Source organism: Dryobates pubescens, chromosome 8 (assembly GCF_014839835.1).
Source record: "Dryobates pubescens isolate bDryPub1 chromosome 8, bDryPub1.pri, whole genome shotgun sequence".
NCBI lineage: Eukaryota > Metazoa > Chordata > Aves > Piciformes > Picidae > Dryobates > Dryobates pubescens.
In genome coordinates this window covers 39,499,873-39,571,545 of record NC_071619.1, presented here as the reverse complement: position 1 = coordinate 39,571,545, position 71,673 = coordinate 39,499,873, and positions in this window count along the sequence as shown.

The window sequence follows — 71,673 nt, the reverse complement described above, 5'->3', positions numbered from 1 at the left end:
GACATGAAGTTCCCAGCACCCATCAGGTGCTAGGTTTACTAGCAGTGTTTTAAAGTACTCACAGGGTAAGGCTTGTCCATCCATCTTTCCTCACACCACACCTCCTGCAAGTGCTCAGAGGTTCATCTGTGCCTCGTAGGTACAGAAATCCTGAAGAACTTTTGTTTCTGGGAGGTTCCCATGGCTTAGGAAATCCATAAGGACTGGAGTTCCTTAGGAAGCTCCTGTTACCTCTTAGGGTGCCTGTAGGAAGGGAAAATGAAGGCACAGCCTCCACAGTGTCCTGATGGCATGACCCCACACAGGGATAGCATGGACATTCACAGGGAACTACTGGAGAGAGTCCAACAAAGGGCCACAAAGATGCTTAGGAAACTGGAGCATCTCTTTTAGGAGAGGCTGAGAGGCCTGGGTCTCTTTAGCCTGGAATAGAGAAGACCGAGAGGGAATCTTACCAATGCTTATCAATATCTAAAGGGCAGGTGGCAAGAGGATGGGGCTGGGCTCTTTTCAGTGGTGCCCAGTGATGGGACAAGGGGCAATAGGCACAACCTGGAACACAGGAGATTTCACTTGAACTTAAAGAGAAATTTTGAGGGTGCTGGAGCACAGGACCAGGCTGTCCAGAGATGTTGTGGAGTAGCCTTCCCTGGAGACTTTCAAAACCCACCTGGAGGTGTTCCTGTGCAACCTTGCTCTAGGTGAACCTGCTTTAGCAGGGGTGTTGGACTAGATGATCTCCAGAAGTTCCTTCCAACCCCTACCATTCTATGATTCTATAGCATTTTATTGGAGAGGTGACTATAACTAGCAGGGCACCCTTCTGGAGCTGCATGCTGGTTTCCAGGCAATTACATCTTATATCTATCCCAAATGAGTCAAGCAACATTTCAAACCAAAGAAGGCTGCAAGAATAATGTTAGCTGATGCAATTGCACCTTGAATTTACAGCAGTGCTAGGCAGATCCATGAATGGTGGGACACACTGCACATGATTACAGCAAATTCAAGCCCTTGTTTGAAAGCAGCTGGGTTTTGCTTGGGCCTTTTTTAACAGTCCCCCAAATACAGGTGCTGGATAAAGGCTGCCTTTCCTCTGACAGGTGACTCTGCCATTTGATGGTGGATTATGCTTTTGCAAATATCAGCTCATTTTCTTGCTATTAGAGCCTTTTTCATCCTAGACACAAAAACACATTTAGTGCACTCCTGCTTCTGCAATCCATTCTTCGCAGTTCTCCAAGGGTGAGGTCTTTATCCTAGTTCTCCTAATGCCTGATACCAGCATGCTGCAGCCAATAAGGCAGGCAGGCTCTCCTGTTCCTGGAAGCCAGACATTGTTGGGTACCTGCTGTGCCACACTATGACATGATTGGGCTAAATTCCACCCTCTGATAGAAGAAAAATTGTTTCAGCCTTGCTGCCTTCAGCAGCAACACTTGAGGGTCTCTGAATTTAGCCTGTAAAGCAGGAAAACCCAAAGAACAGCAAAGAGTACCTGAGGATGACATGGGATCTAATTTACTTAAGGGGAATGGAATGGAATGGAATGGAATGGAATGGAATGGAATGGAATGGAATGGAATGGAATGGACCAGGTTGGAAGAGACCTTCAAGATCATCGAGTCCAACCTATCACCCAACACCACCTAATCAACTAAACCATGGCACCAAGCACCCCATCCAGTCTCTTCCTAAACACCTCCAGTGATGGTAATTCCACCACCTCCCTGGGCAGCACATTCCAATGGCCAATTACTCTTTCTGGGAAGAATTTCTTCCTGACATCCAGCCTAAACCTCCCCTGGTGCAACTTGAGACTGTGTCCTCTTGTTCTGGTGCTAGTTGCCTGGGAGAAGAGACCAATCCCCACCTGGCTACAACCTCCCTTCAGGTAGCTGTAGAGAGCAAGAAGGTCTCCCCTGAGCCTCCTCTTCTCCAGGCTAAGCAACCCCAGCTCCCTCAGCCTCTCCTCACAGGGCTGTGCTCCAAACCCCTCCCCAGCTTTGTTGCCCTTCTCTGGACACCTTCCAGCAACTCAACATTTTTCCTAAACTGAGGGGCCCAGAACTGGACACAGGACTCAAGGTGTGGCCTAACCAGTGCTGAGTCCAGGGACAGAATGACTTCCCTGCTCCTGCTGGCAACACTATTCCTGAGGTAGTCCAGGATGCCATTGGCCTTCTTGGCCACCTGGGCACACTGCAGGCTCATGTTCAGTCTACTGTCAACCAGTACCCCCAGGTCCCTCTCTGCCTGGCTGCTCTCCAGCCACTCTGACCCCAGCCTTTAGCACTGCCTGGGGTTGTTGTGGCCAATGTGTAGAACCCAGCACTTAGATGTGTTCAATCTCATTACCTTAGCTTAGCCTATTTGCAGAAGAAGCAGAGTGAAATATAGGGGGGAAAAAACCCAGCATAAACCAGAAAGCCAAAAGCAGGAGCTGCCCAACTCCCACATGCCTCACTGCCATCCCTGCAGGAAAATAGAAGAGCCAACCCCCAAGAAGTAAGAAGCCAGAAGCAGCAACCAGAACAGGAAGCCTCCTATGTTACAATCTGAACTTCATGCCCCACAATACTTTGCTGCAGTTAGCACTTTCATTCTTGAAGCTGGCATGATGCAGCGTGGCATGACTAACAGCAGCAGGTTCAGTTCAGTCCATGACACAACCACTGATTAGAAAGAGCCAAGAACGCTGCTCCCCATCAGCAATCCAGTCATCTGCTGATGCAAGGATGAGATTTCTACCACTAAGTGAAGATATTTCTAGATAATGACAGTATTGGAAACAACCCCAGAAGCAGGTGAGATGCATCTGCTAAAGTGCTCAAATTAACAAATGAAAGATCATCTTGCAGCTTTCCCCTGGGAAAAAAATGAGTAGCCTGCTACACAGTCAGATTCTGGGCTGCAGGGGGTCCACAGTCCTACAAGGAAAGATGACACCTCTATGCTGGACAGAGCTGGGGCCCATTGGTGAGAGCGGTGGTGAATGGTGCCACATCCAGCTGGCAGCCAGGCACCAGTGGTGTCCCCCAGGGATCAGTGCTGGGCCCCATCCTGTTCAGTATCTTTATCGATGATCTGGATGAGGGCAGTGAGTCCATCATCAGTACATTTGCAGATGACACCAAGCTGGGGGCAGGAGTTGATCTCTTAGAGGGTAGGAGAGCTCTGCAGAGGGACCTCGACAGGCTGGACAGATGGGCAGAGTCCAAGGGCATGAGATTGAACACATCCAAGTGCCAGGTTCTACACATTGGCCATAACAACCCCATGCAGTGCTACAGGCTGGGGTCAGAGTGGCTGGAGAGCAGCCAGGCAGAGAGGGATCCGGGGGTACTGGTTGATAGTAGGCTGAGCATGAGCCTGCAGTGTGCCCAGGTGGCCAAGAAGGCCAATGGCATCCTGGCCTGCATCAGGAACAGTGTGGCCAGCAGGAGCAGGGAGGTCATTGTGCCCTGTACTCAGCACTGGTTAGGCCACAGCTTGAGTCCTGTGTCCAGTTCTGGGCCCCCCAGTTTAGGAAAGATGTTGAGATGCTGAAAGGTGTCCAGAGAAGGGCAACAAAGCTGGGGAGGGGTTTGGAGCAGAGCCCTGTGAGGAGAGGCTGAGGGAGCTGGGGTTGCTTAGCCTGGAGAAGAGGAGGCTCAGGGGAGACCTTCTTGCTGTCTGCAACTACCTGAAGGGAGGCTGTAGCCAGGTGGGGGTTGGTCTCTTCTCCTAGGCAACCAGCACCAGAACAAGAGGACACAGTCTCAAGCTGTGCCAGGGGAGGTTTAGGCTGGATGTTAGGAAGAAATTCTTCCCAGAAAGAGTGATTGCCCATTGGAATGTGCTGCCCAAGGAGGTGGTGGAGTCACCATCACTGAAGGTGTTTAGGAAGAGACTGGATGGGGCACTTGGTGCCATGGTTTAGTTGATTAAATGGTGTTGGGTGATAGGCTGGACTCGATGATCTCTGAGGTCTTTTCCAACCTGGTTAATTCTGTGTTCTATTTTGCAGAATTGGCCTATCCTTCCCTGTTTCAGATAGCATCAATCTTACATCAGAAGCAGGAGGTAAGGTAGGTTTTGTGCTGACCTTCCAGTACAGCTGGAAATCTAGGAGCAATGTTGTTTCAAGCATTATCCATCAGGTTTCAAGTCTGGTGACAAACTCTGTGCAGCTAACAGCTGAGCAGCTGAGATTTTGCCTCTCCTTCTACAGGATTGCTATAATAGGATTTCCCTCCATGGCCAGTTTAGGCTGTTCTGATGCACAGTCACAAATGAGCCATGGACTTTTTAAGATCTTCCTACCCTCAGGGTGGCAGATGAAAGAATAGGTTGCAGCTTTGTTCTGCCTGGACATGCCTGGAAGTGTTGAGAGACATGCTTTCTTTGCAGGGAAATTTCCACTGTCTCGCTGGTTTTTGCTAGTTTGCAACCTTCCTGTAGAGTCCAACAGAAATGCTGGGCTGACTGAAACACAGAGTCCCAGAATCACAGAGCGATAGGGGTTGGAAAGGACCTCTGGAGATCACCTAGTCCAAGCTGCCTGTCAGAGCAGGATCAGCTAGAGCATGCTGTACAGGAACATATCACAGAATCACCAAGGTTGGAAGAGACCTCAAAGATCATCGAGTCCAGCCTGTCACCACAGACCTTATGACTAAACCATGGCACCAAGTGCCACATCCAATCCTCTCTTGAACACCTCCAGGGATGGTGACTCCACCACCTCCCTGGGCAGCACATTCCAATGGCTAACAACTCTCTCAGTGAAGAACTTTCTCCTCACCTCCAGCCTAAACTTCCCCTGGCACAGCTTGAGACTGTGTCCTCTTGTTCTGGTGCTGGTTGCCTGGGAGAAGAGACCAACCCCCTCCTGGCTACAACCTCCCTTCAGGTAGTTGTAAACAGCAATAATATCCAGGCAGGTCTTGAATGACTGCCAAGATGGAGATTCCACTACTTCCCTGGGCAGCCTGTTCCAGTGCTTTACCACCCTCAAAGCAGAACAAAAAGTTCCTCTCATGTCATAAGACAGATAGAAGACATTGGTTGGTTTGTGCCATTTAGGTAGCAATAGCTCTCACACCGGTGTCTGAGTCCATTAGTAGAAGCAGAGTGATTTTCACCTCTAACATAAACCTTGTGGCATTTTTTTTCAGCAGCTCAGCAAGCATGGCACAAGCCCTAGGATGGCATAATTCCCACACCACATCCTGGTCTCCAAACTGGTGACACATGGGTTTGATGGGTGGACCACTAGATGGATACAGAACTGGCTTGATGGCTGCACCCAAAGCTTGGCTGTCCATGGCTCCATGTCCCAGTGGAGGCCAGGGACAAGCAGAGTCCCTCAGGGATCAGTCCTGGGATCAGGCTTGTTCAACATCTTTGTGGGTGCCATGGACAGTGGCATTGAGTGCAGCCTCAGCAAGTTTGCTGATGACACCAAGCTGTGCGGTGCAACAGACAGCTGGAGGGAAGGGATGCCATCCAGAGGGACCTTGACAGGCTGGAGAGGTGGGCACAAGCCAACCTCATGAGCTTCAACAAGACCAAGGGCAGGGTCCTGCATCTGGGACCTGTGCCTGGCAATCCCAGGCACAAATCCAGGCTGGGCAGGGACTGGCTGGAAAGCAGCCCTGAGGAGAGAGACTTGGGGGTGCTGGTGGAGGAGAAGCTCAACAGGAGCTCTCAGTGTGCACTTGCAGCCCAGAAAGCCAATCAGATCCTGGGCTGCAGCAAGAGAAGTGTGGCCAGCAGGGCAAGGGAGGTGATTCTCCCCCTCTGCTCAGCTCTGCTGAGACCCCACCTGGAGTACTGCCTCCAGTTCTGGAGCCCCTGTGACAAGAGGGATCTGGAGGTGCTGGAAGGTGTCCAGAGAAGGGCCATGAGGATGAGCAGAGGGCTGGAGCACCTCTCCTGTGAGGACAGACTGAAGGAGTTGGGGCTGTTCAGTCTGGAGAAGAGAAGGCTCCCAGGAGACCTAATTGTGGCCTTCCAGTATCTGAAGGGGGCTACAAGAAGGCTGGGGAGGGACTGCTCAGGATCACAGGGAGTGCTAGGACTAGGGGGAATGGAATGAAGCTGGAGGTGAGGAGGAAGTCCTTCCCCATGAGAGTGGTGAAGCCCTGGAATGGGTTGTCCAGGGAGGTGGTTGAGGCCCCATCCCTGGAGGTGTTTAAGCTCAGGCTGGATGAGGCTGTGGCCAGCCTGATCTAGTGTGGGGTGTCCCTGCCCATGGCAGAAGGGTTGGAACTGGATGATCCTTGTGGTCCCTTCCCACCCTGACTGATACTATGAATTCATTTAATGAATCTGAATATAATTGTTGCCAAATGAAGTGATCAGTGTAAGAGAAGACCCTGACACTCTGCTGTGAAGGAACTAAATGAGCTGCTTCAGCAGACTGCTCCTTTAACACTGCCTATAGTTTGTCTCTCATTTAATCCCACTAATTTCATAGTTCTGCAGTGACAAATGGAATGAATTGATTCAGGGCTTGTTCCACATAATGAGGAACTTGTCCTGCAGCAACAAACTCTCCAGTGAAGACCAAAATGTTAGAGGCCCTGAGTGTGCAGCTAGTAGCAGATTTTGATTAAGTGGCAAGAATGGAAATGAGAAAACCAGAAGTGAAAGGGAGTGAAATACCTGATGATTTCCTTATCTCATGGTTAACATCCCTACACATTGGGATGCATAATGTCCCCTGCATTTTAAGGCTGCACAGCACTTACCATAAACATATTGAACTGCTGGAGTGGGTCCCAAGGAGGGCCATGAAAATGATCAAAGGGCTGGAGCACCTCCCCTGTGGGCACAGTCTGCAAGAGTTGGGGCTGTTTAGCCTGGAGAAAAGAAGGCTCTGGAGAGACCTTATAACAGCCTTCCACTACCTGATGGGGGCCTACAAGGAAGCTGGGGAGGGACTTTTTACAAGGGAGAAGAGGGAATGGGTTGAAGCTTGAGGAGGGTAGATTCAGATGAGATATTAGAAAGGAATTTTTTAGAGCAAAGGTGGTGAAACACTGGAGCAGGTTGTCCCAAGGAGGTTGTGGATGCCCCTTCCCTAGAGGTGCTCAAGGCCAGGCTCAAAACCCATTCAGACTGAACCACACTGAAAAATCACAGGCCAAACAGATCTGTGGAGGCTTTTTAGCATTTAGTGGACAAAAGGCCAGCCCCAAATCACTCCTGGAAACCCCACTGCAGTTAGGTATGCTCCATGACCTAGCAGCTGCTAGAGCACCCTGCACCTGGGCTGTCCACAGGTGGTGGCCAAGCCCACCCCACCTGTGAGTCATTGCAGTTAGCACTGTGGGAGGGTGCACTGAGCCCAGAACAAAGCATGGATTCTCCTCATAAAGGTGGTGACCATTGTGCTGGAAATGAAGGTGCATGGCAGAAAGAGCAGTTGTGCAAGCTCGTTGTGGGAGAAAAACAGTAAGTCTGGCTGGAGAACCTGTTGTGGCTGGGGGAGAAGGTGGTGGTGGAAGAGGGTGTATTGGATTTGGCTGAGCTAGAGTTAATTCTCCCCAGAGCATCTTTGGTAGTGCTGTGTTTTGCAGTGCTGTAGCTGGATGTTGATAACACAGCACTATTTTAGCTACTGCTGAGCCAAGCACCAAGGCTGTGCTTTTCCTACACTCTCCCCCCCCATCAAGAGTAAGCTAATGGATGGGCAAGATCTTGGGAGGGAACACAGCTGGCCAGCTGATCCAAGCTGAGCAAAGAGGTATTCCATGCCATATAATGTCAGCTCAGATAGGAAAGCAAAGGGAAAGAAGGAAGTGTGGGGACACTTGTTGATCTGTCCTCTCGAGTAACTGCTATGTGTACTGGAGCCCTGCTTCCCAGGAGTGACCCAACATCATCTGCTGATGGGAAGTAGAGAAGTAGAGAATGATATCTCTGTTTGCTTTTGCTTCTGTGTGTGGCCTTTGCTTTTCATCCTATTATCTTGCTTCTGTCTTGACTCACAGGCCTTTGGTTCCTATTTTTCTTCTCCCCTGTCATCTAAGAAGGGGAGTGACAGAGCAGCTTTGGTAGGCATCTGGCTCCCAGCCAGGGACAAACCATTGCAAAGGGAAAGATGGTGTGAGCAGGGCAGATGAGGGAACATGGAGAGCTTTGTTTTCTGAGTCAATAAAGAATAGGAATGAGGATTAAGCCACTAAGGATTTCAGGGTGTGGGAGAGGCTGGTGAGCAAAAAATAAGGCAAGGGAGTAGGGGAAAGAGCAGTGGTGAAAAGATGTGTGATGGTAGGACAAGCCAGGTGTCTAGGAGTGGGGCAGAGGTAGGGTATGGGTGTGACTTGTGGTGGGATGTAATCAGTGGAGGCAAGAGGGGGAGAGGAAACACCCTGGCTTGGCAATGGTGGAGCAGGAAGCAGAGGCAGTAGCAAAGGAGCTGTTTGGGGAAAATAGGACTGGAAAGAACATGGACAGAAACAAGCAAAAAGCTCCTGGTGGTATGTGTTGCTCTCCAGAGTCTGGGAGGGAATTCAGGTGTCCTGAGACTTTCATCTCTGCTGCCAGCATGTGTATTTGAAAGGCAAGCCCTGGAATGGCTTGTCCAGGGAGGTGGTTGAGGCTCCGTCCCTGGTGGTGTTTAAGACCAGGCTGGATGAGGTTCTCCCCCTCTACTCAGCTCTGGTGAGACCTCACCTGGAGTACTGCCTCCAGTTCTGGAGCCCCTATTACAAGAGGGATCTGGAGGTGCTGGAAGGTGTCCAGAGAAGGGCCACGAGGATGAGCAGAGGGCTGGAGCACCTCTCCTGTGAGGACAGACTGAAGGAGTTGGGGCTGTTCAGTCTGGAGAAGAGAAGGCTCCAAGGTGACCTCATTGTGGCCTTCCAGTATCTGAAGGGGGCTACAAGAAGGCTGGGGAGGGACGTCTCAGGCTCTCAGGTAGTGCTAGGACTAGGGGGAATGGAATGAAGCTGGAGGTGGGGAGATTGAGGCTGGAGGTGAGGAGGAAGTCCTTCCCCATGAGAGTGGTGAAGCCCTGGAATGGGTTGTCCAGGGAGGTGGTTGGGGCCCCATCCCTGGAGGTGTTTAAGCCCAGGCTGGATGAGGCTGTGGCCAGCCTGATCTAGTGTGGGGTGTCCCTGCTCATGGCAGGGGGGTTGGAACTAGATGATCCTTGTGGTCCCTTCCAACCCTAACTGATTCTATGACTGCTTCTATGATGCTGGCCAGCAGTTCAGTGATCTCTTCCTACTGCCACCCATACCTTCATTAGCTGGAAAACACACAATCACCTGGGTTTCCTCTGCCAGTTCCTGGAAGATGTGCTTCTGGTGGATCTGTTACAAGGTTGTTAATGAACCTTATGGATGCTTTAAAACAAACCAGCAGAACCATAAAAAGCTGTGCACTATAATCTGTGCCAGACAAGCTCTGAAATCAAGCACTGGGAAGTTAGGTATGGCTGGAATTAAACCAATTTGTGCATACTTAATTTGGCTTAATCTTGGCATGCATAGCTTTGTGGGAAACAGGCCTGGAAGGGACCTCAAAGAACCCTCTGGGAACTCCAGTTCATCTCTTTCCCCCAAGGCAGGACCTAGACCACTCTTGACAAATGTTTCTCTAATCTTCTTTGGCAAGACAGGTGTTCATAACATGATTGCATACTTTTTCTTAATGGAATCCTGCCCCAGTGCATAAAATCTACCAGGAACGAGCTTTGAAGGAGATTCATGGTTCAGCTTAGGGACTGCTGCCCTGGACAACTGCCTCAGCTTCAGAGTTCCTGGGTGGTCCACTCAAATCAGACTTCTCCCAGACAGTCATTAGTTTTATTGTCTCCATGTTCTGGGTGCTCAGGTCTGGGAAATACTGCTTCTGATTTAACTGTCCATGCATGGTGCCCTCTTTTGATACAGCATTGGGGCTTTCATTTTACCACCCCCACCCCCCCAAACAGCCCAGCCCTTGTTGCCATAGACTAGGAAACAGAACTGAAATTCTTGAGTACTGTGCTCAGCACTGGCTGTCATAAGCCACTCATCTGCCACTTCTTGTCTGACCCTGCTCTGTGTGCTCTGTCAGCCTCCATCTCCCCACACCTCAATTACTGTGCTGAAAGCATGTGTCCAGAACCTCACAGTCATGAATGATGATTCCCAGTTCCTGCTGTCTTATTTTTTTTTGGTTCTGGAGAATTCCTCTGACTATTTTATTAAGCCCAGGTTTCCCTGTAACCACCTCATCCTCAGAGGTACATACATTCAGTGCAATTAATTACAGCAGTAACATCTATAATTACCTCAGAGAGAGGTCAGTAAAATGCATAAGAACTGACAGCATAGAGAACACCAGAAACTGCTGTGGTGGATCACAGAATCATCACAGGGTTATGGAGGATGGAAGGAACCTCTGGAGATCATCTAATCCAATCCTCCTTACTCATGGAGGGTCAGTTAAAGCCTGTTACCCAGGACCATGTCCAGAGAGGTTTTGTGTAGTTCCAGAGGTGAAGACTCCATAACCTCTTTGGTTCACCTGCTCCACTCTTTGATCACCTCTACAGTAACACAAAAGTGTTTTCTGGTGTGCAGGTGTAGTTTCATGTGTTTCAAACAATGTCTACTGCTTCTTGTCCTAGCAGTGGGCAGCCATCTCCCTCCCACCAGGTATTTATACACATTGATGAAATTCCCTCGGAGCCTTTTCTTCTCTAGCCTGAACAGTCCAAAGCTCTTTGTGTCTCGTCTCACATGAGAGATGATCCAGTTCCTTAATTGCCTTTGTGGCCCTTTGCTGGACTCACTCCAGTAAGTCTCTGCATTTTTTTGTACTGGGGGGCCAAGAACTCAGCACAGGACTCCAGGTGTGGCTCCACCACTGCTGAGTAGAAGGGAAAGATCACTTCTCTTGGCTAACTGGCAATACTTGCCCTAACTCTGCCCAGGATGTTGCTGGCTGTCTTTGCTGCAAGAGCACCCTGATGACTCATGGCCAGCTTGCTGTCCAGGAGAACCCCTCACATCCTTCTCTGCAGGTGCATGCATTCCTCTGCAGGTGCATGCATTCCTCCCCAGGTGCAGGACTTTGCATTTCCTTTTGTTGAATTTCATGTGATTCCTGTCTACCCAATTCCCCAGCATGTGCAGGTCACTCTGGATGGCAGCACACCATCTGGTGTCTCAGCCCCTCACAGCTTTGTATAATCTGTAAATTCACCAAAGGTGTACTCTGCCCCATCAGCCAGATCATTAATGAATATGTTAAACAGTCTGAGACCTAGTAACAGGATATACTGCTAATGACTGGCCTCTAGCTGGACTTTGTGCCACTGATATGACCCTCTGGGTCTGGCTATTCAGCCATTTTTGGATCTACCTCACTGTCAATTTATGTAACCCATACTTTGTCAGCTTATCTACAGGGCTCTTATAGGAGACAGGGTCAAAAGCCTCGCTGAAGTCAAGGCAAACAGCATCCATTGCTCTCTGCACACTCCCTAAGCCAGTCCTCTTGCTGTGAAAGGCTGTAAGGTTGGTTATGCTTGATTTCCCCTTTGTAAATCCATGCTTACTATGCTCCATCAACTCCTTGTTCTTCCCATGTCTGGAAATGATTTCCATGTTTTCTTGCCCCACTGTCTTTGCAGGGATTGAGGTGAGGCTGACCAGACCGCAGTCTATCAGATCCTTCTTCTTGTCCTATTGAAGACAGAAGTGACATTTGCTTTCTTCTAGGCCTCAGGAACTTCTCCTGATCACCATGATCTTTTAAGGAGTGGCCTTGGATGACACTGGCCATCTCCCTCATTCACTTTTGGGCCCTCTCACAGAGGCCTCAGGCTGCTGAAGGACATTCTCGGCAGGAAGGCTTCCCCCTAGGTCACCAACTTCCGCCATTTGTACATTTCAGTTTTATGTCAGTTTAATGAGGAGCTCCTTTTACATGCCTCTTGCCACCTTGGTTTGATTCTCTTCTTGTCAGGATGAACCAATCTACCTTCAAGGAGATAATCTTTGATTATTAAGCAGTTCAGCTTCAGTAGTCCAGCATCTTGTTCCTGACTGTGGTCAGGGCAAGATGTTTCAGAGTGTTTTAGAAAACTTCCTGTATTTCCACACTTACTGATTTGAATCCAGACAGTAAGTTTAATACCCCTTACTGGGGGGGGAGGGGAGGAAAGGGAAAGGAGTTTCAGTATTGCCTGCTTCTGGGGTCAGTGTCATCCAGGTACTTCCCATCAGTAGAATAGAATAGACCAGGTTGGAAGAGACCTTCAAGATCATCGTGTCCAGCTCACCATCCAACACCATCTACCAACTAAACCATGCATCCAAGGATCCCCATCAAGTCTCCTACTAAACACCCCCCATGATGGTGACTCTAGCACCTCCCCAGGCAGCCCACTCCAATGGGCAATCACTCTCTCTATGAAGAATTTCTTCCTAACATCCAGCCTAAACCTCCTCTGGCACAGCTTGAGACTGTGTCCTCTTGTTCTGGTGCTGGTTGCCTGGGAGAAGAGACCAACCCCCACCTGGCTACAACCTCCCTTCAGGTAGTTGGAGACAGCAATAAGGTCTCCCCTGAGCCTCCTCTTCTCCAGGTGAAGCAACCCCAGCTCCCTCAGCCTCTCCTCACAGGGCTGTGCTCAAGGCCTCTCCCCAGCCTCATTGCCCTTCTCTGGACATATTCAAGTGTCTCAATATCCTTCTTAAACTGAGGGGCCCAGAACTGGACACAGGACTCAAGGTGTGGCCTAACCAGTGCTGAGTACAGGGCACAATGACTTCCCTGCTCCTGCTGGCCACACTCTTCCTGATAGAGGCCAGGATGCCATTGGCCTTCTTGACTGCCTGGCCACACTGCTGGCTCATGTTCAGCCTACTGTCAACCAGTACCCCCAGGTCCCTTTCTGCCTGGCTGCTCTCCAGCTCCTCTGACCCCAGCCTGTAGCACTGCATGGGGTTGTGGTCAACGTGTAGAACCTGGCACTTGGATGTGTTATATCTCATGCCCTGGGATTCTGCCTATCTGTCCAGCCTGTCAAGGTCCCTCTGCAGAGCTCTCCCACCCTCTAAGAGATCAACTCCTGCCCCCAGCTTGGTGTCATCTGCAAATTTACTGATGACTGACTCAGTCCCCTCATCCAGATCATCAATGAATAATATCCTGCAGCAGTGACTTTTCAGACTCCATTCAGAAATATGTCTTCCTGTCACCTAGTGGGAGGCTTCTTACCTCAGAATCCACTTACTAGGCAGGTCTTTCTAGGGTCCTTCCATAGGTGTGGAGAAAAGAAAGGGATCCTCTAGGTGAAGTTTAAGAGCAACCCCACCTAAGAATCATCTCCTGGAGAAGACTCTCACCTTCCAATGACCAGAAAAGAATTCTACTTTAAGTGCTCAACATCTGCAACTACTGCTTCATTTAAACCCACTTCCTTCTACTGCTATGGAAAGGGCCACCTTTCCCATTAATGGCATTGTCCCCTTGCTGCTGGGCTGCAAAGCAAAGAGAATATCCTTTTGAACTCTGAATGGCCTTGTCAGCTTGATATGGCTTAGATCCAGTCCAATTAAAAATAAATAAAATGTAGTACTTCCCTAAAGACAGATGTCCTGAAATGACTCCTTTCTGGAAAGAAAAAGGCATTGTTAGGTCTACCAGGCTCTTTCTGCTTGCAGGCTCCTTTCTTAGGGGTCATTTGGAGTGACCACACTAACCTTGTTTAAGGTCCCCCATTTCCTTTCTGCGTCCTTAGGTGCCTACTGATTGTTGGCTGCTGAGTTCAGCTTTGCTCTTGCTGTCGGCTTGAGGCCTCTCACAGGGTCTGAGAGGAGTGCTCATCCAAATCTTGCAGAGCAGCATGTGAGCTGGGTGAGATGGGGAGATAAGCTTTGCTGACCGTTAGCAAAACAATGGACTGTATGCTCAGCGCTGTTCAATGCACAAAATAAACAGGGAGGGGGGGAAAAAAATACCTTGCTTGTAACAATTACGGTCACAAAGTGTTCAGGAGGAAATGAGAGTCTGGAAAAGCTTTATTTATTTATTTATAAGGAAAGTCATTGTTTCCATTGATTTCCAAGGCTTTTTGGTGCTTTCATGCTACTGGCTTCTTGTCTCCAGTTAGATCTTGCTGCCCGGTCCTGAATCCTGCCTTCTGAAAAGGCTTTAGAATTACATCTAACAGGCTGAAGCAAAAGCAACAAACTAACAGGATATGATTGAATTAGGAGGTGTACTCTGTTGTGCAAAGATTTTGCCATCTCAGGCAGTCCACAGGGAATTGGGGGTGGGGGGGGAGCATTTTTTTTAATGGGAAGCAACAAGGACTCCCATTTTAAAGACACAGCAGTGAGTCTTTTTTATTCTGATTCTTGTGCCTACTCTTAAGCTTTGTGCTTACAGACCCTCTGGCCTGCCCACATATTGGTTACCTTTTTATATTGGGTAACTCAGTTTCAATGCCCCATTTTCCCAGATGTTTTTGAGATTTGAGAGGGAGCTCTCCTTTTTCTAAATAGCTGTCTCCCCATCTCAGGGCAATGGCAGCTGTCAAGAGCAGCTGTACCATGCAAGATGCAGGCAACAATTAGTAACCACTTTCAAGCCAAAGATGTAGGAATGACTGTGTGATGGTGATTAGTGAGTGGCCAGGGACGGGGATCATTAAATCAATTAGAGTGCTTGGCAAAAATTCAATGAGCAAAATGAAAACACTGTTACACTTTTGGCCACTTCATAATTAACTGTGCATTTTCTGCCAGGTTCTGAGGGGAATCACCACCTTTAATTCTGGGCTGCAAGCTAAAGAGCCCCAGTTAATAAGCAAGACGTACAACAGCGGTGCAAGTTGGCTGCTGTGGCCGATTGTATGTAGAATGGTCTAAGTTTCTTAGCTCCATTCAACCACTCTGCTGTATGTTGTATATCTCAGATCAATTGTTCCTCTCTGAAGACATGAGTGTATTATGCTCCTCACAGCTTGCCTTGTGGATATCAAGAATGGCTCTAACTCACCAAGCACTATCATCCCCTTGCTGCCCAAGGGAGCTGGTTGTTCTGGGGAGGCCCATATCCGTGCAGTTGTTTTCACCCAGGGTGAAAAAGCAGCCGTGACAGCAAGAGCTTGTTGAGCATTTCATTGCAGACAAGGGTAGAAACATCAGTCTACAGGGAGACCTTGCAGTGAGGACAGCATTCCAAGCAGGCACATTGCTGCTTTCTTTTGCTTCTTTGGTGATGCAGACATCTATTCCCAACTGCCTTTTCTCCTCTTTTGGCACCTTGCACTGTGCACAACATTTTCTTTCCAAAAACTATTTCAATAGGAACCAGCAAGTCCTCTTCCTGCATTTGTGAGAAGGCTTAGTAAATCTCATCGCCCTGGTGCAACATCCCCCAGCTGTCTGAAGGAGGAAGCAGAGAAAAATTCTCCTTTGTTGGCTGTTGTGCTTGGCTCCCTGTATGACTTCTAGATCACTGTGATGGCTTGGAAACCCAGCGTGAGTCTTCTCCCCTGCCCGTGCCTCTCCCATATGCCTACCAAGATCCATCTACAGAGTAGTCCTAATCCCCTATCTCAAGATAAGTCTTCCTAGCCCTACAAGATTTTCTTGGATGGTCTGAAGGCCTCAAGGATCAGGCTGGCTTTAACTCTCTTTATTTTGAAAGTCTCCTCAACAGCCTGTTGACTGGGGAGGCAGAGAAATAGTAAGCATGGGACATTCATGGGCCCTTCCACCAGTACTAATGGAGACACTGGAAACTGTAGGTAATGGGATCATTGTAACTTCCTGCTGTAAGGCTGACCCATCTGCTCCCTGGTATCCCCTTCACCAAAAAAAAGCCAGACCTGCTGACAGCATGGGAAAATACAAGCAGAAAGCAAATTGATGTCAGACTTGGGCTGTTTGGTTGAATTTAATGTGAGGGAGATGAAACACACAGAAGAGCCCCACAATTTTCTAGACCTGAACACTTTCAAACTTGTGAGGAAAGGGTTGGTTTTGGGTTTTTTTTGCTTTCCAGAAAACAAATGCCTGGAAAACTTGTGAAAGGCTCATTAGAGTGACAGAGCTGTTCTGGCTCTGGCCACTGTGGTTTTCCAGGGTTATTTATGATGAAGGTGTGGTCAGACAAACGCTGGAGCAAGGGAAACAGTCCAAATGAACAAGATGTTCTCCCAGCACAGTGAGAAAGCTGCTGCTTCTTTCAAAAGCCAGTGGATAAGACCAGCCTAAAACCTGTGCAGACCATCAGCAGGAAGGGCTTCCAGAGAAGAATGCGTTTGCTGGCTCAGTGAGTCACTGATGCGTTCCCTGTGTTGCAATGCTGCCATGAACCTGCGTTTGGCACCTCTGCTTGTTCAACTGTGCTGCAGAATTGGGAAATGGAAGTCATCTGGAGGTCCTGTTACACCGAACTGTTCAGGCCACTTGGCTCTGTCGGTTTTGGCAAGCTTACCTGCAGTCCTGCGAGGCCTAGGTGCACCCACGCACATTCAGATCAGCAAAACATGAGCTGTTCTCTGAAGCAATCCTTGGTGATGACATATTTTGTGACAGGAAATCATTGCAAAACGCTGGGATTCGCAGGATTAAAAACTTCTGTCCTCCCCAGAAAAAAACAATGCGACTGGTGTGTGCTCTAAACATAGATTCCTTTGGATTTTGTTCTGGGACAACAATGAAACCCACTTTTCAGGATTTATTGTCTAATCATTAACACCTGGGCAGTCAGTAGGCTTGTGACTGTTACAATCTCTGCTTTTTCCACTGGAAAAAGAAAAGTTAAAGTTCAACCCTGACCATTGAGTTTGTCCGTGCCAATCAAACAAAGAGACAAGCCATTACAATATCCCACTGGTTAGGCCTCACCTTGAGTACTGTGTCCAGTTCTAGGCCCCTCAGTTTAGGAAGGAGGTTTACAGAATAGAATACAGAATTAACCAGGTTGGAAAAGACCTTTGAGATCATCCAGTCCAACCTATCACCCAACACCATCTGATCAACTAAACCATGGCACCAAGTGCCTCGTCCAGTCTCTACCTAAGTTGACTTGCTGGAACGTGTCCAGAGAAGGGCAAGGAAATTGGTGAGGGGTTTGGAACACAAGCCCTAGGAGAAGAGGCTGAGGAAAATGGGGTTGCTTAGCCTGGAGAAGAGGAGGCTCAGGGGTAACCTTATTGCTGTCTACAACTATCTGAAGGGAGGTTGTAGAGAGGCAGAGGTTGGTCTCTTCTCCCAGGCAACCAGCACCAGAACAAGAGGACATGGTCTTAGGCTGTGCCAGGGGAGGTTTAGGCTGGATGTTAGGAAGAAGTTCTATACAGAGAGTGATTGGTCATTGGAATGTGCTGCCTGGGGAGGTGGTGGAGTCACCATCATTGGAGGTGTTCAGGAGGAGACTTGATAGGGTGCTTGGTTGTATGGTTTAGTTGATTAGGTGGTGTTGGATTAGTTGATAGGTTGGACATGATGATCTTGAAGGTCTCTTCCAACCTGGTCTGGTCTATTCTATTCTATTCTAGATTGTTCTGTGGATAATTCCCTTGGCAGTATTAGGGAATCAGATGCAAGACTGGTACATCCATTAATATCATTTGGATTCCCTAGTTGAATTTTGATTTCACTAGCTGAAAACAGCCTTGAATGACCGCACCCTCACCAGCAGAGTGGAGGTAGTCCTCTCACCATGGCATCTGGTGGAATGACCCAGCAAGAGCTGCAAGGTAAGCAAACAGAAAATCTTCCTGCTGATCATCCCAAAATGAAGCAATGGAGTAAGAAAAGGCAGGAGTTGCCTGTGCAGGAAGGTGTCTGCTGGTGCATGTTGGAACTGACCAGTGTCCGATAAGGTGCCTGGATTTGAAGTTTATGGTGATACATGAAATGTACACAGACAAACAGGAAAAGCCTCCCCTCCTGTTGTACTGAGCTTCTTAGAGCTTTGTTCTACCCAGAAAGAGTGTCTAATTTCCAACTCACTGCCACCTTATGGCATCTGAGAGAGATAACACTTCAGTAATTTCTATCAGATGCTTGGTATTTTCAGGCAGCCCTTCTGGGAACCTGGAAGTCACAGAAACGCAGCAGCTGTAAATCGGCCCCTAGCATCCAGATTTGGACCAATATTAATGGCTGAGACACTGGATTGTGCTTGCTTGTGGAAACTGATCACTAAAACATCAATTCTGTTTATATTTGCAGATTTTTAGAGGAAGGTCATTTTGCCAGCCAAGGGGCCAAAAATAAACACAAACTTTGCAATGTTGTCACAAGAGACTCTTTCAGGCTGAAAAAAGCAACTAGCTCACTCATGGCTCTCAGAATCACAGAATCACCAAGGTTGGAAGAGACCTCAAAGATCATCAAGTCCAATCTGTCACCACAGATCTCATGACTAAACCATGGCACCAAGTGCCACATCCAATCCCCTCTTGAACACCTCCAGGGATGGTGACTCCACCACCTCCCTGGGCAGCACATTCCAATGGTGAACGACTCTCTCAGTGAAGAACTTTCTCCTCACCTCCAGCCTAAACTTCCCCTGGCACAGCTCCCAAATTAATTTGTCAGTCCATTATTGAAATGGATGGTGAAAGCTTAACAGCTGCCTTTATTGTGTGTTTAGGGGTTTTCTGAGAGTAATATTAGATAAGGAAAGACAGAAATCAGAGATGCTTTATAGTTTCCCATCCTTCCAGTTCCATAATCATCTTCCTTAAGGATACTTGTGTGGCTTCCTGCTAGATGAGAAGATGCTCGGACTTGAATGGACAGACTATGGAGAGTTTGTTGGTGAATTGTTACTTGGAAATGTGAGCAGGATTGCCTACTAGGAAATAGAGCATTCCCCAAGTGGATGATGAGGACTGATCTTCAGAAATGGGAGTTAGCAGTAACTGAGAGGTTTGAGCTTGATTTGGATTGCTTGTGTACCGAAGAGGAAACTGGGTGATGTTTCAGGAAGGGCTAAACAGGAGGACAAGTTCTTTTCCTGAGGCAGCCTTGTTCTCTGTAAGTGAAGTTGATTTCCCATTTTTATTATTATGGCTTTAAGTTGGAAGAGGGTAGATTCACACTGGATTCAAGGCCAAGTTGGATGGGGCCTTGAGAAACTTGGAGTTGTGGGAGGTGTCCCTGCCCACGGCAGGGAGTGTGGAACTAGATGATCTCTGAGGTCCCTTCCAACCCAAACCCTTCTATGATTGTATCAGGTTATAGACTTGTTATAAAGCTTTAAGGGACACTTTTCAAACAGACACACTCAGTGTAAATTATGGTCTGATTTTTATTTACTGTGATGATGAGTAACAGCAAATGCTATAGCAAAGAGCTCATCCCACCCCACCTGCTACTTTTCGGACCACCAACTTCTCCAAGTAACACAGCTCAGCTGTTTCTCTTAAATTTGCTCTCCTGTTTGTGTATTCTTTTGAAAGAACTTTGTCAGCAAATAAGAAAATGCTATTTGCATTGGCATTTTGGTGCTCATGGCCACAACCCCCTTATTTTGAGCTCATGAGCGTCTTGTGATGTATTTCAGGTAATAGAGAGCTGGGCACCACCTAGCTGGATGTTTACTTTGTCCTTTTCTATAAGGTCACTCTTTTAGAGAACTAATTCAATCTGTAGCCTTAATTTTGACTAATAATCATGGCTAGGCTCAACATCTCTACTGAAACAGAAGAGGTTTATTGAGACTGTCTCAGCAATGTTCAGTACACTGGTGTCTCAGAGCAGGGAGCTTTGGGATGGTTACAGTACCACTCCTCTTTTAGTCCTTGTGAGGACACACCACTCTCAGCTGTCAGCTTTCCAGCTATACAAAGCTGCACAGGCAGTGCATGAGGAACCAAACCTTAAACAATCCCAAGTCCTTTGTAGTAGGTAAACCCATTAATCATTTATAAAACAGGATAAAAGTTTCCAGCAAACCAAGCACCCTGGGGCAAGCAAATTGCTGAACAGGACCATTTTGAGAGACTGGGTTTATTTTCTGCTTTGGAAAAGAGCTCCTGTAAAGAATACATTTCAACTGCCTTTGGCCAGGTCTTTGTTTGCTCACATAGCAATGTTGTTCAGAACATGGCTGGAAAAAAGAAGTTAAAAAAAAGTAGTAAATCTGGCAGTATTTTGATGTCTTGAAAAGAAAACAGCAGCTCAGTTAGATTCTAACACTAGCAAAAAAATGCTCCTGCTAGTCCAAGTTATTTTGTTTGTGGTATAAACTATTCTGGCAAGAACACTTTTATTTCAATGGCATAAGCAAGCAGTGCTCAATTTTTGCTGGGGTCTGCCAAGTGATTTTTACTGAGGTCAGAGCAGGGAGCAGTCCTCCAGCGCCTGCTTTGCTAGGGCTGGGAACCAATGTCCTCAGGGCTGCTTCAGAGCCTTGAGGTACAGGCTCTTCCAGAACAGTGCTTGGTACACCAGCTCAGGGCTAAGCTCAGTCCATTCATGGTGGCAGTGAGAGCTGGACATGACTGCCAGTTTAGTAGCTCTAATACAAACTGTAAGAAGGTGTTGCTGGTAAAAAGCTGAACTGGAAGAACTTCAGAGAAGTCTTGATCTTATTTTGCCGTCAGAATTTTTGGTTGGAAAGTTTTGGTTGGAAAAGACCTTTAAGATTGTTGAGTTCAACCATCATGTAACTCTACCAGTTCTGTGCTAAAACATATCCCTCAGCATCACATCTTTGCATCTTCTGAACACCTCCAGAAATGGTGACTCCACCACTTCCCTGGGCAGCCTGTCCCAATGCTTGACAGCCCTCTTGGTGAAGAGATTTCTACTTCTGTCCAATCTAAATCTCCCCTGGCACCGCTTCACACCTATCACTTGTTATTAGGGAGAAAACACCAACCCCTACCTTGCTACAACCTCCTTCAGGGGAGTTGTAGAACGCAAGAAGTTCACCCCTCAGCCTCCTTTTCTTGAGGCTAAACAGCCCCAGTCCCCTCAGCTGCTCCTCGCAAGACCTGCTCTCCGAATTCCTCACCAGCTTTGTTGCTTCTCTCTGGATGTGCTCCAGCACCTCAATGTCTTTTCTGTAGTGAGGGCCACAGAACTATGCCAGCACTCAAGGTGTGGCCTCACCAGTGCTGCACATAGGCAGGACAATCAGTTCCATCACTCAACCCAGTCTGTGCAGAACAGGCTCAGCATCACATCATGTGCCCCCTCTGTGCCTTCAAGCACACTGTCCCTCTTAAAAAAAATAAAGAAATCATCTCACCACACTGCAACCCCTTTCCCACAGCCAAGGGCTTCTTCCACCAGCCTATACAATGACAACACTGCGCGGTGGTAGCAACGGCTGGTTCAAAGTTACTGTCTTTCACAGCTCGGCAAGGGATTGAGGGCAGGCCCACAGAGCCTCATTCCCTGATCTTTCAGGCACAACCCAGATAACCGCGGGCCTTCCTTTCACCAAGCAACGCCACGCAGCGCGATCCCGGGGGGACAGGGCTCGGAGCCACCCCTAGAGGGCTGGCAGGGCCCGAGCGGCAGCTGCTATCCCCCCCCCAGGCTACAAGGGCGACCGCGAGGGTACAGGGCGGTGGCCCCTGAGGCCCTCCCTTCGCTCCGCAGCAAGCATGCGCACCCCACCGCACCCCCCGGCTCCGCCCTGCGCACGGTGAGGTCATAAAGGTGAGCGGCCGTGTCCCAACGGGAACGGGTGCTGCCTGGGGCCTCGCGGATTGGTCCGTGCCACAGAGCTGGATGGCGTCCTCGGGCCGCCTCATCGCCGCGAGCCAATCGCAGCGCTCCGCTAGGGAAGCCAATCGCCAACCTGCGTCCGCGCTCTGCCTCGGGCTGCTGCTTGAAGCCATCCCAGGGCTGTGTGACAGAGACGGCGCGCCCCTTGATTGGCTCTCCTGCTTCGGCTTTCTTCGGGTCGACTCAGCAATAACCGGAAGAAGAGGCTCCTTCCTATTGGCTCCCTGAACGCGCTGCTAGGGCGGCGGCAGCCTTTTCCGATTGGGGCTCTGTTTCACTTCGGAGAGACTCGGCTGCGCCCATAATAGCTTCGTGATTGGTTATGACCTGCTAGAGTCATTTCCGTAACGACCTCGGGATTGGTCCCGAGGAAGCTCGGGTATTTCCGTAAGGGCCTCGGCCTGGGGGTTAGCGAGTGTGTTAGGCTCTTCGGCTAGGTATTCACAGAAGGTGCTTAGGGCCATTTCGCAGCGTAGGGCAGCGACGGGTATAGGCGTCTGCGCGGCACTGGCGCACACGCAGAGCACAGCAGCAGGAGCCCGGCACGCAGCGGAGGCAGCAGCGGGGACAAAGGGACTGATCGGAAGAAAAGGGGAGGGGGGCTGGCAGGAAGCAGCCGGCGCGGGGAGGGAGCGGCAGGAGGTTTCAACTAGGCGGGCGAGTCCCATGTGCCTTGAACGTCCAGGGCAGCAGCAGCAGCAACCACTGCCGCGGCCAGCGCCCTGAAGCCGGCTGAGGAGGAGCCGGGGAACCGTCGCCGCCGCCGTCGTCATGGCCTGCGCCGCCGGCCGCCGCCCGCAGTGCAGCGTCCCCAGCCTGAGCCGCCGCCAGCTGCCCCTGCGGGCGCAATGAGGAGCCGCGCCGGAGCCACCGCCTCAGCGCCGTACTGAGCATCTGCCTTAGCGAGCGACCGAGGCCACCCGGGCCGTTTCACCCCTACTCCGCCCGCCGCGGATCACACCGCACCTGCCGGATCCCCTTGCGAGCAGCCGCATCACCTCCTGTCGGCGGATCCGGGAGCCTTGAGATCACTCCGCCCGGGGAAAGAAAAAATAGTCCCGCTCCCTGCCGCCTCCCTCAGAGGAGAGGGGGAAGGAGAGGGGAGGAGAAAGAAAGAGGAGGAAGAAAAAGAAGAAAGGAGGGGAAAAAAAGGAGAGAGAGAAAGAGAAACCCAGCGAAGGGAGCACAGGAGCCGGACCGTGAGCCTCCGCCCCATGTGACTGGCGCCCAGGGTGGGGGCAGTGAGGCCTAGCCAACCCCCCTCGCTCGCGGCCGACAGCAGGAGCGGGAGCGGCGCCGGGGGGGGGGCTGCGGACTGGGTGGAGGCGGCTCTCGGACCCACCGGCGCTGCCGGGAAGGATGGTTTTGTGAGAAACGGGCGGCGTGAGCAGGAGGGCGACGAAGAAACCGGGCGAAGAGAGCGACAGAGACCGAGAGGGGAGGGGGCTTCCCCGAGGGGGGTGGGGGGGAAGGGGGGAACCCAGCGTTTCATGTAGCGCGTCCCGCCCGTGTCCTCCAGCTGAGCGAGCGAGGGAGCGACAGGCGGGCCCGCCGGGGCGAGGCGGAGGGGGAAGGCAGGAAGAGAGAGGTGATCGGGGCAGAACAGGAGCAAGAGACCATGTCCGGGCGGCCCAGGACCACCTCCTTCGCGGAGAGCTGCAAGCCGGTGCAGCAGCCCTCGGCCTTCGGCAGCATGAAAGTTAGCCGTGAGTATCCAACCGCCCTGCGCGGGGCCGGGGCGTGGGTGTCTGTCTGGCGTTACCGGGGCTTTTACCCCTTCGTCCCTTTACTGAGAGCCCGGCCGGCGGCCGAGCGAGCGAGAGGCCTCAGCCCCGGCTGAAGCAGATCGCTTTCTCTCCCCTTCCCCCCCATTAACCTTGAATAGGCGCACGCCGCCGCTTCGTTTGGGGCCTGTTGGACAAAAAACGCCCGTTGGTTTGCCCTCTTCTTTTGCCTCCGATAGCTGCTAGCGTCTTAAACGGCCTCTGGCTAATTAAACTCCCCCTTCCCCCCCGCCCACCCCCCTTTGTGAGGCGGGTTGGGCACTCCATAGCCCTATATTTCCTTTTCATTTTCCTCCCCGAAAGGAGGAAACGATTTGCGGGCACACGGATACGACCGTGACATTCACGTTTATTATGTGTGGGGTTTTTTTAAGCACTCCGGGCTTTGAAGGGGAGAGAGCTTGGAAGATATTTTTTATTCCGTGCACCCGTAGATCGGGTGTGAGCACCTATTAGTCCAGCCCATTAAAGAAAAAAAAGAAAGAGGGGAAAAAAAACCCGGAGGGGGAGGGGAGCTTACAAAAGGTGTCTCTAATATCCACCAGGCTCTGGCAAAACGCTCAATAAAGGGATAAGAAAATAGTTGTGGATTTTTTTCTTTCTTTATTTCTTTTTTTTTTTTTCCCTCTATTTTTTTTAACATGCAAACCTATGGGGGAGTTTTGGTTTTTTTTCAACCTTTTCAGCCTTTTTCCGATTGTTTTTTTCCTGCTCAGAGGAATATTTGGAAGAATGAGGCCTGTGTTTTATTCTGCACGGGCATGTTGGAGGTTGTGCTTTAAGTACGTGTCCATCCTTTGTAATTCTAGCTTGTGGGCTTAGCTGATTTTTCTGTGAATTAAAAATATGTATTTAATCTGGCCAGATGTACTGTTCAGTTGGGAAAAGGCCCTGCTCTGTGTTGCCAAGTGTTGCCTATGTGCTTATCATAGGGAATTGGTTTTGAACTCCCGGTTTAAATATGTTCATATTACCAACTTAATTGTTCTCCCAGATTGACACGAATAGCGTAGTTTTCAGAGATCTTTACCTTATGGAAGTGCAGGGTGGCATCTTTACGGGGCCAGGAATGCCTGATACACGTTACCATTCGATTGATCTATTTGATACTTGGGTACAGCCACACCTGACATGGCTTTGCGTGTGCATACGTATCGCATCGGTTTATGCATTTCGTGCCGAAGTGGTGCAAGATTGTGAGCTTTTTTGCTAGGTGAGCAATTGTGACGGTTTTTTTCTGCCCTGAAATGTCTTCCACTGCGGTTGAAGCCTTGAAGAGAGTGATTGGCTCGGGGTCTGTAGCCTTACCTTGTATCTGCATGATCAGCGTGCCTGCAGCACTTCAAAAAACATGGGTGCAGTTAACCCGTGTTGGTAGCATAAGAGTGTGTGTTTGGTCAGGTTCAGCATTAGCATTTATTCTTCTTGATTTGTGTGGAGAAAATAAACTGTGGGTGACTCCATTTTAGTGTATTGATTTACTTTAGGTGCTTGTGGAATCGGAATTGGGCCTTGTGATCAGTTTCTGCAGGTGGCTGGCTGAACTAAGTGGGACCGAGCCCGGTCATTCTCAGCAACTGCATTTGTCTTCCTGGAGCTCTACAGCTTGGTTCTTGAAAGGTCATTGATGCTTCTTTCCCATTTATTTGAGGTCAAAGACTACACAGATGCTTGCCTGTGAAGAAGGTGCTAACTGATGCAGACTAACAAGTTTGCAAATATGATTCAATCCCAAGTGTATAATGCTGAGGGAGAAACAAAGGCCGTAGCATAAAGCACATGCACTTGTGATAACCCCCACAGTCGCTCTAGTCATGTGCTCCTGGTCCTTCTGCTGTCTGGAAAAAAAAATGTCAGAACAAAGCAAGAGAACCACATAAGAGGACTCTGTGGGAAATGCAGCTTGTATTTTCAGTTGATCCATCCATGTAAGACAGTCCAGGAGGTTTACTACTTTTTTTTTTGTTTTATAAGGGAAAAATTCCTAGGTGTCACAAGGCTCTATATTTTTCTGGTTCTCAGGAGTTCTGGTGTGATCTTATGGCATGATGTAGCAAGTTATCTGTTACCATGTTGAGTACTCGAAAAAAGATAGTCAAAAAGCTCTTGTGTGGTGACCAGAGAGTTTGCTCTGCTCTTTTATTTTGCTGTATTTTTACAGACTAATACTTAGTTGTATTCTGAGCCCTTTTGAGTGAAAGCTGGGATAAAAGACTCATGGTGAGGTAGGTGAAAATTGATGGATTGGTATCTTCTGAATCTCTGAGATGTCTTGAGTACCTCCATCTTGGTGCAGGTCTTTTCCGAGTCATCACCGGGAGCAAAATCTGGCTTGCTTGATGTCAGCCTTTTGGCTTTTATTTGTAAGCCCAGAGTAGCAGTGAAATTAGATGATGAAGTCACTCTTGCTCTGGTGTCTCTGCAGCTATTGGTGCTACTGACTGAGCACTGCAGCAGTTATCTAGGAAGAATGGATCCAAGTGATGAGGAAAGGATTGATAGAATAGTTGAGAAGGGCTCACTGATCCTTGTTTTAACTGGCAGGAGAAATACTAGAACCGTATGAAGATTCTCTTCTCTCCAAGGTAGATGGGGAGAAAGTGTGAGTAATGGGTTTTTCATCTCTTTGCTGTGTAATTTATTAGACTTAATTTATGAGACACTGTTCTTTGAAGTTGGTATGAAAGCCTGAGCCTTGAGCAAAAGGATGGGAGATTACCAACAGCTGCTTCTCCTCTGGCTGTTGGGAAAGATGACTTGTGCATGCTGCTCTCATTGCTCTGTGATAGAAGTTACAAGGGTTTCAGTCTCTCTGCAGGAGTAGGAACCCTGTAGCCTTACCTCTTTTAAGCCATGCCAGCATCAAGAGTCCTTTTTGCTATCTGACTTTGGTTTTCTGTCTTTTGGTGGGTTTGAAATTAATCCACCATTCTTTCCATTCCACAATGTGGATTTCTACATTGAAGTAATTCTCAGGTAGGTTATTCTTTGTGCAAGTCTGTCTTGCTTGCTTTGTGGGCTTTCCTTGCACAACACGAAGGGATATGTGCTGCTTGTGTTGAGCCTGTCCCTCAATAGGAGGGAGCTGAGCTTCCACTTTTCCACTTGCTGATCCTCTCAACCTGCTGTTGATGGGTGTAAGGGACAAGGTATGATCTTGAAGCTTTTTGTTCTTCACCTAGTTCTTGTATTGCTTCCAGATGTACATTGCTTCCCAAATGGGACAAAAATAATCCTGTAATATAACTGGTAGTCATGCAACACAACCAAAAATACCTGTATAAAAATAGAGGGCTGGAAGTGTGCAGTTTCAGATTTTTTTTCACCTGATGACTGTGGAACTGATTTTTTAATTCTTTTTTTTTTTTTTAAATTTTCCTTTCCTGAGCTGCTGGAAAATAGCTTTTCAAGTAACACCAAGTCCTTGTAGACAGCAGGACTTAGGGTAACCATAGCCAATTATCTGGTTGATCAGCAGTGAAAACCGCCATGCTTAATGCTTGCTGTGAAGAATTCTTTGCTCCATGTGCAAGTGTCATGGCTCTGTAATGGGTTATGCAGAATTTGTTGATTTGGAGGGTGAAGAAGAAAATTTTTTTTCCCCCTTGCTTTAGCTAATGCTGATGTTGTACACATACTCTTGGTTGCAAAATCTAAAGGACAAACTTGCAATATTTCATTTTGGACAGTGGTTTCATTTTGTTACAGTGGTGCCAAACTTGCTGTTTGTTGACGTTTTTATTTGCTTCTTAGATTTTCTTGGGGTTTTTTTTGGGTGCTGTAGAATTTCAAAGCAGCACAAGAGCTTGATGAACCTCTGTTGCTCTGTACTGTTCACACATGGTACTACTGCTGGCATTTGAGTGTAATGCATCTTTTGTAAGGGTAATGGCTCTTTAAAAATGGGGTCACCAGGGAATGAAGTTTGGGAGTTTGTTGCTCTGTTAGTAGCCATTCCACAAGCCATGGCATAAAAGTAACTGCTTTTTAGGTAGGATGTGATGTCTAGGTGAGAGTTTAATATTTTGTTGTCCAGGTAAGTGTGTAGGAAGAGTGTTGGAAAAGAGCACCCTGGGCAACTTCAGCAAGAAGGAATGAGTGAGGCTGTTGAAACTGGCGAAAGGATTGAGATACTGAGATAATGCCACCTCCTGTTTCTCAACCCAGTTAGGGTAGGGCCCTCTCTATTGCTTTGATAGCAGTTTCTGCCTAATTGGTTTCTGAAACTAGAAGCCGCCCATCCTGCTCTCCTTGCTGGAGAGAGGAAGATCACTCCCTTCCAGAAGCCTGCTGAGTGTTATGTGGCTGGCAGTCGCTGATCCTAGCCCTGTCCAGCGCTCTGTCTGCCACTGGGTGAACCGCTCTCCTCATGCCTGAACTTGAAAGAATTTCACTGACAGGGTCAGCTAGTGACCATGTGCACTGCAGTGAAAAGTCTCTCAGGCTGTAGTGTCCCAAACTCATGCCTCACAGTCTCAAAAAGAATAAACCAGTTCTCTCCTGTATTTAATTCTAATGCTGCCAAACTATTTTCATTCAGTAGTAGGGTAGTTGAGGAGAAAAATAACAAAAAGGTGAAGCCTGCCAATGGAATCTGTCAGATGGCAATTTGACTAATTACTCTGCTCTACCCCCAACATCTTATTTCTGTGTGTTTTTTTGGGGTTTCTTTTCCTTGTAAATTAGATTGGGATTTAACCTGAGCCTTTTCTTCTCATTCCATCACTATTCTGCTAATTTCTTCTTCCCTGTGCTGCTTCCTGGAGATGCTACCTTATTGTATTATCACTTGATTCACCTTTTATATTTCTTAGCAATGTTTTAACCATCTTGTTCATCTGTTTGCACAGCTGTGGAAACCCATATGGCATATGGAGTATGTTCCTTGCCTGAATGCATCCTGGCTCTGGAAGTTCTCATAATACTTGATAGGGCCTTGTAGGTATCACAAAGCAGTACTGGTTTATCTACTTTGATCTTTTTCTTGAGAGATAAGTAGTTCATTGACATGTATTGCAGCAAAACACCCCACAGGCTGAAGAGTTTCCCTCTATTGTCCCAAGAGTTCTTTAATTTTGGTGTATCTTTAAGCACTATTTTAGATAGACCATAAAGGACTTTTCCAGTATTGGTGTCCAGTCTACCCCCCACATCTTCACAGCCATACAAATCTGTGGGATATTGGCTATTGCTGTTCCCTCACCCCATGTTCATCCCTCCACTGGATGGCTGAGTGATGTGAAGAAGATCCTGAATGCCTGTAGAATGTCTTTGTCTGCAAAAAGCCTACATTTAACGTGGCAATGGTAGCAATAAGTGGTGTGAGCAATCTGGCAGTATAAGCTTGGAGCCTGACATGGTGGTAGGCCATGCTCAGCATAAGTGCAGCTAGCAGTTTAGCAAAACAGTGCTGTGCCTGCAGCATGTAACTAAAGCAGGGTGCTGGTAGCTATAAACACAGACAGTTATCTGGGAATAACAGGACACACACCTGCATCAACAACCTCACATGTTAGAATACATAGAATAAACCAGGTTGGAAGAGACCTTCAAGATCATCACGTCCAACCCATCAACCAATCCAACACCACCCAAACAACTAACCCACGGCACCAAGCACCCCATCAAGTCTTCTCCTGAAAACCTCCAGGGATGGCGACTCCACCACCTCCCCAGGCAGCCCATTCCAATGGGCAATCACTCTTTCTGTATAGAACTTTTTCCTAACATCTAGCCTGAACCTCCCCTGGTGCAGCCTGAGACTGTGTCCTCTTGTTCTGGTACTGGCCGCCTGGGAGAAGAGACCAACATCCGTCTGTCTACAACCTCCCTTCAGGTAGTTGTAGAGAGTAATAAGGTCACCCCTGAGCCTCCTCTTCTCCAGGCTAAGCAACCCCAGCTCCCTCAGCCTCTCCTCGTAGGGCTTATGTTCCAAACCCCTCACCAACTTTGTTGCTCTTCTCTGGACTCGTTCCAGCAAGTCAACATCCTTCCTAAACTGTGGGGCCCAGAACTGGACACAGTACTCGACGTGCGGCCTAACCAGTGCAGTGTACAGGGGCTTATTAGTAGGTTGACCAATAATCTATAATAGCATAATGTGTGGTCACTCATGGGGAGCCAATGAAGCTATGCCAACGATGCTCTCTGAGTCTCTGTAAGCTGTAGAAGTTCCCTTCATAAATGACCAACGCTGGATCACATTGGTCGTCCGCATTGACTCCATTCTCCCTCGCTGACAATCTAAACCTTTGTGCTGTACCCAGCTCCAGCGTTTTCTGAAATGAATTCATGCTAAACACCTTAAGGTATTTGAGCACGTGAGCTAGTGATCTGCAGGGTGGTTGGGGAACACTTGCAGCTTTTTGTTTCAAGTTGTCAGAGTCTCTTTGCTGGGAATGACATGAGGAGGCCCATTTTGAATTGGAAATCTGTTACTTGCCATTTTCCAGAAGTTTCTGTAGACTTGAACATTTTTCTGGAGTTCTTTCACTTTTTTTTTGTTAAAAAAACCCACCCCAAACTGAAACAAAAAACAAGCAAGAACCAACCCCAACTTTACTCTGAGGACTTTTAGTCACCCATAGCTAGTGTGGGAAGTGCTAAAGTGGCTGCCTCCTGCAGAAGCTTATGGCTGCTGGAGTTACTTGCTGCTTGCTGAATTTAATGAGCATCAGCCGAGTAGTGCCTTGAAAGACAAAGCTTTGAGTCAAACGGCTACAAAGAGGAGCTGATTGAAAGTTTAAATGTCTCACAAACCAGCTCTCCTCATTTTTCTTTGACTCAAGCTCATATAAAGTCCTAAATTTTTTCATCAGCACTTCCTTCAGTGAGCTCCACAAATAGATGCTCTTTTATTTCTGTATTTTGAAAATAAGTGTTAATTACAGCTTTTACCATGTGGCAAGAAAAGATACTCCCTCAGACCAAGGCTCAAACCTATAGAGTGCTGTGCAAGTCAAACCTTCTCTTTAGGTGCAAACCCAGGAACCCTCTTGGCACTTCTCACCCAGTGGAGATTGTTGCCAAAATACTGCATTACTGCCGTTGGGGAAGACAGAAGTCTGGATGCTTGATCCTTTGCCACTTAATATTTTCTAAATGGATTTAAAATGTAGCCATACATTGAGTGCATTGCAGCAATCTGTTCTTAAGGGGAGAAAGGTGAGAGAGAAGTCGTAGCAAGATCCACCTCTGTGAAAAATGGCTACAACTTAATAGTCGTGCTCAGACAAGGTGTTCCTGATCAGCACTGATGTGTTTCATTAAATGGATGCTTAAAATGAATCTCTGCCCAAATCCTTTGTAAACTAGATTTTGATAACTACTATAGGTAGAACCATGTTCACCAAACCTTCAAAATCCTTCCTGTCCCTATTGGTACTGGCTTACCATGCTGTAGAGAGAGGGTTAGTTATTCAGGTGCAGTGCATGAGATGGCACATTTGGCTCAATCCTGTATCCTCTTAACAGTGCTGGTGTGATGCTCTGTTTGTGCAGTAGGTGAGATGATTCTAACAGAAATCCATTTTGGAGACCTTACCAAAGGCAATTTTTATATTGTCCTCTGAGAACTGTCAAAAATGTAGATGCCCAGAAGTCATGCTGATCTGCCTCTGCAAAGTGGACAGTATCTTTTCTTGTATGATCAGTGCTATCAAAGAATCTTCTCATTAGGTATTCTTGCCACAGATGACTTGTCTGTTGTTCAGAAATAAAGCAAAGCAATTCATTCTCTACTTTTATCTCTTGCAGATGGCAAGTAGATCTAAGCATTTAAGGCAATTTATGTTCTCACCTAGTCTGTCTTACATTGGAAGAAAGGAAGGTGGTAAGGTAACTTGTCAATGTCAAGCACTGTGAACTTTTCTTTTCCTAGACAAAAGCTCTACAGCAACAACTCCTTCTGAAGGGATAGCACCAGTCTTTGACAAGAGTATTGCTACTTCCCCACAGCTGCTAGCAGACTTAATATTTCTGGCTTAGTGTCATCAGCTGAGGGGCATTTAACTTATTGCCAGTGCTTCCTGTACATGCACTTGATGAGTGAGTTGTTACTAACTGGGCAAAAGTGAGGTGCCACCTCTCTTCGACTGTCAGTAACGTGGAGTCCATTCAACTGAAGGAGTAGAGCTAAAGGGTTGCAGAGGACTTTGCTGGCTGCCAGAGGAAATTCAGTATAGCTTGTTTGTAAGAACTTGAAGTGAAGGAAAATGCAGTTTCATTACTTTGTAAATAGGCCTGAAAAGGGACGAGTGTGTCTTTGCAGGTTGTAGTGACCAGTGTTGAAAGTACTGAATGACTGTTACGGTGGTATTGTGAAATGGTTGGGTTAAATTATTTAGAGATAGCTACTAGGACCATGTTTAGCTGGCTTCTGTTGATTCTATTTCTGATCCTGGAAGGTGCCTCTTACAATGTATCACAGGAACCTCTAGTGATACAGTTAGATTGCTCAATGTGTCTCTTCAGGCCGTTGGGCTGATTTGAAGAAACCTGTGAGTAGGTGAAGTGCCTTACATTGATCGTAGCAAGAAACCTGCTGATCAGAGGACAAAGGGAAGATGTTCCTGGTTGATACCACTGGATAAGTGATGCTGTAGAGGGTGTATGGGACTTAAGAACACTGTACTATTCTATTAACACTATACTATTCTGGCCTGCATTTGGAATAGTGTGGCCAGCAGGAGCAGGGAAGTCATTGTGCCCTGTACTCTACATTGGTTAGGCTGCACCTTGAGTCCTGTGTCCATTTCTGGGCCCCTCAGTTTAAGAAGGACATCAAAACACTTGAATGTGTCCGGAGAAGGGCAGCAAGGCTGGGGAGTAGGCCTTGAGCACAGCCCTGTGAGAAGAGGCTGAGGGAGCTGGGGTTGCTTAGCCTGGAGAAGAGGAGGCTCAGGGGAGACCTTAATGCTCTCTACAACTACCTGAAGGGATGTTGTAGCCAAGAGGGGGTTGGTCTCTTCTCCCAGGCAACCAGCACCAGAACAAGAGGACACAGTCTCAAGCTGCACCATGGGAAGTTTAGGCTCGAGGTGAGGAGAAAGTTCTTCCCAGAGAGAGTTGTTAGCCACTGGAATGTGCTGCCCAGGGAGGTGGTGGAGTCGACGTCTCTGGAGGTGTTCAGGAGGAGACTGGACGTGGCACTTGGTGCCATGGTCTAGTCATGAGGTCTGTGGAGACAGGTTGGACTCCACGATCTTTGAGGTCTCTTCTAACCTTGGTTATACTGTGATACTGCTGTGCATGCATGAGGATAAGTGAATGCAGCATCAACAGTTGCCACAGGATTTTGGATCAGAGCACTTAGAAGGAGAGAAGTTGGGTGTTGGCTCTGAAGTTATAACCAGAAGGGAAGCAGCAGCTGAATTTTTCCAACCAAGGCAGACTTCTTTCAGCCACAACTGTAGAACATCGTCTGTTTTGACTTTTTTAGTAGGAATATAATTCTTGTCAGCCACAAGCCCTGTAGTTCAAAGCAGTGTCTCTTGCCAGGAATGCAGGCAATTGTTTAATTTCAAGACAGGCCAAGAGCATGTTTTGCTGAACGACAAACTGAAATGTGACTGTTGCTGCAGTGAGGAATTGAATTTTTCTTGCAGTGCAGAAAGAGGAAAAACTATTTAGTTGCTGTTGATAAAGCCAAGCTGTTTGGTTTTCTGGATTCACACCCCACTGCAAGCATTTCTGTAGGATACCAATAATCATATAGATTCTCTCTCCCGTTGTTCATTTGTTTTAAGTGTAAAAAAAGCAGCACAATGAATTGAACCGTATGAGTGGGTTTCCTTGAGGGAGAAAGGGGACACAAATTCACAGCTTTAAATAAACAGAATATTTGGTTGTTGGCCAAGTCAACATGAATCATTTGGCATAGAGCTGCATCCTCGTGAATGAAGTCCACGGCCATAAATGAATTTCCCTGCGCTTGTGGGAGGCTGAGAATCGGCGTCAGAAAGAATGTTTTGTGCCTTGCTGAGAGAAGAAAAGCTTTCTGGCGAGGCTTGCTTATTGCAGGTGAGTCGATGTAAGGCTTCTGGAATGGTTTTTCTTTAGATATACAATTGCTCAATTGAAACCTAAAGAAGCAGAAAATAATGTTGTCCTTGAGAAGATAGTATCTGTTGACCGTTTTACTTCTAATCTTGCAATCTTACTCATGATTGTAAGTACTGGCTTGGGAGCCACTGGTATGTATAATGTAATGCAGTGCAAGTTCAAGTAGTTGCAGGCTATTGTGGTGTTTTTGTGTGTGTGTTGTTTTCTTTGTTCCCCCTTCTGTGTTCAGTATTAGTCAAATGTCCATTTTAGACACTTTGAGACAGGTTTGGAAGATTTGTTAATGTTGGATAACATGTTTTAGTAACCACCAGGTCCAGAGGGACCTGCATCTGGGTCGAGGCAATCCCAGGCACAAATCCAGGCTGGGCAGGGACTGACTGGAAAGCAGCTTGGAGGAGAGAGACTTGGGGGTGCTGGTGGATGAGAAGCTCAACATGAGCTCTCAGTGTGCACTTGCAGCCCAGAAAGCCAATCAGATCCTGGGCTGCAGCAAGAGAAGTGTGGCCAGCAGGGCAAGGGAGGTGATTCTCCCCTTCTGCTCAGCTCTGCTGAGACCCCACCTGGAGTACTGCCTCCAGTTCTGGAGCCCCTATGACAAGAGGGATCTGGAGGTGCTGGAAGGTATCCAGAGAAGGGCCACGAGGATGAGCAGAGGGCTGGAGCACCTCTCCTGTGAGGACAGACTGAAAGAGTTGAGGCTGTTCAGTCTGGAGAAGAGAAGGCTCCAAGGTGACCTAATTGTGGCCTTCCAGTATCTGAAGGGGGCTACAAGAAGGCTGGGGAGGGACTTCTCAGGATGTCAGGTAGTGCTAGGACTAGGGGGAATGGAATGAAGCTGGAGGTGGGGAGATTGAGGCTGGAGGTGAGGAGGAAGTTCTTCCCCATGAGAGTGGTGAAGCCCTGGAATGGGTTGTCCAGGGAGGTGGTTGAGGAGGTGATCCCTAGAGGTGTTTAAGCCCAGGCTGGATGAGGCTGTGGCCAGCCTGATCTAGTGTGGGGTTGTGTATAGATTTTTCTCATGCAAGTGACATGGGGATGGCAGTTGAGTACGTTTGGACTCTTTACACATCTGAGTAAAAGTTAACCAGCAAATTCTCTAATGACATTCAGTTTGAGTGTATTTTGGAATCTGAGTAGTTGGCTTCATAGGGTAAAGAATGCTACCAAATCTACAAGTCTCTTCTATTTCATTATAGACCTAACCTTAATGTACTGAAGCTTCTCTTTGGCTGTAGTTACTGACTTCTGGTGTCCATGGAAGCTGACAAGGGATCCGAGACAGGAGAAGAATGATGTCTGTTTTCCCAGGTGGCACATTTGAAATGCTTATGGGATTTTGCAGGCAGGCATAGATATTCATGGGACAACAACCACCATTTTGTGGGGTGTCAACAATGCTTTGGCTTTCTGCAATAGCCTTTGGATTCTTTTTTTTGTGATACTGTTGAAAAGCTAATGAATTGTAATGTTTGAGCAGGTCCTGATTGACTGCAAGTTTTGATTCTAGTGGGATGAGTCTAAAAGGGACTAATGCAGAGATGTCTATGCCTGCATTCAAAAGTATCTGGTGAATGTCTTACCATTCTATTTTGGTGCAAAATGGAAGTGTCTTCCAGAATTTAGCACATGTAGTAGCTACCTATGGCTTTTATTTTATTCAGACACTATGAGGACATGGGTTTGGGTGTTATTTTGTTTGGTTAGGGATTTATTTTAGTGTTAATTGATTTTTTTCTTTTTTATTTTAAGGACACCTTGAATCAGGGAGGGCTTCCTGGCATACCTGCTCCAAATGAGTAGATTCCAGATGAGGCATAAATTGTCTGCTAGTAGCTTCTTCCAACGGCATGAGATTGAACACATCCAAGTGCCAGGTTCTGCACATTGGCCACAGCAACCCCATGCAATGCTACAGGCTGGGGTCAGAGGGGCTGGAGAGCAGCCAGGCAGAGAGGGACCTGGGGGTGCTGGTTGATGGTAGGCTGAACATGAGCCTGCAGTGTGCCCAGGCAGCCAAGAGGGCCAATGGCATCCTGGCCTGCATCAGGAGGAGAGTGGCCAGCAGGAGCAGGGAAGTCATTGTGCCCCTGTACACTGCACTGGTTAGGCTGCACCTTGAGTCCTGTGTCCAGTTCTGGGCCCCTCAGTTTAGGAAAGATGTTGAGTTGCTGGAAGGTGTCCAGAGAAGGGCAACAAAGTTGGTGAGGGGTTTGGAACACAGCCCTGTGAGGAGAGGCTGAGGAGTTGATGAGATGATCTAGATTCCTGAGATCTGGAATTTAAACCTAGGCCATATGTGAAGGCTTTGCTTTAGAGCTTGTGCTTTTACAGCCTCCTTTAAAATGCTCTGCCAAATGTGGTTGACATTTCTGTAGACCGAACTTGGTAGTAATGTTTTAATACTTGAACAATAATTGTTTTGTCAGAAACAGCAAACCTGTTTCTCATTTGACTTCACATGGTATAGAATAGAATAAACCGGGTTGGAAGAGACCTTCAAAATTGTGTCCAACCTGTCATCCAACACCATCTAATCAACTAAACCAAGTGCCCAATCCAGTCTCCTGAACACCTCCAGTGATGGTGACTCCACCACCTCCCCAGGCAGCCCATTCCAATGGGCAATCACTCTCTCTGTGTAGAACTTCCTCCTAACCTCCAGCCACAACCTCCCCTGGTGCAGCTTGAGACTGTGTCCTCTTGTTCTGGTGCTGGTTGCCTGGGAGAAGAGACCAACCTCTGCCTGTCTACAACCTCCCTTCAGGTAGTTGTAGAGAACAATAAGGTCAGCCCTGAGTCTCCTCTTCTCCAGACTAAGCAACCCCAGCTAACTCAGCCTCTCCTCATAGGGCTGTGCTCCAAACCCTTCACCAACTTTGTTGCCCTTCTCTGGACACCTTCCAGCAACTCAACATCTTTCTTAAACCGAGGAGCCCAGAACTGGACACAGTACTCGAGGTGCGGCCTAACCAGTGCAGTGTATGGGGGCAGAATGACCTCCCTGCTCCTGCTGGCCACACTGTTCCTGATGCAGGCCAGGATGCCATGGGCCCTCCTGGCTGCCTGGGCACACTGCTGGCTCATGTGCAGCCTACCATCAACCAGTACCCCCAGGTCCCTCTCTGCCTGGCTGCTCTCCAGCCCCTCTGACCCCAGCCTGTAGCACTGCATGGGGTTGTTGTGGCCAATGTGCAGAACCTGGCACTTGGATGATAGGTTCTGTGCCTTGGTAATGTCTTATCCCACTAGCATTAGCATTTAATTTTGAGGCTGTTAAGTGAGCACTGAAAGAAGCTGCATTGCAACCTAATGTGCTGTCTTCTATCACTCCAAATGCTTTTGGTTTTTCTTTTTCCTTTGAGTGTTGCCACTATGGGAGGCCTGTCTTCTGGTTGCACATTTTGCATGTAGGTTGTCAGCAAGACAATTGTTAAAGAGCACAGCGGTAAGGTAGGAAATGGGATTGCTAACTTTGATTAATTGTTAAGAATTTTGTCCTGTGTATGGCTATAAAATTGAATACTTTAAAAACTTAAGGGGTTAGCTTTAGTGCCATAGTCAGTATGTGGCTTTAAAATAAGACACTTTATTCATTTAATGGGTTTTAAAAGTTCTTGATATAGGGAGAGGTTTGAGGCACAGAAGTTCTATGAGTATTTGCAGTACTGTTTAGTGAACCTGTAACAATTTATACTGAATGCTGGGATTCAGTATTCATAGATTATTTTTTTCCCCAGGATATTGCAAAAACAAGCAAATAAACCTCCCAAACACCAAACTCCCAGACCAGTAGTAGGTGTACATATGTCTTTTTATTTTTTTTTTAAAAGGAAATTGTAGTCTCTCTGTTGTTATTTTTGACTACATGATTCAAGCAGTACATTGAACTGTTCTTACTATAGCGTTGCTGTGACTAATACATGGGAAAAGCAAAGGGATTTGACAACACTGTTGATATCTCAAGATAATTTTCTGGCAATGTGGTGTATACTGTCACAAATGCTGTATGCCTGTGGCCTGTTCTTGTTGCTTAGTTGTAGGCTGATTTTTTCACCTTAGTGTATGAGTATGAATGTTTGTATTTAATTTCAAAGCCACTCATGGCATTCTGGTTTGAGTACCTGGGAAGATTGGGAATGTCTAGGTTTTATCTGGGTTGTTTTGACTGCTAACACTTGCTGTGTAGCTTGGTGTCCTCTGTATTGTTGCGCTTCTGTCTCTCCCAGCATTCTTGTCTACTGCTGTGCTTGCAGTGAAATCCCCTAGTGTGGAGCACCAGGACTTGGTGTATGGATTCGTCACCACCCTAAGGGTGGTGAGACACTGGAACAGGTTGCCCAGAGAGGTGGTGGAAGCCCCATCACTGGATGTTTTTAAGGCCAGGCTGGATGTGGTTCTGGGTAACCTGATCTAGTGGAAGGTGTCCCTGTCGATGGCAGGGGTGTTGGAACTAGATGATCCTTGAAGTCCCTTCAAACTCTGACAATTCCATGATCTGCAGAGGTGAGCATCCCTGGCCTAGTACTTCACAGGTGTGCCTTCAGTCTGTGTGAATGAAGTAAGCAATTCTGACAGGGCAGGGAAGAGGAGTGATATCTGTGTCTGGTGTGCCAGTATGTCAGACACTTTTCTGGGAAACACAATGAAATGTATGAGAAGTGTATTGGTAGTCCATTAACTTGTAGAACTTTGGCAAGGCATTTATGCAGTAAGAAGAACAAAGTGTTGGTGCTGCTGATGTGGGAGGAATGTTGAGTAACATAGTCATGTATGTTTAGCATGTACTTGAGTTTCCTCACTGACATACTGAGGGATGGCAACTTTAAAGTTGTAGTTAATTAGGCAAAGGTTTTCTTTTGGGCACCCTGGCCTTCAAAAGCTGCTTTGAAATTGGGTGTTTATGTTATGTGAGCCTTGCCTCATCAGTTTTAGCCACAACAGGGATGTCTTATCTTCACGAGACTCCCTCCTTCATCTTTTTTGCAGGCCAGTTTCATGGATCTTCATTTAACACAAACACCTGCTAACTGTAGATGACCTTGGTCTTGAGGCATGCTAAACCAACTTCCCTTCCTGTCCCATGGCCAGCCTAGGGAGTTTCACAACACCCCCCTTCCCCTATTTTTAAATGAAAATACAAAGAGCTAATGCAATAATACAAATGTAAATATATATTTATGGTATGTTCCTCTTTGTAAATATATCTCTTTGGATGTCCTGAGATAGACTGTAAAAGAGAGAGCTCTTCAAGTGGCATGAAAGTTGGAGCTGAATTACAAGTGACATTGGAGGCTGGATAATGTGACTTGAGTGTGGGTGCTGCAACAGGAAGTTCAAGAGTGTATTTTATTCTGCAGAATGCAGTAAGTTAGGCTGGTGTAGTTATCACTTTTGCCATGGTGTTGAGGAAAAAAACACCCCTTTGTGCTACTACAAGAGAAATAGCTGAAACCCTCTAGAAGTTATTCAGAACTACCTTTTTAAAAAGGTAGAGTACACTTCAGATTCTTAAGTAGTAACCCACCTTGTGGCTCTTCTTTGAAGAAGAGAATATGTAGACCACATAACTGAAGCCTCTTAAAAGATGATCAGCCATGGAATGTGCTGGTAAATGGAGTCGACTGTGTGGCATGAAAGCGCTTGCTTAAAGACACATCATCCACTGAAAACTTCAAATGTGTACTTTTATGGAATGCTGTTGTTTTGGTGTTTTTTTTTCTTCCTCCAGTAACTGAGTCACAGCATTTTCACTTTTGTTTTTTTGGCTTTGTGCAGATGGGAGCTCTTTGTTCTCCATAAACTGATGTTGAACATGGGCGGCATGATGCTGTGCTGGAGACTCATGCAGTTTGTTGTTAGATAAAGCTACAGAGTGTGCCTAAAATCTATAACAAGTATGTGTATATATAATTTAAGGCATATGTATGCATGCCTACCTCCTATTATTAATTGCTGTGGTGTTATTCTCTGGGTGTATGCTTAGGGTTGCTCTCGAAGACAGGAAAGTGGATTAGGCAATGTCTTGATCCGACCCAGTCTGTTCTTGCAAATGAAATGTCTTTATATTGGCTGTGCTCGTTTTCATACTGTTAACTGCTTTTTTTTCATACCCTGGCAGAAACTCAGGCTTTTGTTTTTCTGCAGCCATTATGAAAGAAATGTTCCTTTGAAATTAATTAGCACTCGTGGCCAAACAAGAAGAATGGGACAAGGAAGTTCTGCAGAGTTTTAAGTGTGGTAGTAAGTTTTTGCAGCTGATCCGAGTAAACTGTCTAGACTTGTGTATTGCTTTCCCTTCAGAGGCACTCCAAGGACTCAAGGACATGGTTCAAAATGATCTTGACAAAACAGTGGTACTTAAGTGGGGTGAAATTTAGCAGAGGCAGATGTAGTTGGTTAGTCTTCAGTGAGACTTGACTGTGCCAACAGCAGGTTGGGAAGTAATTGGATATGGGAAGAAATCTGTCAGTGAAGAATCTAGGATCTAGGTTTTTTTGCATAGTGGCTGTGAATCAAGTGATGTTGCAGAATGAGCAAAAATTCTACTGGATGTATTAACAGGAATGTCAGGTAAAATAGATTAAGTTGGCCTTGCTTTTTGGCACGCTACTGAAACTTAAGATAAAGTACAGAACAAGAGGACACAGTCTCAGGCTGTGCCAGGGGAGGTTTAGGTTGGATGTTAGGAAGAAGTTCTATGCAGAGAGAGTGATTGCCCATTGGAATGGGCTGCCTGGGGAGGTGGTGGAGTCACCATCACTGGAGGTGTTCAGGAGGAGACTTGCTGGGGTGCTTGGTGCCATGGTTTAGTTGTTTAGGTGGGTTGGATTGGTTGATGGGTTGGACGCGATGATCTTGAAGGTCTCTTCCAACCTGGTTTATTCTATTCTACAGGACCTAGTTTTGGTATTCTACTAGGAAAAGAATGGCTGCAGACAAAGAGGAATGGTCAGAGATCTGGAAAGCCTCTGAAAGCTGAAGCACTTTGGATGATTTCTTGTAGAAGAGACTGAGGGGAAATTTCTTTCAGTAGTGTTCTCTAAATAGATTAAAGGTAGCTGGAAAGAAAAAGATAGGCTGTTGTCTTCTCCACTGGAGATGGAAACAATTTGTGGGTTTAAACTGCAGCAAACATTTGTTAATTGCTTGAGTCAACTTTCAAGAACAACAGGAGCACTGGAATGATTATGAAGGCTGTGTGAGTCCCAGTAGTTGCTGTTTTTAGAAATGAAAGTTGCCAGGTAGATTATATATAGAAATATGGAGAGGTTTTAATTAAGATAGCCTGTGGTCCCTTATGGTATTATTACTTGCCTTTCTGGTTATTTTTACTTGATCTGGAGATGAATTTCAGTTACTGACATTAATCCTGTTCCTTCTCCCCTTGGGATAAGGTAGTCTTGTGCTACTGGCAACTTGCTGGCAATTACTAGATGTCAGTTTCACAGATCCTCATCTTAACCTCGGTTTTCAACACTTAGAGGCTGGATAGACTCAAGGTAACCTCTCCAAGATAATCTGGGAATTAGCATGTGCAGTGACTTGTCCTGTCTTTAGCATGTAGCTCTAATTTTGAAAGAATCATAGAATAGTTTGTGTTGGAAGGGACTTTTAAAGGTCATCTAGGTCATTACCTGTGCAGTAAGCAGTGACATTCTCAGAGCCCTGTTCAACCTGACCTGGAATGTTTCCAGGTATGGGGCATCAACCATCATTCTGGGCAACCTGTGCCAATGTCTCACCACCCTTACTGTAAAACATTTCTGATCTGTGTCTAGTCTGAAAAAACTTTCTTACCCTTGGAGTTTAGGTACTGTATTTGGAAAAGCTTGGTGTGATTGGGGACTCTTATTTTTAGCTGCAAGTTTAAATCAGCTATAAATTGTATTTTTCTTTACAGAAGTGCAGTTCAGATGAAAGCTTGCTTTTGTTTGCTAGTCCTGAACTGCAGCTGACCACCTGACTTTCTGTGGGAGGTCTCTAGAGCTTACTTCATGTGGGTCCTGAGAAGAACAATGCTTTTTCTTCAGTTTTTTTCATCCAGTGGTTCTTAACTTCATCACAAGAATTTAGCACAAGTGAAGAACTGTTCAGAGCTACATGCACAGGCCAGGATTGTATTGCTGTAGCAGTGTAAGTACTAAGCTTATGGTAGGGGGCTGTCTGCCCAAAAGAACTTAGTGTATGTGTATAGTGTCTGAAAAATAGTAATCTCTTAATGCATGACTACCTCTGCACAGTATAGTCATTTTAGTTTTTATCTGATGAATGGGGAAGTGTCTGAAGAGTGTGTGTAGAAACCTAATGTTGAATAGAATGTGCCAAGGAAGAAAAGAAGTTTGTGGTGGTGGTGCTTGTCTATGGAGTGTAGATAGATACATTATTTCCATATTATTTCTTTTTAGTGCTGTTTCAAAGGTTGAAGAATTGATGTGAACCTTGAAAATCAAAGTGTTGCCTTTTCTCACTTCTTTATTCTCAAACATTTTAATGGATTTTAATTGATTTATACTTTCTCTGTGGACATGAAGGATATGAGAAACTTAAGATTTGAGGTCTCACATGAGAAATGATAAAGACTTTAAGGCAAAATGTGTATGTCATATGGTGCAGAAACTTTGGCTAGAACTAAACAACTGCTTTTTCTGTGTCTCTTTAGGTTACAATTTTATTTAGTGTACAGCTGAGGTTACTTGGAAGACTGGAATCCTGAGCTAGTGTTCATATAAATTCTCCTAAAATTGTAACTTGGTTCTGTAAAAATCTGCTGATATTTTGCTCCTGTATTTCAAGTGATTCTGAATATGCAAAAATAGATGTCAAATGGTATTTTAATTTTTCTAATCTGCCTAAAAGAGAAGGAAGAAATGATAACCCTAAAACCATGTGTCCAGTTCTGGGCCCCTCAGTTTAGGAAAGATGTTGAGTTGCTGGAAGGTGTCCAGAGAAGGGCAACAAAGCTGGGGAGGGGTCTGGAGCACAGCCCTGTGAGGAGAGGCTGAAGGAGCTGGGGTTGCTTAGCCTGGAGAAGAGGAGGCTCAGGGGAGACCTTATTGTTGTCTACAAGTACCTGAAGGGAGGTTGTAGCTAGGTGGTGGTTGGTCTCTTCTCCCAGGCAACCAGCACCAGAACAAGAGGACACAGTCTCAAGCTGTGCCAGGGGAGGTTTAGGCTGGATGTTAGAAAGAAGTGCTTCATAGAAAGAGAGACTGGCCATTGGAATGTGCTGCCCAGGGAGGTGGTGGAGTTGGCATCACTGGAGGTGCTTAGGAAGAGACTGGATGGGGTGCTTGGTGCCATGGTTTAGTTGATTAGATAGTGTTGGGTGGTAGTTTGGACTTGATGATCTCAACGGTCTTTCCCAACCTGGTTAATTCTATTCTATCTCTCCACATATGCTAGAACCCTTCTAAGATGCAGCAGTAGATCAGAATGCCTTCCCCCTCTTCCCCCCCATGTTTAAATGTTTGATTAGAGAGATAGACTACTAGCTGTAAGAGAGGCTCTTGCTGGAGACTCTGTACTTCATTTTTCAGGCAGCATTTTGCTTAAGGCTGTGCATCGTCTTCGCTCTTTGACATGCACAGTGTAGTTCATCTTTTAGATGGCTTAGACTGTCAGGGTGTATAGTTCTTTTCTTTTTTGTCTGCAGCTGTCATCTCCTGAGTGATAGAAGGCTTTATAACTTAGATATTGTTGAAAACTTGTTCCTCTTCCCTCCTGAGCTCTGTGAGAGACTGAGGCGATTCTGCTGACATGCTTCAGTGCTGTGACGACGACAAGTCAACAGAATAACCTGACCTCAGTAATGGCTGCTGGGAAGGAAGTACAGTACAATGTAGTCTTTTTGGCTTATTGAAATCAGGCAAGTTGAGTGTTCTGAAAATGGATAAGGATTTAAAATAATCAATCACACACACACAAAAAAATCCCCCCTCTTCCCTGAGCCTGTCATTAAGTTCAGGAAACTTAAGATGAAAACAGGTGGAATGTTAACTGAAATAAGAAGTTAATGGTGCTACTATTAAAGTAACTTTCTCATGGGCAACAAAAACTGGAGGGATGTAGCTGTTCCTTCTGCCATATTTGTCTAAATATTATTAACTTCTCTTCAAATATAAAGACATTTCTGGTTTAAATGGCTGAGAAGTTCTTCTCAGAAAGAGAGAGTGGCCATTGGAATGTGCTGCCCAGGCAGGTGGTGGAGTCACCATCCCTGGAGGTGTTTAGGAAGAGACTGGATGGGGCACTTGGTGCCATGGTTTAGTTGATTAGATGGTGTTGGATGGTAGGTTGGACTCTATGATCTCAAAGGTCTTTTCCAACCTGGTTAATTCTATTCTAGTCTGTCTTACTCTTTTCTTGTTCCTTTACCTTTGGTGTAGTCAATTTGTATTTGAAGTCACATGCAACCACGGCTATTGAATGGAATTATCTCTGGGAAGTGTTTATAATGCCAGTGTTTACTGTTTCTAATGCCAGCTTTTAACTGATGTTGCACTCAGGTTTTTATGTGTGTGTTGTTGGGTTTTTATGGTCTTATTTGTTTGGTTTTTTTCCCTATCTCTTAGTTTTATGCAAATACGTTTCACAAATAAACATTTTTGAGGGGAAAGAGACCATGGCAATAGCAAACCTGAAAATGGGTCTAGTTTAAAGAATGCAGAAGTGCACCTTTGGGTTAGAGAAAGAAAGCAATGATAATTGTAAATCCCAGGTCCTGCTAATGCCTTAAATATGTGTGTTTTAAAATGTTTTGGAACTTTTTTGATACTGGCTTTCGAATCTCATTAGAGATGGTGGTAGAAGCACATGCAAATGGACTTAAGCATTCAAATTTGTACTACACTTGATGTGCAGATCACTGGCTCCAGCTGGGAAGCTTTTAATTAAGCATGCTAATAAAGTTGTGTGAGGTACTCAACATCACTGCCTGGTTTTGGGGAAGAAGAACAGTTGCCTTGGCTGAGCGAAGGGGAACTACTTTGTTGCATCACCCTTCTGTGATGGGGAAGAGAATGTGGAGTCCAAAGTTGCTCAAAAATATTCTGAGAAATAGCAGTAAAATTTTACTCTTCTTATTTAAGTGCATCTTGCTTTTTCTGTTGTTAAACACTCTTTAATGTGGGACAAATTCTTAACCTTCATTAGCATGAGAGTACAATAGTATGTGTGAATACTTCAGTGGCCATGAATACAGGTGCCCTAGAAACAGCATGCTGTAATAGAGAGCTTATATGTTGGAGAGCTCACGTAGCGAGCCTGTTGTTTGCAAATGTGCATAGACAAGGTTTTTTGCCAGGATGTTGATATGACTTGGACATCTGAACAATACAGCTCTAAGTGTGGTAAGCGATTCTGGGTAGCATATTCCAGAGACAGGGAAATTGAGTCATAGTTGCTGCTGCTAGGGCCACGTGGAAAGTATGCTTGCTCCAGTCTGACCACTTGGGCTTCATGAAAGGGGAATTCAGTCTGAAGCACAAACCAGGATGATCAAGGGAAAGGTGAACCAGGAAATGAAACCCATGATGTTTGTCTTAACTTCAGCAGAATCGATTGTGTGTTGTTTTATTTTCCCCCTCTGTAAATGCTTTAATGTTGGCTCGCTCTGCCATTAGTTTAATTATTGCTTGTGCTTCCCTCAAGTACAATGCTTGTGCAAAACCAAGGACACTGGCTTTAAAAAGGGATGCATCTTCTGTCTTAAAAATCTTATTTTCTGTTCTACTCACACAAAGAAGAAGACATTTTTAGAATTTTGTCCCTCAAAAGAAGGAAAGAATCTTAAAGGCTCACTTTGATTGAATACATGCACAGGGCTATACTATATAGTTTCCTGCAGTATGAAGAAGTTGGGCTTGGGTAGCTAAGAGATCCTTTTTGGTTTTCTGCTTATTGGAAGGTATGGGTGGGCACAAGCCAACCTCATGAGGTTCAACAAGACCAAGTGCAGGGTCTTGCATCTGGGTCGAGGCAATCCCAGGCACAAATCCAGGCTGGGCAGGGACTGGCTGGAAAGCAGCCCTGAGGAGAGAGACTTGGGGGTGCTGGTGGAGGAGAAGCTCAACAGGAGCTCTCAGTGTGCACTTGCAGCCCAGAAAGCCAATCAGCTCCTGGGCTGCAGCAAGAGAAGTGTGGCCAGCAGGTCAAGGGAGGTGATTCTCCCCCTCTGCTCAGCTCTGGTGAGACCCCACCTGGAGTACTGCCTCCAGTTCTGGAGCCTCTATTACAAGAGGGATCTGGAGGTGCTGGAAGGTGTCCAGAGAAGGGCCACGAGAATGAGCAGAGGGCTGGAGCACCTCTCCTATGAGGACAGACTGAAGGAGTTGGGGCTGTTCAGTCTGGAGAAGAGAAGGCTCCCAGGTGACCTCATTGTGGCCTTCCAGTATCTGAAGGGGGGTACAAGAAGGCTGGGGAGGGACTTCTCAGGATCACAGGTAGTGCTAGGACTAGGGGGAATGGAATGAAGCTGGAGGTGGGGAGATTGAGGCTGGAGGTGAGGAGGAAGTTCTTCCCCATGAGAGTGGTGAAGCCCTGGAATGGGTTGTCCAGGGAGGTGGTTGAGGCCCCATCCCTGGAGGTGTTTAAGCCCAGGCTGGACGAGGCTGTGGCCAGCCTGATCTAGTGTGGGGTGTCCCTGCCCATGGCAGGGGGGTTGGAACTAGATGATCCTTGTGGTGGTCCCTTCCCACCCTGACTGATACTATGATACTACTGTGATATGCATGAAAAAGTAAAACAGGAAAGCTTTCACGATTTTAAAACACTACCAACAAAGCTGTCAAAGTAGCAACTTGAGCTATGAGGGGGATGTTCTGGCATATGTGGAGATCTCCTTTCTTGTGGCTTGAAGAGAAGCCTTGTTAAAGAGCAGTTGTGTGCCTTCATCCTGACCACTGAAGTGTCTGGAATAAAGCGAAAATGAATACAGAGAACCATAGTAATTTAGCTGTCATGAGTGCGTGTGGAATGTGTCTCTGTGGCCCGCGGTAAGCCATGTAGCGTTATCAGATGAAGTGTTTTGCACTGGGTTTAGGAACTTCCTATACTATCAGACTTGTCCAGTTTTGCACCTGTTTAAGATTTGAGACTGGCACAAAAAAAGCCATTTTGTCTGTGTGATAATAGCAGCTTCCTCCCCCTTCCCCCCCCACTGTTTTTCATGAGGAGAAGTTAAAGAAACTCTACCCTGGCTTGAGTTTGTCCTGTTTAAGTTTTCTGTCATTCTTTGAGGCATTGATTTCTGTTGTTGCCTCTAGAGTATTGGGAATGGTTGCAGACTGTTGAGGTGAATCCCCCTCCTCATTTGATGAGCCTGTAACTACCAGTGTTCTGGTTGTGATCCAAGTTCAGGGACCATCTGAATATATGCACTGAGCTGTGTTTTGCTTGAAGTTTAAATTGCTTTTAGCTGCCATCATTTGTGCAGCTTGGTTTGAAGCTGGATCACTCAACATTTGGAGGGTATGTTTTGTCTGACTTGGGGAGAATATACCAGCATCTTCATGATGGAGTGGAAACCAAGGTGATTTGAAAATGCTGTAGGCAGATTTGACTGTACCTTTAGGTTTCAGCATATGTGGAGCTCTTGAGGAGTGGGGTTATACTGTTTAGAACAGTTTTCAGTAAGGATGACAGCTTGGATATTGAAATTGACTATTTATACTGTTTGTGTAGAAATTGAATGTACTGGAAAATGGGGGAATTACCTGGGAGTCACTTAGTGTGGCATTTGTTGTTGGGGTAATTTTTTAATCTATAGGAAGAATGTGCATGTCCAGTGTTGTGCTAGCAGATCCTTAACATGATGTAAGCCTTCCAGTGAAGGCACCTAGGTAAACTTACTCAAGTTCTAGTTTAAGCACAATTTAACCTCTTTTTTTGGTTCTTTTTAATTTTAAACCACATTTTTCTCATTGCCTCTTTTAGCTAAAATACTGCTTTAGCTGTGGGTAGAAGACTTCTTTCATTCTTTCTCTGATGTTGTTGGCTTCTCAAAGTATTGGATGGCTTAAAAAACCAACCCTGAAAACAGAACTGGTTTTGGTCAGAGTGCCACACCTGTTTCTGCTTACTGTTTTCTAGTCCTTGACCTACTGACAGCAAAACCCTTTTTTGAACTTCTTGAGCCAAAACATTGGGCAGAAGTCTTGGACAAGTTCAGTCAGTCAGTGTTGAGGGTGGTTTGATAGTGAAAATTTGTTGTCTAGTGCTTCTGCAAGTGAAGTGGTTTAGAATAGAATAGAATAAACCAGGTTGGAAGAGACCTTCAAAATCATCGTGTCCAACCTATCATCCAACACCACCTAATCAACTAAACCATGCAACCAAGCACCCTATCAAGCCTCCTTCTGAACACCTCCAGTGATGGCAACTCCACCACCTCCTCGGGCAGCACATTCCAATGGGCAATCACTCTCTCTGTGTAGAACTTTCTCCTAACCTCCAGCCTAAACCTCCCCTGGCACAGCCTGAGACTGTGTCCTCTTGTTCTGGTGCTGGTTTCCTGGGAGAAGAGACCAACCCCCACCTGTCTACAACCTCCTTCAGGTAGTTGTAGACATCAATAAAGTCTCCCCCAAGCCTCCTCTTCTCCAGGCTAAGCAACCCCAGCTCCCTCAGTCTCTCCTCATAGGGCTTGTATTCCAAGCCCCTCCCCACCTTTGTTGCCCTTCTCTGGACACGCTCCAGCAAGTCAACAGCCTTCCTAAACTGTATACCCAAAACTTCATTTTGGCAAGGAGTTAAAACTAATCAAGAAGTAAAACAGCCATACAACTTGTGCTCTGTTTCCAAGCATAGGTAGCTTTGATGAGTTGCACCATGACTTTCTAAACTTCTTTTTATTTCAAGTCCTGTTAGAGTTTGATAAAAGAGCATGTAGGTGTCTGCTTATCATGGTTGGCTGCTTTATTTTCACTGTACTGTTGCAACATGCCAGGTTTTTTTAAAAGTGTATTTTCTTCTCCCTGTTGACTGTCCTGTAATGATTCTTCTGCATGGAATGTTTTGGCTAAATTTATGGGTTTGTTTTGATTTTTCTCCAAGTGACATAACTTAAATGTGTAAGTACAGCTTTAAAGGAATCATCTTTTTCTTTATCGCTGTTATGTTCATTCATGGTGAGCTGCATGCCTTAACCAATGGGGTAGCCAGGAGGGGGTTGGTCTCTTCTCCCAGGCAACCAGCACCAGAACAAGGGGACACAGTCTCAAGCTGTGCCAGGGGAAGTTTAGGCTTGAGGTAAGGAGAAAGTTCTTCACTGCGAGCGTTGTTAGCCATTGGAATGTGCTGCCCAGGGAGGTGGTGGAGTCCCCATCCCTGGAGGTGTTCAAGAGGGGATTGGATGTGGCACTTGGTGCCATGGTCTAGTAGGTGTTGGGTGACAGGTTGGACTTGATGATCTTTGAGGTCTTTTCCAACCTTGTTGATTCTATGAATGTGGTGACAGTGTTGCAGGATCAGAGGCATGCCTCTGGTCCCACAGAATGCTACCAGATAAGCAGCATGCTGCCTTCAGCATGCTGAGTTCCTGCTGAAGATGTGTTAGTGTTCCATGGAAATAACATGCTTTTTTTGTTCCTGGGGGGCTGTCCAGAGGGTGTGTGCACTTTGTAGCAGATAAAGAGAAATAGTGATACGTGAAAATGAAAGTACCAGTTTAATGTGACCTTTGAGAGCATTTGGTTGTTGTGAAACTTTAATGCACTGGGCAGTGGAATTAATTGTATGTACAAAGTAACTACTTGGTCATTTGGTGTAGCTTCCCCACTATTTGGTAGCTCCCTGGCTTCACAGCATGCTCACGCCCTGGCATAGCCCCTCATCAACTTCTTGAAAGCTTTCCAGATTGTGTCTTCTGGTTAGGAGGTGTCAGCCTCTTTTAGTGCTGTCACATACAGTTTATAACCAGATATAAACAGCCTTGAACTTCTAAACCTTGGCTTAGAGACTTGCCTCTTGTGGTATGCTTTGTTGGTTTTTGTTTTGGTTTGGGTGTTTTTGTGTGTGTTGTGGTTTTGCTTGGTTGGGTTTAGGTGATTGTTGTTGTTGTGTTTTGGTGAAACCAAAATACTTAGTGTTTTAAGGTGGAACTACCTGGTTTTGAACTGGAGTACAAGCTAGTTCACCAAACCTGCAGCTGGAATCTGAGGTGCTGAGGCATGGAAGTTACTGTACATATGAGGGTGATGTTCCACCTTGTAGTGAGGCCATAAAAGAACCACAGTCATAATGCAGACGTAAGACAGCGCATGTGAATTTTGCATGTGGCCAACCGTGGTTCTCCTTGGTTTCCTGTACCCACCAGCACATTTCCTGCTGGTGGGTCCAGAAAGAGGAATTGAGGTCATTTTACCTGTATTGCTCTCGAACATGCAAATGCAAATGAAATATTCATCTGCAGTCTAGGAAGGGAACAACTTATTTTTGGCCTAATTTCTGCAGATTTGCCTTGCCCTTTATTTGCTTACAGCTGTGCTCTTGATCTGATTTTTAGCTAAAAAAATCATAGTTAAAAGTTTTGGTTGCTATTTTAGAGTAAATATCAGACAAGCATTTTAGTTTTTTGCATGGTTTGTAATAAAGGCTTGCTGCTTTATCTCACTTGGAAATAGGGCAGAGCACATGAAGCCTATATACTTCTGCCTCTGTGTATTGGTTTTAGTATTTCACCATCTGTATTCAAACTATTCAGTTTGGTCTCCATATGCCCCCCCAGTACACACCCCAGTAACAGTGTCATTTTTGCCTGTGACCCAGGGATCGGAGAAGGGCAACAGGGTTGGTGAGGGGCTTGGAAAACAAGCCCTATGAAGAGAGACTGAGGGAGCTGGGGTTGCTTAGCCTGGAGAAGAGGAGGCTCAGGGGAGACCTTCTTGCTGTCTACAACTACCTGAAGGGAGCTTGTAGACAGGTGGGGGTTGGTCTCTTCTCCCAGGCAACCAGTACCAGAACAAGAGGACACAGTCTCAAGCTGCGCCAGGGAGGTTTAGGCTGGAGGTTAGGAGAAAGTTCTACACAGAGAGAGTGATTGCCCATCGGAATGTGCTCCCCGAGGAGGTGGTGGAATCACCATCACTGGAGGTGTTCAGGAGGAGGCTTGATAGGGTGCTTGGTTGCATGGTTTAGTTGATTAGGTGGTGTTGGATGATAGATTGGACTCCGTGATCTTGAAGGTCTCTTCCAACCTTGTTTATTTTATTGGTTTGCATTTTTTTTCCCCCCTATACAGGATTCCTTGAACTAGAATGTGGCTGCCATTCATTGCTCTGAATATGAGGCTGATCACATCCTTAAATAAAAATGCCCCTTTTTAAAATGGCCCAGTTTTCTCCCTTCCCAAAGGAAATAGCAGACTGCCATCAGATTCTCTGTCTTGGTCCTTGGCATTCTTCATGATAGACTTTAATTTACTGAGAACACCAGTCATTTTGAAAGTAAAGAGTTATCTCCAGAGTCTCCTATAAGGAGATTCTTATTTTTAGATGTTGATGTCCAAAATGATGGCCTTAATTACTGATCTGAGGGTGTGAAGGGTTTCAGGTCTTTCAGTGTGACCGGATAAGTAACTTCATAAGCTATATTAAGCATCCAAGATAATTGGGATCTCTGATGTTGGATATTAGGCTTTTCGGGAGCTCTCGGAGGACTCTCTTGCTTTCCGATGTATAATATATCCACTTAAATTCTCAGAACACACAGTGTGCTTGGGGAAAGCCACTGTTTAATTTGTTGAGTCAACAAATCATTAAGAATAGAATTAACCAGGTTGGAAAAGACCTTTGAGATCATAGAGTCCAACCTGTCATCCAACACCATCTAATCAACTAAACCATGGCACCAAGCACCCCATCCAGTCTCTTCCTAAACACCTCCAATGATGGTGACTCCGCCACCTCCCTGGGCAGCACATTCCAATGGCCAATCTCTCTTTCTGTGAAGAACTTCTTCCTAACATCCAGCCTAAGACTCCCCTGGCGCAGCCTGAGACTGTGTCCTCTTGTTCTGGTGCTGGCCGCCTGGGAGAAGAGACCAACCTCTGCCTGTCTACAACCTCCCTTCAGGTAGTTGTAGAGAGCAATAAGGTCTCCCCTGAGCCTCCTCTTCTCCAGGCTAAGCAACCCCAGCTCCCTCAGCCTCTCCTCATAGGGCTTGTGTTCCAAACCCCTCCCCAACTTTGTTGCCCTTCTGTGGACACGTTCCAGCAAGTCAACATCCCTCCTAAACTGAGGGCCCCAGAACTGGACACAGGACTCAAGGTGTGGCCTAACCAGTGCTGAGTACAGGGGCAGAACGACCTCCCTGCTCCTGCTGGCCACACTGTGGCCAGATCACCTTGTGGTGCTGTGATAGCTTCCTATATCTTCTAGTTTGGTTTCATTTTACAGATGGGGAGCATTTGAATTTTCAGTTTTGCTGAATTTTTGCTGGCCATACTGTTCCTGATACAGGCCTGAGCATGTACACTTCTGATGAGCAGTGTTTTTAAGGTGTCATATGTTGCACCGTGGTTTTTCTTTTGCATGCCGTGTTGTGATCGCTTTGTCTAAAGGAATTAACAAAGATATGGGAGATGTGTATATATATATTATTCTAACCACAGGGCTTACTGAAGTTATAACAGTGGTCAGAATTAAAGAGATTAATTGATGGTCTTTTTAACTTTATTGTTTTTCCTTCTTGGATTGACTTAAACCTACAAGATGTTGGATAAAATAGTGTTTTTATTTCAAAGCAGATGTTTTGCCCCTTTTGAGTGCAAAATCTTCTTTATTTTTTTCATCCATCTATTACATGTTCTTTTGTAGAACAGAAGATGCTGCTTGTCAATTCTTGGAATGTTGAGGTTCCATGTTATGGTTTGAATTCTGTGAAGCACAGCCTTTTATGGTCTTTTGATCATGGAAAAAAACATAGTGATGGAGATGTGTAAATGAACTATCTTCTTCTCAGACACTTACTGATATGATGTGTTATATATAGTAGGTTCTTTTGATAGGAGTCTTAGATATGATGCAGTGAATGATTGAGTCAAGAGGGACAGATTTGAAGAAACAATGAGAAGTTCTTTAACAACGTGCTTAGGAAATGAGTAGTTCTTCTGATATGTTTAGATAATGTTCTGCTCAACTATGGAGATCAGTTCTGTCTTCTAACTTTGACTGGAAAGTCAACCTTCACCTTGTTGTGGAGATAAGGCAGTGACCTTGGTTGATGAGGCCAAGGTATATTAAAGGTGAGTTGTGTGTACCTAATTTGAAGTAAGAATACCTGTCTGCAACATGTCTCACTTTTAATCTTCTCTAATTTAACTCTCCCTTCAGCCCTGTGCAGATGAAACCTTAGCATGACATTTGTATTATGTTTCACCTGCTCAGGTGGCTGGTTATGGTGTTAACACAGACCAGGGAGCAAATGGGACAGGCAGTCATAGCCTTTGCATAGAAGCCTCCAAACTTAAGGTATCCAGAAAGAAAATATTCAGTGAAAATTATGCAGTATATACAGAGGCTTTCAAGTCATCACACTGGACAAAGTTAATAGACTAGAATTGACTAGGTTGGGAAAAACCTTGGAGATTGAGTCCAACCTATCATCCAACACCATCTAATCAACTAAACCATGGCACCAAGCGCCCTATCAAGTCTCCTCCTAAACACCTCCAGTGGTGGTGACTCCACCACCTCCTCGGGCAGCACATTCCAATGGGCAATCTCTCTTTTTGGGAAGAACTTTCCTAACATCCAGCCTAAACCTCCCCTGGTGCAGCTTGAGACTGTGTCCTCTTGTTCTGGTGCTGGTTGCCTGGGAGAAGAGACCAACCCCCACCTGGCTACAACCTCCCTTCAGGTAGTTGCAGACAGCAATAAGGTCTCCCCTGAGCCTCCTCCTCTCCAGGCTAAGCAGCCCCAGCTCCCTCAGCCTCTCCTCACAGGGCTGTGCTCCAAACCCCTCTTCAACTCTTTTGCCCTTTGCTGGACACCTTCCAGAAACTCAACATCTTTCCTAAACTGAGGGGCCCAGAACTGGACACAGACTCAAGAAGCAGCCTAACCAGTGCTGAGTACAGGGGCACAATGACTTCCCTGATTTTGCTGACCATAGTGTTCCTGATACAGGCCAGGATGCCATTGGCCTTCTTGGCCACCTGGCCACACTGCAGGCTCATGTTCAATCTTCTGTCAACCAGTGCCCCCAGGTCCCTTTCTGCCTGGCTGCTCTCCAGCCACTCTGACCCCAGCCTGTAGCATTGCATGGGGTGGTTGTGGGCAATGTGTGGAATCTGGCACTGAAATGTGTTCAGTCTCATGTTCAATGTTCATAGGCTCATGTTCAGCCTGTGACATTGTTAGGTCTAGTGGGGTAAGAAGTCATTGTTCATTGCATGCTTTTACTAAAATTTAAGCAAAGAATTGAAGGTATTACTAGGTGTCCTGCCTTAGGTGCCTTGAATTTACCCTGATGATGTTATCATGTGTGAGTGAGCTCATAGGCACCACCACGCACTTCTAAGAATGTGCCATTGTGGAGTCATTCATAGTTCAGAGTCCCCTCTGAATTTCACATCCTCCTACAAAGTGTTTACAGGCAGGAGCAGCATGGTAAGCAGACAGAAATAGAAAACCAAATTGTCAGTTCTGTAGATCTTGAATGCTGTGAAACGTGTTGGCTGAGCTTTCGTGCGCTTAAAGAAAGTCTGTTCTAAATGTGAAGGTTAGGAAATGAGTTGTTCTGCTTGCTCTCCTCTTCATTAGGAGAAACTGACTTTTTTTTGGTGGTTGTTTTTGTTTTACATTTGTTGTGAAAGGTTTCCTTCTCCTGTTTAGAGCTATTCCCTGTCTAGTGGTTGTTCAGCTAGACTGGGTGTGAATGCTCATTCCCCAACATGTGCCTGGGTTGGGCCCAGACTATTTCTGAAGTACTTCTCCCAGAAAAGCCTGAGCACTGATACAGTAATGGCTTTGCTTTTGAAGCCTGTTACATGGCAGTAGCATTAAGAAAATGAAAGTCATCCCTCAGCAGCTGAGTTTTCATAGAATCATGTTGGGTGGAAAAGGCCTGTAAGACTGACTTCATTCTAGTCTGGTGCTAAACCACATCCTTCAGCACCACATCTCTGCATCTTCTGAATGGCTGCGGGGATGTGAATTCAACCACATCCTTGGGAAGCCTATTTCAGTGTTTGAGACCCCTTTCTTGTAATAGCCAATTGAAATCTCCCCTCTTGCAACCTGGGACTATTTGGGACCAATGGAATGAAGCTGGAGGTGGGGAGATTCAGACTGGACATGAGGAAGAAGTTCTTCACTATGAGAGTGGTGAAGCCCTGGAATGGGATGTACAGGGAGGTGGTTGAGGCTCCGTCCCTGGAGGTGTTTATGACAAGGCTGGACGAGGTTCTTCCCCTCTACTCAGCTCTGGTGAGACCTCACCTGGAGTACTGCCTCCAGTTCTGGAGCCCCTATTACAAGAGGGATCTGGAGGTGCTGGAAGGTGTCCAGAGAAGGGCCACGAGGATGAGCAGAGGGCTGGAGCACCTCTCCTGTGAGGACAGACTGAAGGAGTTGGGGCTGTTCAGTCTGGAGAAGAGAAGGCTCTGAGATGACCTAATTGTGGCCTTCCAGTATCTGAAGGGGGCTCCAAGAAGGCTGGGGAGGGACTTCTCAGGATCTCAGGTAGTGCTAGGACTAGGGGGAATGGAATGAAGCTGGAGGTGGGGAGATTGAGGCTGGAGGTGAGGAGGAAGTTCTTCCCCATGAGCGTGGTGAAGCCCTGGAATGGGTTGTCCAGGGAGGTGGTTGAGGCCCCATCCATCCCTGGAGGTGTTTAAGAGCAGGCTGGATGAGGCTCTGGCCAGCCTGATCTAGTGTGGGGTGTCCCTGCCCATGGCAGGGGGATTGGAACCAGATGATCCTTGTGGTCCCTTCCAACCCTGACTGATTCTATGATACTATACTATGATTTCCTCTCATCTCATCACTTGTTACCAGGGAGGAGAGGTCAGAGTTTTGTTTGAACACTCCACACAATGTAGAATTGAGGTAAATTTATCAGATTTATCATGGACCTTATTAATGTAAATGGATCTGCTTTAAGCTGTTGCCAGGTTGCTGCTGGTGTGCTGGTTGTTGTTGTAGTAGTTTGTTTAAGGAAAGATTTCTATGCCATGTTTGTCTTTGGTTTAGAAATAAACTTTCATGTTAGAATTACATTTACCTTTCACCTTTGGTCTTCAGAACTAACACTCTGCCTGTTAATAAGACATTACTTACAGCTTTACAAAGTTTTGTAACATTTTTATCTGTCTCTGCTTTTATTGCAACCTGTTACACATGGATTCTCTGTAGGCAGTTGGTGGCAGGGTTGTCCTGATGTAATGAAAACACCCTTGGACTGTGATGAGAATTCAGCTTGCAGCTGCACATCTATAGTAGAAATAAATTATCCACTTTGCACACAAGTGCATGGGTGCAAACACAGAGTGACCATACTGCAAAAGATGTAGCTCTTGTTACTGCAGATTGCCTAAGGGTGTGTTGTCAAGATTTTAAAGCAGGTTGGGTGGGACTGGGTAGGTAAACACATTGAGTTAAATGTAGGTGGAGGCAGAGCACTGAAATGCTTTAAATAGGAAGTTTGTGGACACAGGATACAGAGATGTTGTGCTGAGAGACACGATTTAGCATCAGACTAGTAGAGTCAGATAATGGTTGATCTCAGTCTTAAAGGTCTTTCCTAACTGAAACAATTCTAGGATTCTGTATGGCACAGACTTCTGAACAGTAGAACTAATGATGCCTCCTTTTTTAAGGATTTGACAATTTTATTCATGTACTGTAACTCAGTGACCTTGGATTCCTTCACTCTCAGGCAGAGAGGGCAAGGATTTGGGGCTACCTGGAGCAGGGCATATTTTTGTTGGTGCCTGGTACATGTATATTCATCAGTTGGCTTCCTGCTGCTAGCCAGTGTAAAAAAATAAAAAGGAGAATGTTACCTTGTTTGCTGGCTTGACAGAGGGAACAAAATACCTCTGAGATTGCTGCTCTTTCAGATAAGATGGATAAATGGCCACTTTTGGTGTTGGGGAAGAAAAAGAGATGGGTAAAATGGTGGCCACATAAGCTTCATTAGCTGGGGGAACCAGTTTAAAAGCAGCCAAGGTAGAGAATGTACAGAGGAAATGGCAGAATATCAAACAGAAGTAGAAATGAACTTTGTCAGAACTTGTCCCTTCAGGCAAAAGTGGTCATGTGTGGGTTTTTTGGTGTGTTGGTTTTGTTGCTGTGTTGTGTTTTGTTTTTAATTCAGCATTTCAATTTGCAGGGTGTTATGCTGAGTGCCTTACAAGCACTACCTGGAGAAGCTGTCATGGAGCATTCATTACCTCCAAAAGGAAATGTCAGCCAGAAAGACTTGCCCACTATGTGATGCTTTTGGTTTAGTTTCCAAGTCTGTCTAGGTTTTCAGTCTTGCTGTGCTGCTTTTGATGCAGGACAGTGTTTTGTTGTTAGTGGAGAGACAAGGGTTGGTCAGTACTCACTGGCCATTATCAGCCTTGTCTGAAGGAGCAGAAATCTCAGGATGTATCACATGTAATTGTCACTCCATGTGGAAATGGCTATTCAAATGAAAAGAAGTCTTTATTTTCTTCTGATTGTGTCCCCTGTAGGATTGTTCCTATCAGTCAATATTGATGCCTAATGTAGGCAAATACTGCTTTGTGCAGTGCTTCAGCTCCAAAATGTGATTAATGGCTTTCTCCTATCCCATCAGATATGAGGGTAGATACAGATTCTGAAGGTATTGCAGCAGTAAGGACCCAAGGGTATGGACATGAGAACAATCATTGTGGGTCAGCTGTGTGGAACTCTGATTTATGATAGTTGTTTGTGTGTTCATTCAGAGCCTATACAAGGAAATACCACAAGGAAACTACTTCAGAGCGACTGCACAGATGGAAAGCTGTATATCATTCTAGAGTAAATTCAGTCATCTATTTCCCATGCAGTGGTGTGCTTGTGTGTCCATGTTCTGAGGGAGGGAGAGTCAGACCACCTGAGATTGTTCCTTTTTAAGGCTTAGGAAGGGAAGTGTAGCAGTAAATTACAAGTGTTTTATACCTAAGGATCCAGTTTTAGTGGTAGCATATGGGGGGAGGAAGCAATCTCTTGTACCTAGACAGGAGAACACTCACAGGCTATACCCCTTTCTGAGGCCATGCTCTGATTCCTGCCCTTGAGCACAGAGAGCATTGGTTGCAACATGCATAGCTGTACAGGGCCTCTTTGTACAGCCAAAGAGATGCCACCAAGGGCTGCTTAAAATACATACACATCTACTTTTCCTAAAGGTCGTCATGTAGCTTGCAAGTAGTTTGTAAATAATATGAATGTGGTACAAAGCCACTGGGTTTGGTGTTTTTAATTAAGGCACTGCAACTCCATATACATTGTTATATACAAGTCTGAAGTAACTTAAGCAGGAAGAGGTAGGGTAGCTTCAGCTCAGTATTTCTGGAAGGTACTGACTAAACATCCTCTTCCTCTCCCTGCTCCTGAATCCCTGCTGAGTACAATGCATGTTCTGTCTGTGGTCTCCTCTCCTTCTCTTTCCCACATTTGTTACTTTTAATCTGCTTGTGGAAGAGAAGAAATCTTTTTGAGTGTACTACTGAGAAGTTTGGGGTGATTTCCTTTCAAGCCAAAGGTCCTGCCTACTCAGATTTGCAGATTGAAAGTACCTCAACTGAAAGCCTGACCGCTGAGTTCCCTTTCAGCTGTTGCATGTTTTCAGTCTTGCTGAACACAATGGGATTTTCTGGGTTTGGTTTTCAGGTTGGATTCTTTTGTTTGGTGCTGCATCCTCAAGAGGGCATTGAATTTGAAGATTGCATCGTATTACTGTTTTTCTACTCAGAATAGTTCAACACCTCCAGGTTATTTTAGGCTTAGAAATTACTTTTGTGAAAAGAGTTGGGGCTTATTTGAGTTTGCCCCTGGAGTTTGCTGGAAAGTAGCCTGGAGGAGAGAGACCTGGGGGTGCTGGTGGAGGAGAAGCTCAACATGAGCTCTCAATGTGCACTTGCAGCCCAGAAAGCCAATCAACTCCTGGGCTGCATCAAGAGAAGTGTGGCCAGCAGGTCAAGGGAGGTGATTCTCCCCCTCTTCTCAGCTCTGCTGAGACCCCACCTGGAGTACTGCCTCCAGTTCTGGAGCCTCTATTACAGGAGGGATCTGGAGGTGCTGGAAGGTGTCCAGAGAAGGGCCACGAGGATGAGCAGAGGGCTGGAGCACTTCTGCTATGAGGACAGACTGAAAGAGTTGGGGCTGTTCAGTCTGGAGAAGAGAAGGCTCCCAGGTGACCTCATTGTGGCCTTCCAGTATCTGAAGGGTGCCTACAATAAGGCTGGGGAGGGACTGCTCAGGATCTCAGGTAGTGCTAGGACTAGGGGGAATGGAATGAAGCTGGAGGTGGGGAGATTGAGGCTGGAGGTGAGGAGGAAGTTCTTCCCCATGAGAGTGGTGAAGCCCTGGAATGGGTTGTCCAGGGAGGTGGTTGAGGCCCCATGCCTGGAGGTGTTTAAGAGCAGGCTGGTTGAGGCTCTGGGCAGCCTGATCTAGTGTGGGGTGTCCCTGCCCATGGCAGGGGGGTTGGAACTAGATGATCCTTGTGGTCCCTTCCAACCCTGACTGATACTATGATGCTATACTATGATCAGTGAAATTTTGTAACAGGTATTGAATTTCCTTCCCCATTTTCTGTTCAGTGGGTTTTCATGAACAACAAATAGTAATAGTAGCTTGTATAGAATCAGAATGGTTTGGGTCGAAAGGGACCTCTGAAGGTCATCTAGTCCAACCCCCCATGCAGTAAGCGGGGACATCCTCAACTTTATCAGGTTGCCCAGAGCCCTGGGTCAAGAATTGCCCTTACATGGTTTTGAGCTTTGAAGTAAATTACATATATTTATATATATAATCTATGAGTAATTGCATCCTTGTATAGAGTCTGTGCATACATACATACAAAAGTATTTGGCAAGGCCTTGGTTTTTGCTTGAAAGTCCTAGGTTGTACTGTAATTTGAAGCTTCTCTTGAATGTAATTTCCTTTAGCTTTGGAGTGCATTTAGCTGTGAGTTGAGTAGAATTGTCTCTCTGCTGTCAAAACAAGGTTCTGCTACTGGCTATATTGCTATTACGTTCTGTATGTTGTCTCGCTGGAGCTTGCATGACCCTATAGTGAGCCAGTTGAACTTGCTTTACTCTCAACATGAGAGTAAAGAGTTTTCTGCCAGGCTTGCCAGAGTTGAATTGGTTTATTTTGTAGTTAAGATGTCAAAGGATGGCATGGTCTGTATAGCTGGGGGGGAGCAGAAAGGAGTGTCCCTGCTGATGACAGTGAAGCATTAGGTCACCTTAACAGCTTTGCCTGACCACACCCATAACAACATAGTTAAAGACTGAAGGCCCTCCTCGCATGTTTGCCCTGGAAGGCTGGCAGACATCCTTCCTGGAGTAGCAGTTTCCTTCCTTAGATGGAAACCTGCAGTCAGATTTTTAGTTGCAGGTCTGTGTGCAGATGACTTGGCTTATAAAGTGGGGGGGAGTGGGCTGAAATGTCCTATGCTTAGAACTCAGGTTTATCAGGACAGTGCTGGGAAACACTACTAAAAGTTTTTCACACTTACATTGCTACTGAAGCAGCAAGGACTGTTTTTTTGCAAGTGGAAGGGTATTGTTAAGACTTGTAAATAGCAAGGCTTTGGCTTCATCCAGTTACCAGTACTTGGCTGTGCTCTAACCTTTGCACACTCTTCTGCCAACACACAAAGCTGTAAGGGGTGAAGCACTTGTGGCAGGTACCTATGAAGCCCGCACTTGGGTTGCAGAATGTGTCAAATGTAAGCCAAGAAGGGGGATGGAGGATGGGTGTACTTGCAAAAGAAATACTGGCAGTACCTAGAGATTGTTGTTGGCCTCACCACTGCTTTTTAAAATAATGGAATAGGTAAACAAGCCTTGGTATGTGGGGAGCTGTGTGGGACAGCTGGTTACATGTGCCTTAAGTTCTCTTCCAAGTAGGGCTGTTCTGGTGTACCAGCTGACTTACTGCATGCAAAAACACCTCGGGCTTTAGATTTTGGGATTGTCTTAGGAAGAGACATTTGTGTCTAGTCTGCTACTGCTGCCTGTATATATCATAGTATCAGTCAGGGTTGGGAGGGACCACGAGGATCATCTAGTTCCAACCCACCTGTCATGGGCAGGAACACCCCACACTAGATCAGGCTGCCCAGAGCCTGATCCAGCCTGCTCTTAAACACCTCCAGGGATGGGGCCTCAACCACCTCCCTGGACAACCCATTCCAGGGCTTCACCACTCTCATGGTGAAGAATTTCCTCCTCACCTCCAGCCTAAACTTCCCCTGGCGCAGCTTGAGACTGTGTCCTCTTGGTCTCTTCTCTCAAGCAACCAGCACCAGAACAACCTGGCCTGGCTACAATCCCCCTTCAGGTAGTTGTAGAGAGCAATGAGGTCTCCCCTGAGCCTCCTCTTCTCCAGGCTAAGCAACCCCAGCTCCCTCAGCCTCTCCTCACAGGGCTGTGCTCAAGGCCTCTCCCCAGCCTCGTTGCCCTTCTGGACATGTTCAAGTGTCTCAATGTCCTTCTTAAACTGAGGGGCCCACAACTGGGCACAGGACTCAAGGTGTGGCCTACAGGGGGACAATGACTTCCCTGCTCCTGCTGGCCACGCTATTCATGATGCAGGCCAGGATGCCTTTGGCCTTCTTGGCCACCTGGGCACACTACTGGCTCATGTTTAGGCAGCTGTCAATCAGCACCCCCAGGTCCCTTTCTGTTTGGCAGCTCTCCAGCCACTCTGACCCCAGCCTGTAGCTCTGCATGGGGTGGTTGTGGCCAAAATGCAGAACCCAGCACTTGGATTTGTTGAATGCCATCCTGTTGGCCAAGGTTACCATCCTGTTCTAGGTTACCATTTAGAATAATCGTATGTTCACCAGGAACTTATCTCATCCACTGAAACTTGTACCTAAAGGGAGAAATGGGGGAAGCCTTCCTTGCTTAAAGCTTATATTATTCAGGCTGTGCTAGTAGTGCTACAGCATCTCTTGTAGCTACACTTAGCTTGGAAAAAATCAGTCTGAAGAAGCTGATTTCCCAAATTAAATAAACAGTTGCAAAGATTACGTGCAATCAGTTCTGCTGTTTGCTGTCATCAGTGTAAACAACTTCTCTCTTCCAAATTGGCATTTCGAGATGTGGGAATTCAGTTAAAGTGGAAAGCTGTCTTAGACAATCATGAAAGTTAAGTGGTTTTCTCTAAGTAGTACTGTTTGTTCCATACAAGCAGCTGGAGAGGGAGAAGTTTGGCAATGCAGGGTAATACCGTTTCTTGATGCTACCTACATGAAACTTAGGGTATGAAATTCGTTTGACTTCTGTCCCTGCACTGCTTGGGCACAGGGCTGAGCTCTCCCCTCGCACTGATAGAATAGAATGGAATAAACCAGGTTGGAAGAGGCCTTCAAGATCATCGTGTCCAACCCACCTAAACAACTAACCCATGGCACCAAGCACCCCATCAAGTCTCCTCCTGAACACCTCCAATGATGGTGACTCCACCACCTCCCCAGGCAGCCCATTCCAATGGCCAATCACTCTCTATATAGAACTTCTTCCTAACTTCCAGCCTAAACCTCCCCTGGCGCAGCCTGAGACTGTGTCCTCTTGTTCTGGTGCTGGTTGCCTGGGAGAAGAGACCAACCCCCACCTGGCTACAACCTCCCTTCAGGGAGTTGTAGAGAGCAATAAGGTCACCCCTGAGTCTCCCCTTCTCCAGGCTAAGCAGCCCCAGCTCCCTCAGCCTCCCCTCATAGGGCTTGTGTTCCAAACCCCTCACCAACTTCGTTGCCCTTCTGTGGGCATGTTCCAGCAACTCAACATCCTTCCTAAACTGAGGGGCCCAGAACTGGATAGTTTCTGCTTCCACCCAAATAGTTAAAAGAGCCTTTCAAATGCATCCTGCTGATACTCTTAGATGTGTAAAAATCCATGATTCTGTTTCACATCATGTTGAGTGCTGTGATGAGTGGAAAGGAGATCTGCAGTTGTGATACGACAGTGTGAGATTTGAGCTTGTCTGTTAAGAGCTTCCCTCTATAAAAGACATTTTAAAGAGCCACGTGGATTACAGGACAAAGCCAAAATTGTGGTTGAATACAGAGGTGCTTGAGATAGTTCTAGAACTTAATATCCCATTTAGGAGAACACAGCATGTTCTGCAATAGAAAAAGGAAACTTGTGAGTTGCTTTCAGTCTGTCTCTTACATAGAGAAATACAGTTACTCAATGCTGTCTAGTCTGTAGTTTAAAACAGCATATGTGCTGAGGGCAACGAAAACAGCACTTGGAAGTGGCTGTAATTGCTTCCATAAACTTGGATTAGGAGCTTGTGAGTGCCCTATGGGTTCTGGAAATGTTACAAGCGTTTGCTCAAGCTCCTGAAGGAAGAATCCATTGAGGGGAAAAAAGAAAACAAACCGAAACCATGCAAATACCAAAGTGGCACACAGTGGGTGATGTACCTGGAGATACCACCATTTGGAGAGGACTTCAATATCCCCAGCATGGATGGGGTGTTGACTGTCAGGTTGCTTGTCTTTGGGGCTTGGAAGCATCTTTTAAAATAGTAGCCAGAGGCTAAAACTGAGTCCAGCTCTTTCAGGTGAGTTGACTGGGATTTGAGTGTAATGGCAGGCTAATAGCTTTATGAAAGCAGTTGCTAGCTTGCTAGCTGGTTGCCCTCTGTCTGGTCCTGGTATCAAAGTGGTTATTGCAAGTATGGTCTGTTATCTCTGGCTCTTGTGCTTCAGGCATGACAGATCAGGTAAGGGAGCAGATGCTTGTGTATGTTTAAGGCTGGGCTCTTATCAGGGTGTGGTGTGAGCAAGGCAGCTCTTATTACGAGGGGCTGCCCAGTCACGTGGAATTGTCCATGCTTGGAGCCTCTTCAGCCACCCTTGCTTTTTTTCTTCAGTAGTCCTTAGCAGTTTGGAAACTGATTTTCCACACCCCAGCTGTTAGGTGGGATGACATTAAATTCCAGGAAAATGTAAATCCTAAAATGAGTAACTGGATGTCCCTGCCCCACAAGCTATTAGTGAGTCTGGGATGAATTTTTACTAAAATGGGGTTCAGGTACTCTTTCAGGAAAAGAGTAATGCTGGTTGTAGGCTGGTGTGCAGCAGCACAGGAGAGTCAATTGTGTGACAGGTTCTTTCCTGGCTGCTGCACAAACACTGTGTAGACTAGCATTTGGCTGTGCGTGCCTCTGGGCAGTGATGGGCTGTGCAGAAACTGAGCTTTGCTTTTAATCATAGGGAGGCTGTTTATCTGCAAGGAAGGTTAAAATAACATGAATGACTTTGCCAGTCACCTCTTGAAACAGGTTAGAATAGATAGCCAGACATAGGGTGAGGTAATCCTCCCATCTGAGGGGGTTGGATGGAGGCAAACTAGAAGCTGCTACCATAATTCTGCGTCCCAGACAAGGAATAAGCAGGACAGAATTGCTGGAAGAAGCAAAATGGATCTGAAGAGGCAGCTGGAGTAAACAAGGAAAGAATATGGGAGTACAAACCAGGGGAGATCTAGAATGAAACCAAGTAAATTGACAAGGGTAGATTTAGACTAGATATTAGGAAGACATTCTGCTGGAGGGTAGAGAGGCTCTGCAGAGGGACCTCGACAGGCTGGACGGATGGGCAGAGTCCAACAGCATGAGATTGAACACATCCAAGTGCCAGGTTCTGCACATTGGCCACAACAACCCCATGCAGTGCTACAGGCTGGGGTCAGGGTGGCTGGAGAGCAGTCAGGTGGAAAGGGACCTGGGGGTGCTGGTTGATGGTAGGCTGAACATGAGCCTGCAGTGTGCCCAGGCAGCCAGGAGGACCAATGGCATCCTGGCCTGCATCAGGAACAGTGTGGCCAGCAGGAGCAGGGAAGTCATTCTGCCCCTGCACACTGCACTGGTTAGGCCACACCTCAGGTCCTGTGTCCAGTTCTGGGCCCCTCAGTTTAGGAAGGAGGTTGACTTGCTGGAGCGTGTCCAGAAAAGGGCAACAAGGATGGTGAGGGGCTTGGAGCACAGCCCTGTGAGGAGAGGCTGAGGGAGCTGGGGTTGCTCAGCCTGGAGAGGAGGAGACTCAGGGATGACCTTCTTGCTCTCTACAACTACCTGAAGGGGAGTTGTAGTGAGGCAGAGGTTGGTCTCTTCTCCCAGGCGGCCAGTACCAGGCGGCCAGTACCAGAACAAGAGGACACAGTCTCAGGCTGCACCAGGGGAGGTTTAGGCTGGCGGTTAGGAGGAAGTTTTACACAGAGAGAGTGATTGCCCATTGGAATGGGCTGCCTGGGGAGGTGGTGGGGTCGCCGTCGCTGGGGGTGTGCAGGGCGAGGCTTGACAGGATGCTTGGTTGCATGGTTTAGTTGATTGGGTAGTGTTGGATGGTAGGTTGGACATGATGATCTCGAAGGTCTCTTCCAACCTGGTTAATTCTATTCTATTCATTACAGTAAGGGTGGGGAGGCACTGGAAGAGGTTGCTCAGGGAGCTGTTCCAAGTTGAATGAGATCTTGACTAGTGGAAGGTGTCCCAGTCAATGCCGGTGGGTTTGGAAGTAGATGATCTTCAAGGTCCCTTCCAACCCAACCCATTCTGTGAATCTATGTAACTAAATTTCTAGCTGTTGGAATCAACTGGTCTGGAACATTGTGCAAGTATATTAAAAGAAATCATTTTAGTTTGAGTAAATTTGTGAAGTTCACTGTAGTGCAGTTTTGTAGGAGTTTGAACTCCTGCTTGCCCTCTGAGTAAACCAAAATGTGCTGAGCTCTAGCTGGCTGTGTTTTGCATTAAAACAAACAGAAGCTGGTTGTTGTACCTAATTTTGCAATTGTCAACTGATCACAAGCAGTGCTGTTGGGAATTATGATACTCCTCTCGCTTGAGATGGAAGAAGGAAGGGTGTGTTTTTTTGTCTTTAGGGTTATGACTCTGTATTACCCAGGGTTCCTGCTTAACCATAATAAGAGAAATGAGAATTACTTCTAAGGAGAGCTGATATTTTTTGCATGATCAAGTGACTCCAGACTCAGTGAAAGGTAATAGTAACATACAGAGCTTAGCCTTTTTTATCACCTTTATTTCCTTAGCTATGTTAGTTGACAGAAAACTCAGTGTGTTACTTCCTGAGTTCTCTAGTGTGTTGTCTCCACCCAGTGCAATGACAAATAATTCTAGTGGTTTCCTTTATTTCTCTTGCTTAGATTTTTACTTGGAAAAGTCCCTAGATCTCCAGTTCCCAAGAAATTCCCCAAACAATATGATAAACGTTACTAAAATAAGGACTTTGTCTGTAGATAGACTGTCACACAACTAAAACAACCACAAAAACCTTTTCTGGTTCCTCTGGTTGAATAAATGAAGATAAAAAATAAGATTATCTTACTCTTTCTGTTTGGTGGAATTAGATTGTTGGTGCCTAGTGTCATAGAACAAACTGCTGTTTCAAGTTGCAATACTTTTGGCACTTCATTTCTCTTGCTGTAAAAAAAATACTTGATTTAAGTGTTGGAGATAATCAGAAAAGTAGGGCCACAAGGATGATCAGAGGGCTGGAGCACCTCTCCTATGAGGACAGACTGAAAGAGTTGGGGCTGTTCAGTCTGGAGAAGAGAAGGCTCCCAGGTGACCTAATTGTGGCCTTCCAGTATCTGAAGGGGGCTACAAGAAGGCTGGGGAGGGACTGCTCAGGATCACAGGTAGTGATAGGACTAGGGGGAATGGAATGAAGCTGGAGGTGAGGAAGAAGTTCTTCCCCGTGAGAGTGGTGAAGCCCTGGAATGGGTTGTCCAGGGAGGTGGTTGAGGCCCCATCCCTGGAGGTGTTTAAGAGCAGGCTGGATGAGGCTCTGGCCACCCTGATCCAGTGGGGGTGTCCCTGCCCATGGCAGGGGGGTTGGAACTGGATGATCCTTGTGGTCCCTTCCAACCCTGATTGATGCTATGATATGTGTCATTTTCTTCTACTGGGATTTGAAGATACAGATACAGAAATAAATTTTCTTGTATTTCCTCTATTATTGCCCTGGATGCTGAGTCCTCACAGCCTGCAAATGAAGGGAAAGAGGTCATAGTCTTTTAGCAGTGTCTGCTGGTGCCCAGTTGGGTCTCCCCTTACCCTTCCAGGACTGTGGAAGGTTTCATTATGTCCCATCTGCAGTAGGGCTTGGGTGTCAACCCAAGGCAAGAATTGCACTGGATCCCTTGGTCCTATGTGTTTTGGTTTCTCTCCTGTCCAGCGTGGCTGATCGGAGCAGATCCGGTTCAGGGTCTGTACTGACAAGTATCAGCTCAGTCCAGTGTGCTCAAACTGTTTTGCTTCAGCTGATTAAGACTGAGCACTGACTTTTTAAGAGTTTTAAGAGCTTCTCTGTCCAGGTAAGCAGTTGTGTGCTCTAGGCATGTATTAAGTTGTCCATGACAACCTGATGTAGTACTGAAAGCTGTTTCCAGACCATCTTGTAAAGAACAAGAGACCAAAGCCGTACTTAGGTGTATTCCCCATGAGCACTGGCTGTATACTAAGACACATGCCCTCTCTGCCCTGAAGTGCAGCCCAAGGAGGAGACAGCGCTGCTCAGCCATGGAGGACCCAGTAATAGAGCACATCTTTAATCACCTTAAGATATTCCTCCAGGGACTGTGTTGATTCCAGTGCTTTCAGAGCATGTCTGTTTACTTCTCTTCTGCCATCCCCTATAGTAGGAGCAGGAAGCAGTGAAACAGAGCAGGTGACTGCTTGGAGAAAAACATGGGAAGGGATTAAGCCAACCTGTGTGTTTAGGTACTCAAGTAGTCTGGGTCAGAAGAGTAGGTTGTAGAGCTGTTCCTTCAGCAGAAGTTAGTATGAGAACCTCACTCTTTTCTTGCTTACATGGCATTTCCAAGGCAGAGAGGAATACTAGTGAGACTGCTGGTGTTTGAAACCAGCCATCTAAATGTACTTAATGTGGCCTTGTCTCTTCTGAAGAAACTTTTGCAGCTGAGACACTAGGCAGTGACTCAGTTGTTATAAGCCTGTTTTTCTCTCCCTCCTCATTTAAAATTTGCCTGGAGAGGATAGGCCTTCATGGGGAAATAAGTGCTGCCTTTTAAAGGTGTGTTTTACTGGGTGGAATTCCCTCGAGATGACATCAAGGAACTTGTAACTATGGTTGGTCATGCAGCCAGGTGCAGGCAGCCCATTTCTAATCTGGGCTGCCTTTGTTGACCTTGAAGCTTTCAGAGATGGAGCCTGTGGCACAGAGGTGCGTGGCTATTTCAGGAGCAAGCTTTTCTTGACTCTTAAGTGCTTGGAGTAATGTATAATTGAGATTGCTAAGCTTGACTTCTTCCTGTTCACTCTCCTCCATCCCAAAAGCCAAGCTCCTCACCACATCTAACTTAACATCTATGCTGTTCTCCAAAGCGGGTTGCCTTGTAAGACTGTAATGGAAATTAGGTCTCCACATTATGTTTTAAGAAGTTTTCCTTGCATTAGGTCTGTTTGAAATATTTAACATTAATAGTTTGGTTTCCAGTTTTGACTTAGAAGGTTTAAAACCCCGTGGTTTATCAGGTCAGTAGTTCGTGTAGCCAAAGGTGTGGTCATCACCAGTGGCAGTGACATTGCAATTTAGGGAATACAGGAGCCAGCAGTGTGCCCAGGTGGCCAAGAAGGCCAATGGCATCCTGGCCTGCATTAGGAATAGTGTGGCCAGCAGGAGCAGGGAAGTCATTGTGCCCCTGTACTTTGCTTTGGTTAGGCCACAACTTGAGTCCTGTGTCCAGTTCTGGGACCCTCAGTTTAAGAAGGACATCGAGACACTTGAACATGTCCAGAGAAGGACAGCGAGGCTGGGGAGAGGCCTTGAGCACAGCCCTGTGAGGAGAGGCTGAGGGAGCTGGGGTTGCTTAGCCTGGAGAAGAGGAGGCTCAGGGGTGACCTCATTGCCCTCTACAACTACCTGAAAGGTGGTTGTAGACAGGAAGGGGTTGGTCTCTTCTCCCAGGCAACCAGCACCAGAACAAGAGGACACAGTCTCCAGCTGCACCAGGGGAGGTTTAGACTCGAGGTGAAAGAGAGAAGAAAGTTCTTCACTGAGAGAGTCATTCGTCATTGGAATGTACTGCCCAGGGAGGTGGTGGAGTCACCATCCATGGAGGTGTTCAAGAGGGGATTGGACGTGGCACTTGGTGCCATGGTCTAGTCATGAGGTCTGTGGTGACCTCGATGATCTCTGAGGTCTCTTCCAACCTTAGTGATACTGTGATACATGGGGGCATGGCCACTCTGAGTTACTGCCCTCCTACTGTTCCAGTGTCCACTCATCAGGCTGGCATCAGTAGAGGCTACATCCTTGGCTGTTCCCTTTATCTGCTCCTGATCATGAGGTAATAGATTCCCAAATTTCCTTGCCAGCAATGATGATTTTGCCTGCTGCTCTCAGCCTTCTATAAGTGTCAAATACATTGCACTCTCTCACTCCTCATATTGCACCTGAATTGAAGAGGTCCAGCCTCTTCAGTGTTTTCTCCCAAGCCAGTTTCTCTCTTTAGTCCTGTGGTGGTTTAGGCTGGGTGCTGGCCCAGATGCCACTGCGCAGGCCACACCTGGGAGGTCCCAAGGGGTGGGCCCAGACCAGGGGGTGGTCACAGGGACCAGGTATTCCATTCCCATAATGCTCTGCTCCCCTATAAAAAGTCCATGCAGGGTCTTCACTTCCTCTTTCGTCCCCTGCTGCTGCCCAAGGCTGGGGTGGGGGGGGGTAAGAGCCCTGGGGGGTGGTTGGGTGTACCCCCAGGTGGGGATGGGATGTTCTTGGGTATGTTCTGGGATCTCTCTCTTTATCATGGTGCTTGTGGGTCTCTGTAAAACTTTCATTGTTGTTTATTGTTGTTTTCCTATTTAAACTTTCCATCACTTTTGCAATCCGTTTGCCTGAGTCGTTATTTCTGCCTGTGGTGGGGAGGGGATCTGCCCCAACCCATTACAAATCCTTAATTGCCCTTCTCTGTAACTCTGAATTCTGCTCTGCCCTGCCTGTAATCCATTTCTGTCTCTATATCTTAGTTGTTAAGACTGCAGTGCATCAGGTCTTCACACAGCAGGAAGATTACTTTATACCTAGTTTGCACTTCCTTCCTGTTGATGTCCAATATCTAGATGACATTTTTGGCAAGTCTTGCATGCTGAGCCAGTAATTTCAGAGGACTGTAAATGATGACTTCAAGATCACTTCTTTGAATTGTAAATCCCAGCTATAAAGTCAGCATGGAAGCACAACATGGATTTTTTGGTTTTGTTTCCTTTCATATCCATTGTTTCGGATCTGTCTGCAGGTAAGCTTATCTGTCACACTTTGCTTATTCATCTTAGTGAGGTCCTTCTGGAGTTTGTAGTCATTGCTGTTGCAGCTGGCCAGCATGAAAAAAGGTAGCTTTATCTGTACACTAAGAGAATTTCACTGTGCACTTCTATCCAGGTCACTGAAGATGTGGAATAGAATGAGTCCTGGCAATGCTGCCAGGTCAGCTCCACTATTGACTCTTCTCTGTAGTGGAAAGTTGACTAAGTCTTAACCCTTGCTTCCTAATCTTCAGCCAGCTTTCTGCCCATAAATGGACTGTTCCTCTATAACCAGACAACTTGACTTCTTGCCATAGGCTGTTAAGCAGCCTGGGCTTTTTGAAAGTCTAAATATGTGTTTTCCTTGGATTCCTTTACCTGTTTTCTCGGAGTGCCAACAGGGTTTGTCTTTGCCAAAGCCATTTTCAACTTATCCCGGCAGGCTGTTTGCCATGGCCTTACATCTGCAGTCATCCCATGGGTGGAGAGCACATTTAGTAGTCTGTAGCTGTTAGGATACCTGCTGGAGTCTTTTGGAGAGCCCACCAGGCCAATTATCAAACAACTTGAAAGAAACCTGCAAGTTTGGACTTGATGATCTTTGAGGTCTCTTCCAACCTTGGTGATACTGTTTTCATCTCCTGACCTGGCACATGCAAAAGCATGGGTTGGGAGAGCATGAAGTTAATCTTGACTCCCTTAACTGTACTATGTTATATGGCATATCAGACCTAGATTAGGCACGTGGTTTCCTGTAAATCTGTACATGACTTACCAGTTCTGATAAATGAATACTGCTTAGGTTTGGTGGGATTTGTTCATTTGTCTTTTTGGTTTATGGAAAAAAATGGCAAATCTACTCTTAGCACTTGGGTTAAAGGTAAGCCTGTTCTGATAGTGGCAGTTAAGGCTGAGAAACCTCTTACTCCTTTACAGAATCACAGAATGGTTGGGGTTGGAAGGGACCTCTAGAGATTCTGTAGTCCAGTCCCCTGCTAAAGCAGGTTTTGAAAATGTTTAGAAGAGATTCCACAACTTCTTTGGGCAGCTCTGCCAGTGCTCTGGCACCTTCTAAGTTAAGTATTTCCTTGTGTTTAGTTGGAACTTCCTGTGTTCTTGTTTGTGCATGTTGCCCCTTCCTTCCTCTATCACTGGACACCACTGGAAAGACCCCAGCCCCATCCTCCTGCCCCCCACCCCTTAGATATTGATAAGCACTGCTAAGATCCTCTCTGTCTCTCCAGGCTAGACACACCCAGCTCTCTCAGCCCATTCTTGCAAGAGGTGCTCCAGACCCCTAATCATCTTTGTAGCTCTTTGTTGGACTCTCTTGAACTGGGGAGCCCAGAACTGGACACAGTACTCCAGGTGCAGTCTCAGTAGGTCAGAGAAGAGGAGGAAGAGAACCTCCCTTGACCTGCTGGCCACACTATTCTGGAGGCACCCCAAAAGAGCATTGGCCTTCTTGGCCACAAGGGCACACTTCTGGCTCATAGTGAACTTGTTATCCATCAGGGCTCCCAGGTCGTCCTCTCCAGAGCTGCTTTCTGTCATGTTGGCCCCTAAGCTGTACTAGTGTAAGGGGTTATTACTCCTCAGATGCAGTACCCTGCATTTATCCATGTTGGACTTCAT